The 72,089-nt window shown below is 44.1% G+C and overlaps 1 protein-coding gene across 1 annotated transcript; it reads left to right on the forward strand.

The window, feature by feature from the left end:
- The first annotated feature begins 33,868 nt into the window (after positions 1-33,868).
- Galr1 (galanin receptor 1) lies at positions 33,869-47,387 on the forward strand. Its single transcript, XM_041640898.1, has 3 exons — positions 33,869-34,531; positions 38,820-38,885; positions 46,672-47,387. Exons 1-3 carry the CDS (start codon positions 33,869-33,871, stop codon positions 46,987-46,989), a joined length of 1,047 nt encoding a protein of 348 aa, XP_041496832.1. The 3' UTR covers positions 46,990-47,387.
- The last annotated feature ends 24,702 nt before the right edge of the window (positions 47,388-72,089 follow it).

The following is a 72,089-nucleotide window of genomic DNA, read 5'->3' on the forward strand; positions in this document are numbered from 1 at the left end:
CTGCATGAACATGGTACACAGACATACATGTAGTCAAAACGTCCATACACATGAAAAATAAAAGGTCCCCTTCTCACCTTTTAACCTATAAATAAGAGAACACGAAAATGTTCAGATCACAGGGTTTCACAGTAACTTCACGAGACAATGGGAATAATAACAGTGTGTATTAGCTGCAGTGTAATTAAAAATCACACGTACAATGGAAAATGCATATAATTAATTGAAATAATGACCATATTAATAATAATAGTGACAGCAATGATCTCTTTGTAATTAGACAGACATGCATTGGTCTTTGTTTACAATGGGAAAGCCAAGATTCAGGGAGCCAACTATTATGGTCAAGTTCATGTGACCAGTTATAGTCTGGACTCGACTGTTTTAAATTTAAGCTTAGGCTCCCCCTGCGTAAGAGACCCATGAGCATTTATGTGAGCAAATGAGGCCAGCATCCCTTCGTGAGAGCTGCGGGTGCTCGCAAAGAATGGAATGCTCTTGGCTCCACAGACTCATTGCTCAGGGATGATCCCAGACCTTGGAGCTCCACTGTAGCTTGGTTTGAGGTAGGTGGGGAAAACACCTTGAGTATGCCAGTCACCAGAGCCCCTGCTGCTAACTCCTCTCTCTGTGGATCCTCATGGCGATTCTGCACCAGTGCCTTGTCTTTCCCAGAGACCCATCTGGAGTACAACCCGAAAGTTCTATTCCCTTTAAATCTCTCCTGAGTTCTGGCTGTGCGGCTGCCACCATAAAGCACTAGGTCTTAGCAGGGCGGTGGCGGCACACACCTTTAATCCTAGCACTCGGGAGTCAGAGACAGGTGAATCTCTGTGAGTTTGAGGCCAGCCTGGTCTACAAGAGCTAGTTCCAGGACAGACTCCAAAGCTACAGAGAAACCATGTCTCAAAAAACCAAACAAACGAAATAAAACAAATAAACAAACAAAAACTCCCACATCTTTTATGGGTTTGCAAAGCAAAGCGTTTCAGTCCTGAGGCAAATGAAATCCTGCCTGTTCTGGAACCCCAGTGATGTAGAATAGCTCCTACAGGAACAGTACACTGGCTATAGACCCTGTCTCCTGCTCTTGCAGGGGTGGTGCTGGGTCATGCAGTCTAGCAACTGGCTCTCCCCAGACACTGGCATGAGGCTGTAGAGACAGTATGCCACCAAGTAGGTGTGACTGTGGCACTAAAACTTTGTGTGCAGATATGGAAACCTAAATTTTAGGTGCCTTAAAATGTCATTCAGCTTTTAATTTTTTCCCAACATAATATTTTTATTAATTATTTTGGAATTTCATACAACATACTCCAATCACACTTGCTTCCCATTTCTCCCAGGTCCACTTTCCCACCTTTTTCCCCTCCCCCAGAAAAAAACCCCAAATCCAGTTTATGTTGCTCATAGACTCACTGGAGTATGGTCAAACTCCCAGTGGCTTAAAGATAACGGAGACCTTCCATACCACCCTGCCAGAAGCCACCAACCATAAAGAGCTACACTTAGCATCTTTAGCCTAATTTTAAGGACTCTCTTCAATATATTCCTGCCTGGACTGTTTTATTTTGGGGGGGGGGGGTTGTCACAGAAGCCTTCAATGTCTCTCATTTTCAGTTATGAGAATACCATTGCAAAAGAAGCTTCCTTGCCCATAGCAGTTGGTAGCTGCCTGGATCATGGACTTCCACATGGCTTCCAGTGGTAACAGGTTCTATGGACATTAACATGGTCTCTGTTGGCAGCATGAACGATGGACATCAACCTGGCCTCTAGCAGCAACAAGGAGCAGTCATTAACACAGCCTCTAATGGGAGCAAGGACCCCAGAAGTCTTTTGAGAACATTTAATCCAGAAAATGAACTGTTCTTCATCTTAGATGTCTTGTTGTTGCTCTGACCCTGAGGGCAGGACCTGTGAGAGTTCCAGGCTTCTGTGAAGCATCCTGCCCTGGCCTCCAGCAGCCCTGGTACCCTGGGCACAGCCATTATGTTTGCAGCCAGTGGGCAGTCCCAAGACTCCATGCTTCCTTCCTCCCAGTAGGACAAGCAGCGTGAGCAGCAGCTGGAGCTCAATGCCACTGGCCGGGCCTGTTGGCCAAGCCACAGCACCCTGGTGGTCTGAGAACTGGCCCTACTCAGCAGCAACAAGATCCTTTTCTGTTTTACCCAGTCATTTAAAGTGAAATTAGGTAGTGAGCTGCCTAAGTCAAGCTGTAGCTAGGGTCAACATGGGTCACAGTTTGCCAATACCTGTATCATTGATAGTTGAACAGTGCGCATAAGTACATGTGTGCTTGTATGTGTCTGGGCCTAGGTCTTTATCATAGGACATCAGGGCCTCTAATTGTGTGTGTGTGTGTGTGTGTGTGTGTGTGTGTTTCTTGGCAGATTTTTAATAGGCTCTTTCTATAGAGAGTGCAGCATTATGGATTTTGTGGTTGCTCAAGCCTCTTACTGATTTTTATTATTTTATTTGTGTGTGTCCATGTGTGTGTAGGGACATGAATGTATGCAGTTTCACGTGGGTGTATGTGTGTATATGCATGTGTGTATGTGTCTTTCTGTGCGTGTAGACCAGATGGACACTTGCATGTCTTTCCTCAGGCACCAGTCATCCAGCATTCTTTTTTGAGACAGAGCTCTCACTAGCCTGGAATTCACTGAATAGGCGGGGTTTTCTGACCAGTCATCTCCAGAGATCCTCCTCTCTCTATCTCTCCAGTGCTGGGATTAAACATGTGTAATAGTTAGGGTTTCTATTGCTTTGAACAGATGCCATGACCATGACAGCTCTTATAAAGGAATGCATTTATGGGGACTGGCTTACAGTTTATTGTCAAGACAGGAAGCATGGTGGCATGCAGGCAGACGTGGTGCTGGAGCGGGAGCTGAGAGTTCGGCATCATGATCGGCAGGCATTAGGTAGAAAGAGAGCCAATGGGCCTGGTGTGGGCTTGTGAACCCTCGTTGTGTTTGGCACATAGATGTTAGGAATTGCAATGTTGTCTTGGTGGATTTTCCTTTGATAAATATGTGATGTCCTTCTCTATCTCTTCCGATTAATTTTGATTTGAATTCTATTTTGTCAGATATTAAAATAGTTATACCAGCTTTTTTTGTTATGTTCATTTTCTTGGAATGTCCTTTTCCATCCTTCTCCTCTTAGGTGATATCTATCTTTGATGTTAAAGTGTGGTTTTTGGATGCAGCAGAAGAATGGACCCCTGTTTTTGCAGCTATTCTGTTGGTCTGTGTCTTTTTATTGGAGAATTGAGACCATTGATAGTGGGATGCTAAGGGGGAGAGGAAGCAGACAGGTTAGTGTTAATATACTGCGGAAATGACAGCCCCAGGGGAAGGTGAGAATGTCTTTGAGTCAACCTGTGGCAATCTGGATGAGGGTTGTTCTGAGCCTTTGGATGTTAGATGGACTTCTCTGGTGGGACCAGACAAAATATGAAACAGAGGGTGGGCAGAAGCTTGGGGGGAGGTGAGGAAAAGGGCAGAGAATATTGTGTAGTCCTGGGCTGTTGACAGAGATTTCTGTCTTACCCTGCCCCGTAGCCGTTCAGTCCCAAAGAAATACACAGAGGTCTACATTAATTATAAACTGGTTGGTCTAGTAGTTCAGGCTTCTTATTAACTCTTTTTTACATCTACCATCAACTCATAATTTTTTTTCTGTGCTAGCCACGTGGCTTGGTACCTTTTATCAGTAAGGCATTCTCACCTTGCTTCCTCTGTGTCTGGGTGACGACTGCAAACTGACCATTTCCTCTTCCCAGAATTCTCCTGTTCTTGTCACCCTGCCTCTACTTCCTGCCTGGTCGCCCCGCCTAGACTTCCTGCCTAGCTACTGGCCAGTCAGCATTTTATTAAAATATAAGTAACAAAAATCTTTACAGGGTACAAGACCATTGTCCCACAGCACTGGGCTACATGTACTGAGATATGAAAGATGTCTTTTAGGTGCAATGAATGAGTGTTTGAAGGAGGGAGTTAGTAGGCAGTCATCGGGAGTGGTCTGGATGGCACTTGGAGAATACATTGTATAAAGAATGTTGCAGAAGAGTGACAGGAAGCTGTGCCAGCTGTGAGAAGGCTGGCAGACCAGAGGGTCCCAGGTATAGTGTTAGGTACTCTTTACTCCCTAGAAAGATGCTGAGTTAACCAGGAAGGTTGCTTACCTGGTAGAGTGTTTGCTTTGTATGGTTCCTTTAAGAAGGAATGGTCAATGCATCCATGGTGGGCCATTCCTCAAACATTGTGTTACTTCTTGTTGCTTAGCAGTGGGAGCCTGCAGCTATGACTTGTTCACATGGCATGGACCAGGGATTGGAGCCAGAGGCAAGTGTCCTCATCTAATGGCCTGCTTCCTCCAGCCATGCATCAGTTCCCTGAAGTTTCATACCCTTTAAAATAGTGCCACAAGCTGAGACCAAGGATTCAAAGCATAAGCCTGGGGTGACATTCTGGATTCAAACCACAGTAGCTACCATCCTGCTTCCTTCCAAGCACAGTGCTTCGGGGGATCTTTGTATGACACACAGACTTGAGACAGAATGTGCCCTGAAAAGTTATGGCTTGTTAAGTCAACTTGGGCTGTCTCGTTTAACTGACAGTTTATGGAGGTGAGAAACAGCAAGAGCTATTGTGAATTATGCTGACATACGGACAGCAGTATGACTGTACCCGTCGGCTCTTTGATACTGTTGAAGCTAATTTCTATCTCCTAATCTTTTAAAAACTATTTAAATTCTTAGTCGTTAGAGAATTTTGTACAATACATTTTGATCCTATTCAAGATTTGGAAAGCATTTTCTCATTATCTTCCATTTAAGCTGTCTGTGAAGCTCATTGTTTCTGGATACCATAATCAGATGCTTGAGCACCATCTCTCCATCTTTTCCCCTGACCGTTGCTTTCTGTGAAACCATGACAACAGCCTGGGTCATGGTACTTTTTACAAGGCCACAGCCAAGTGCTTATGCTCTTGATTGCTGAAGTGCTTCCTCTCACTGAGGTCTCTGCAGCTCTTATTTATAGTGTAGATTGGCAAGGAAATTGATGCTAGCTCTATGGAGCCTGTCATTTATTAGCCTATTCATTTTAACTATCGTGTTATAATTTTTAAAAGTCCTTACTCACTATAGACGGTGGAAAGAAACCACAACACTTACGTGCCTGGACTGGCACCACCCAGCCTTCAATGCCAATTGCTTCTGTCATTCTCCGCCTTGGCCTGCTTCTTGTTTGTTGCTTGTTTATTCATTTGCTTGTTTTGGGACATGGTATCTTCCTTGCTGGGAAGTTACCAAGTAGGTTAGGTTGACTGGAGAGAGAACCACAGGAATCTGCCTGTCCCTGCTTCCTTGGCACGGGATTATAGCACACACCATCATGCCTGATTTTTTAAATCTTTTCTGGGAGCTGAACCCAGGTACTCATGCCAGTTTTTCCAACTGAGCTCTCTCCTGAGCTTTCAAATAACAATTTTAAAAATCAGACATTCCAACCCAATGCAATTCAAAAATAATGATTTGATGTTGTCCAAGATATGCTGCTAGAAAAATATTAAAAGTTTTTCTCTGTAATTAAAAACCATGATTTTGTAAGAGCAGAAAGCTCTATGTGATGCTAAGAGCCACTGTGATTCATAATAAAAAGGTCTCGAATCTGAGGGGAAGGATTTTAGACAGGGTTCTTTGGTGTTGCTTTTTGTGAGCGTGTGCACAGTGCGAAGGGATCATGCTGTGCTCAGAGGCCACGGTAAAGTCACTGGATGTAGCATGGATGAGCCCTCATAGGAACAATGTGGACTCGTTTCTCCTCTGATTTTTAGCTAGCTTTGGTTATTGTGAAAACAGGAACCTTTTACTACTGTCCTGTTTTTCTTGACCTCCTACATTCAGTTATGACTCCTTATGGGCATGTGACCCACAGTGTGAGAATCTGAACCGTAGGACATTCTCTCAAAGACCAGAGGACATGGCCACCGACGTGACCTGAAGGTGCTCTACCTCTGAGCTATGCCACCAACCTGCAGTTTAAGTTTAATAATTGCATTTATTACTCCTTCATTTTCAATCTGAAAATGTATACATGTGGGTGATCTTGAACAGTGTGTGACATTTCCTTAGTCATACTTCATATCACAACCTAAGCAGAAAAATGCTAAGGATAAGAACAAGCAGAACGTTGTATGATATTTTGTTTGTGTTCTGACAAATAAAGCATGCCTGGAGATCAGAGAGCAGAGCTAGTCCAGGCAGTGGTGGTACACACCTTTAATTCCAGCATTTTGGGAGGAAGCAGAAAGATCAGGAGTTCAAGGTCACCCTGGGCTACAGGAGATTGAACCAGTCTAAAAGAGACACAGAGTCAGTGATGGTGGCTCACATCTTATATCCCTGCACTTGGGATCTCATGCCCTTAATCCCAGCACTAGGGAGGTAGAGACAGGAATATAAAGTGGGTGGAGACAGGATCTAGGCCCATTCAGCCCAAGGATTTGTAGAGACAGGAGCTCCCCCACCCCAATTCGGGCTGAGATTTCATAGAGGTAAGAAGGCTGGTGGTTGCTGCTTGGCTTCTCTGGTCTTTCAGCTTTCACCTGAATGTCTGACTCCTGGTTTTCATTGATGAAGACTAATTAGATTCACACTTCACCTCACCTCGGGCAGGTGGGCCAGGCATCGGACTTACTCTGTCATCGTTCATCTTTCCAGCTTCCCTGGAGCTTTTTCATGAAGCCAAGGTGCAGAGCCATGTGTCATGGACCACAGCTCCAAAAGAGCACTGAAGGGGAGGAGAAGCGGTAATAACTGCCTGACCCCAAATCTCATTACTGTCAACCCAGGGGAATACTACAAATTACAAATGAAATTCACAAATGACATTTCAAAGATATCTTCTTAACCCAATTTAAGTGCATGCCATTGTGATTAGCTACATACGCCTATGAATATTGATCTAATTATTGTAGCTAGACAAATTAAAATGTTTCTGGAGGCAGCAATCTTTTCTTTCTTCCTTCCTGGGACAGACAAGAAGGTTGGTTCTGTAGGAAGCAAGGGCTGACACTGAGCCATTAAGCGGAAGGGCCTGACAAACCTTCCTGTTCTTGTCATTTCTGATGAACTTTGTTTTGATTCATTGAATGTTCATCTCTGAAGCAGCAATTCAAAAGCTGAGATTCCCTTTCGGGAAGTGTTGTGACCACATTGTCTTTCCTATGCTCCAAGATGTTATCCCATGGCAAGAAAAGACTTAAGAGATCTGAACGGTTCTGCCGAGGTTCTAGAAACCATCATACATTTCCAAGACCTTTGGTGGGTAATTTACATGTTTATTTAGAAATTTAAACAGTCAGTGGGTTGGCTGTATCTTTGAAGTATCAGAACTCAAATAGAAACCAGTTGCAAAAATTCAAATCTGCAATTCTAGCCATCAGGGGGCTGAGGCAGGAGGATCATGAGTGTGAGGCCAGTCTGAGTACCATGGTGAAATTCTCCTTCAGGAAAGCCCTCCTCTTCAAGCTTTTGAAAGGCAGGCTGGGGCTGTGAGGTGACTCAGTGGTAGCTGTGTTTGCCGCTCAAGCCTGACGACCTGGGTTTAATCCCTGGGTGCACATGGTGGAAGGAAAGGGCCAGTTCTCTCAGGTTGTCCTCTGACCACACTGGGTGCACATGGTGGAAGGAAAGGGCCAGTTCTCTCAGGTTGTCCTCTACCACACCTGTGCCCTGGCATAGGAACCCCTCCTCCCCCAACCCCCCAATACGTGCACACAAAAGACAAAGAGATATATAGGAACAGGCGGATCTCTGTGAGTTCTGGCCCAGCAGTGTCACATAATGAGATGCCTTTGAAATAAATAAGTTAACGAATACAGCAAATGTGATAAAAATTTAAGAACCATATAGAAACATGTCAGGAGTCCCCCCAATTCACTTAGAACTCAGTCCTGTGGCCTGTGTTTCTTTCCCTTGGGGTGTCTTTTCACCTGTTCTTTAAAGTGTGGTACCTTTTGTACTGGCTGGTGGTGTGTGTGAACTTGACACAAGCTGGAGCCATCAGAGAAAAGGAGCCTCAGTTGAGGAGATGCCTCCATGAGCTCCATCTGTAAGGCATTTTCTTAATTAGTGATCACTGTGGGAGGGCCCAGACCATGGTGGGTGGTGCCACCCCTAGGATGTTGGTCCCGGGTTCTATAAGAAAGTAGGCTGAGCAAGTCAGAGGAAGCAAGCCAGTAAGCAGCTCCCCTCCATGGCCTCTGCATCAACTTCTACCTCCAGGATCCTGCCCTGTTTTAGTTCCTGGCCTGACTTCCTTCAGTGATGGACAGCAATGTGTGTAAGCCAAATAAACCCTTTCCTCCCCAACTTGCTTTTTGGTCATAGTGTTTCATGGAAGCAGTAGAACCCTAACTAAGACCCCTTCCTCAGCATTTGTTTTATTTGAATAAAAGAAATAAAACAATAAATAAATAAAATAAAATAATCTTGCGACAACCATGAGGAGCAACCATGAGACAGGTGCACAAGCCAAAGTGATAGTTTAAAGACTTTATCTTAAAAGTATGTGTATGTTCACAAGTCAGTGTGGGTATGTGCACGGGAGTGCAGTGTGCAAGTCAGTGTGGTCACATGCACATGGGTGCAGTGTGCAAGTCAGTGTGGGTACAGGCATAGGAGTGCAGTGTGCAAGTCAGTGTGAGTATGTGCACGGGAGTGCAGTGTGCAAGTCAGTGTGGGTATGTGCACAGGAGTGCAGTGTGCAAGTCAGTGTGAGTATGTGCACGGGAGTGCAGTGTGCAAGTCAGTGTGAGTATGTGCACGGGAGTGCAGTGTGCAAGTCAGTGTGGGTACAGGCATAGGAGTGCAGTGTGCAAGTCAGTATGGGTATGTGCACAGGAGTGCAGTGTGCAAGTCAGTATGGGTATGTGCACAGGAGTGCAGTGTGCAAGTCAGTATGGGTATGTGCACAGGAGTGCAGTGTGCAAGTCAGTGTGGGTATGTGCACAGGAGTGCAGTGTGCAAGTCAGTATGGGTATGTGCACGGGAGTGCAGTGTGCAAGTCAGTATGGGTATGTGCATGGGAGTGCAGTATGCAAGTCAGTGTGGGTATGTGCACAGGAGTGCAGTGTGCAAGTCAGTATGGGTATGTGCACAGGAGTGCAGTGTGCAAGTCAGTATGGGTATGTGCACAGGAGTGCAGTGTGCAAGTCAGTGTGGTCACGTGCACGTGAGTGTTTGATACTCCTAGAGCTGGAGTTAACAAGTGGTGATAAGTCACCTGACATGGGTTCAAGGAGCAAAACTCTGGTCTTCATGTGAACACCCAGGGCTCCTAGCTACTGAGCCAGCTCTCCAGCCACGATGATGGCTTTTTTTTTTTTTTTTTTTTTTTTTTGGTTTTTCGAGACAGGGTTTCTCTGTGTCTGTGGTTTTGGAGCCTGTCCTGGAACTAGCTCTTGTAGACCAGGCTGGTCTCGAACTCACAGAGATCCGCTTGCCTCTGCCTCCCGAGTGCTGGGATTAAAGGCGTGCGCCACCACCGCCCGGCACGATGATGGCTTTTAATTGCCAATTTGACACATGTAGAATCGCAGGGGAAGGCTTCTCAGTGAGGTATTGTTTGGATGAGGTTGGCCTGTGGACGCTTCTGTAGGTGGATGGTTTGATTATGTTGGTAGATGTAGGCAGAGTCCGTTCATTGTGGGCAGTGCCATCCCCTAGGTTTGGGTCCTGGTTGTATAGGAGTGAAGAAAGTGAGCTGATTGGTAAGCACACACACTCTCATTTGCTATATCCTCTTGATTGTGGCTATCAGGACTTAACTGCTTCAAGCTCCTGTGGCCTCAACCTCCCGACTATGATAGGCTGTAATTCGGGGCTGTGAGATAAAATGGCCTCCTCATCCCCTACATTGTCTTCACGCAGGGTGTTTAACACAGTGACACAGGTGACGTTAGGACACCGAGGCTTGACTTTGCTCAGGGATTGGAGTTTGTTGTATCCTTTCTGTCTCTGTAGAATCCTCGCGTCATTCTCTCTGGTCTTACAAGGAGCCAGTCATTTGCCATTGCTTTCATGCTTGCCCCTCAGATGCATGGGAAGGTTAAAGTGAAGAAGCAAGGGAACATCAGAGCCAGAAGCATACAGCAAACCATGGCGTCATGTTTCCCGCTAGGCAAGACACGTCCCTGTGAATGCCAATGGTCTGGTTAATAATAACTGTTTTCTAGATATGTCACAAATATTTACACAATAATTTCTTCTTTTCTACTTTTATTAGTTATTTTGAGAATGGGGCTCACTCTGTAGCTTTGGCTGCCCTCAAGTTTGTGAAACTTGTGATCCTTTGGCCTGTAGCTCTCAAGTGCTGGGATTACAGCTGTTTGCCTCCAGCTCTCAATGCTGGGATTACAACTATTTGCCTCCCAGCTTCTTCCTCCTCCTTATTTAAACCAATTTTCTCATGCAGGATAGCTTTTCCTTTTCAGAAATCATTATCTCTTAGAATTCAACAGTCTTGTTATAATAATTGTATTTCTTTGTGTTGTAATTAAAATATTTGCTTAAAAATATCCTTGTGATACCCCAAATGGTAATATAAAAATCCTTTGGACAAGACTGATGTGGCTGCTCAAACCGGGAATCTCAGCACTTGGGATACTACAGCCCATGTGTTGATGGGAGTTTAAAGCCACTCTGTGAGGTAGGGAAAATAAGGCCAACCTTGGCTACAAAATGGGATCCTACCTCAAACAAAACAAAAGCAAACAGTCAAAAGACCAAAACTAACAAATTTAAAACAAAAAACCAACCAACCAAAAACAAACAAATAAACAAACAAAAACCCCACCCAAACCAAAAAACAAAACCAAACTCTAAAGGGCTTTGGGCAAAAGCCCTGCTTCCTCCCCTCAGCTGTTACTCCTGGAAGCACAGCTGAGACCTCCTACTTTTCATTCTTGTGGAAGGTTCTTGAGCTTCAGATCACATATCTGCACCGACACAGAAGAATTGCAGCTTCAGGGAATATCTGCTCACTCTCTGATTGACAGGTGACTATTTGACTTTTGTAGACCTCCTGGCGTATGTTTGATCATATTTCTTTACCAACTTGAAATATCATTCCTGTCTTATGCTCCTTCACTCCTGCAATGCTTAACTGAGATATCGGTAATGGGGGTAAAGTCAGCCCTATAAAGACCGAAGTTCAATGGTTCTTGTTATTTAGTCTGTAAACATGAGTACTCTCTCGTTCACGCTGGGAAGAGATTCTCCATGTACCGTTCTCTCCTTTCCCTCTTGTCGGCCCTGACAGTCACCAAGTCCCTTTCTGTCTCTGCGGAACATACGGTATGTGGTCTTCTGTGCCTGGTTCACCCAGGGCATAGCCTTGTAGCGGGAGTCAGCTTTTCTGCTTTGAACTGCCAAACAGTACTCCATTTTGTGGGTGCATCATATTTTGTTTATCTTTTCACCAGTTAATAAACACTGTTTTCTATTATGGGAATTTTGAATAATGTTGCTGTGAATATTAATGTGTAAGAGTTGTGTGAACATAAGCTTTCAGTTCTCAGTTTTATGGGCATAGAGTTGCTGGGTCATATGGAAATTATACCTTTAACTTGTAAATTAACCTTCCAAAATGGTGGCATCAAATTTCCAGGACCATGTGGCTGTTGCGATTCCTCCATGTCCTAATCCCCACTGAGGGGGTTAATAGCAGCCATCCACGTGTGAGATGCTGGATCCACCCTAATGATCCAAGATGGTGAGCTTAGCTTTCTGCCATTATCAGCTATTTGCAAATTTTTCTTTAGAGAATTCTCTTCTTGCAGCCTTTGCCTACTTAAGAAACCGGTTGTCTTTTTACTAGGCTATTGGGAGAGCTCCTTATAAACTGTTGGTTCTTGGGTTGCTGGGATTGAGTTGCAAGTAGTTTCTCCCATCCTCTAAGTTGTCTCTTCTTTTTCTGGTGAATGTAAAGGGAACTTTCAGGGAGGTGGAGTTTGCCTTGTTGGTTGTGTTGGTCTCAGAACTGCATTCTCTTATAAAGCTCACAGAGTTCCAGGCTTTAAAAGGTGGCTGTTTTGTATGTAAATTATTGTGCAATAAACCCAACATTGAAACAATAAAATGAAAAAGAGAAGAATATATATTTCTTGATTTCTGTTTTCTTTTCTATACAAACTCAATCACCCTTCACCCAGAAGTAAGTTGTGCTTTGTCAGTCATAATGGAAGACCCAGCACCAACTGTTATTTCTTTCCCATAATCCATTAGTTGACTCAATCAATTCAACAAGTCATAGGGACCACTGCATACTTTCCCAGAGCTGGGGTCCCATGCAGTGCCTTGGATCCACAGGTCACTCTGTACTACTATGGTCTTTCACACATGATCATAGTCTCATGGGTGTGAAGGGAGGGAAGCTGTAAGGAGGCGGAGGGTCTTTGTGGATATAGTTAACATTTGGTGATTGTTTGCATGCCTGAATTCCATCCATCCACCCACTCATCCTCCCATCCACCCACCCACCCACTCTCTATCTACCCACTCAACTACACATTCATCCAACCATTCACTCACTCACCTATCCAACTCCCCACTCACCAACTCATCCATCCCTCTACCCAACCTCTCATTCACCCACCCACCCACTCACCAACTCATCCATCCCTCTACCCAATCACTAATTCACCCATCCACCCACTCACCAACTCATCCATCCCTCTGTCCACCCCACTCAATTACACACATTCATCCAACCATTCATTCACTCACCTATGCATCCACCCACTCACCAACTCATCCATCCCTCTACCCAACCTCTCATTCACCCACCCACCCACTCACCAACTCATCCATCCCTCTGTCCACCCCACTCAATTACACACATTCATCCAACCATTCACTCACTCACCTATCCAACTCCCCACTCACCAACTCATCCATCCCTCTACCCAACCTCTCATTCACCCACCCCACCCACCCTCCACTTGTCCATCAAGCCATCTACCCGCACGTGGGGGAAAGTGTGATTTCCAACAGCTTTGCTGCTTTAAGCATGATGGCTAGAAATTAGTTCATCGTATCCTCTCACCCTTTGTTTACTTTTTGCTTTCACTTTCTTATGGCTTTTTATTTGCTAATTAGCCATCCGCAACACTCTATGGTGGTTAATTTATTGGGTTGAGAAACACCTGGAGTCCTAAGGAAGTGCAGCTGTGCATATGTCTGTGAAGGTGTTTCCAGAGAGAGGGTAACTGAGAAGGGACCTACCACTCTGAAAGTGATTGGCTTCATGCCTGGTCACACAGACTGAATAAAAAGGGAAAAAGAAAAATATCCAACTGATTTCTAGTTCACTTTTGTTTGTTTTCTGGTCAGTGCCATGGCCCAACTCGCTCCCATTGTGCTGCCTCCCCCCACGAAGGACTTGTGTTATTGATGGACTCTGAGCTATGAGCCAAACAAGCCTCTCTTCCTGTACATTTATTTGCTTGCTTGTTCACTTATTCATTATTTGCTTATTTTTAACCTTCAGTCATATTCACAGCAGTAAGAAAAGTAACCAACAAGCAGTTGTTTCCCATTTTAAAAAATCAAAATATTAAGAATTTCAGATTCTAAAAGAGCAATGCTACCTTCTACCTTACAAAGCTGTGGTTGAAAAATTCTCAGCCAAAGTACACTAATTTGCGAATTTCCCCATAGCACACAGACATTTGACAGATAGCCTTAATGGTACATCTTTATGCACGCCATTGACTTGCCCTTAAAAAAGAACAACACTTATGATTAGCTGCTGCAATTGTGGTGACATCAGATAGGACTGATCATGGGGCTTTGTGGATGTTTTAAATTTTGATTTGCAGAAATATTAATTCATTTTTCTCCCTCACTGGTTTATGAACTTCTACAGGCTTTTTTTTTTTTTTTGACAAATGTAACTCTTTTCTTCTTGGCTGGTCTGTTAAGGGACAGCATGTTATGCTATTTGTCTTCATAAACAATGTTCTGGGATAATAGCTGTGGGAAGTGCCTTTGTCTCCTCCCCAATTTCTATGGGAACATCTTCCGTGAGGTCTGCTCTTATAGTATGGTGTTGTTTCTTGGTCTTAGATATGAGTTAAAACACACACACACACACACACACACACACACACACACACTAAGGAAAATAATTGAGGATTATATCAGAAATCAGAAATGCGAACTTCTGGTCAGATTATTTTGCTACAATCATAAGTAGGAATTTATTCTTAATATATATTTTAATATTACCCATTATATCATCTTTATTGACATAACAAATTAGATTCAGCAATTTCTTTTTCTTAAACTGTTATTGGATTATTATGATCAGCCTAAGTTATTATAGTTGCCAGTATGTGTTTATCAAAATTGTTGAGTGAATCATTATTTTATGCAATGCTGGGTTTATTTCCTTGCTATGCAGCTTCTGCTGCAGTCTCCCTGTGCAGCTGGGAGAGCTGCTGGCTTCAATGCTGTTTCTGTTGGGTGGTGGCAGCAGGATCAATACTGTAATTTAGGTGCTGCTGTGTTTAGCCCTCTCAACAGTGAAGATGCAGTGGATAAAACAAGCGTAGGGGATTTTATCCAGGTTCTGCAGGGATGGAGACAGCCAAGAGGCACAGGCCCACCTGTTCACTGCCAGCAGGGATGTAGGAAGCAAATAGGCTTCTGACTGCTGGGTCAGGGTGGTGGACAGACACCAGTGAGTTCCTTCTCCTCAGAATATTTCCTACCACAGGTTTGAAATTCTGTCAGACTAATGCATTCCCGTGAGTTCCTTCTTGTCTTTTTCTTGCAAGAAAACCATGCATCTCCAGTGTTTCATGGAATATACCAGTCTCCTGTGTGCACTGTGTGCAGCACAGTGTCTTTTATAGGAGGAGTGCCCTTCTGTAACTCCCTCAGCTAGCACTGGGAGAAAGGAAGCAAATCACACACTCTCAGGTTTGAAGTCTTGATTGCAGCCTTCCCTGTGATTGATGACCACCCAAGGGAGCAGAGCAACCACTCACTAATCCTGGAAATGCTGACCTTGGGACAGTCTCCATGTTTTCTTAATGGAAGGCCTTAGAAACCTTATTCTAGGCATAGAGACGCTTCCTTTGATCTGAGCATGTACATTGTGCGTCATGCATCCTTCCTGTTTCTTTGGAAGCTTCAACCAGTCTTCTCTTTTGAGGGCTGCTTTTCATCAGACATCGAATGATGTAGTTCTGTCCGACCATGTGCCGGCCTCTACCTCTGTTGCTCTTGCTTGTCACCAGTGCACTTCAGGCCTTTGGATGACCTCTTCCCACTGGGCTGATTGTTCTGGGCTGATACTGCTTAGGGGTGTTGGCTTCTTATGCTGGATGTGTAGCTGTTCTCTCTTTACTCATTGGAAGATCCTCGGTGTCTATGGATGCGATAAAGCCTGACCTCTGACCCCATACACGTGGAGGTCTGCCTTTGAGCAGATCTCATGATCATTCACAGTGGGCCCCCTCTTTCTGGTCTACTTTGCCTCATTTATTTTCCGAATATTTGACATTACCTGTGAGTGGTGATGAGCAATGGAATTTAAAGGGTGCAAGTGATGTGCAAGACAGGTGTCTTTCACAAGGTGCTGTCCAGCTCTTAGGCAACGGGAAGCATCATCTAGATTTCTACTTTGTTCTGCCTGCCTTCCATGAGGAAGTACTGGGATTTGTGGAGACAGCCAACTTGATTTCCTTGTTTCCTCCCCTACTTGCTTCGATGCTTTGAGGCAATTTCATGAAGTATTTGTGACCACCTTTGTGATCTTCCGTCTCCACCTTTGTCTCTTTTCCTTCCTTCAAGGTTTGGATATTATTTGGGATGCCAATCTTTCTCCTTTTTTGATATTTGCAGCAATTCAGAAGAGAAACATGCCTTCTTTACCACTGAGAGTACCAGCCTTTTGCTAAAAGCAGCATGGAATGTTAGTCACATTTCTTCGACTCAGCTATTCCAGCAGACTCTCTTCTGCAGCAATGGTGCTTCTGTGGCCCATGCTATCCACAGCTTGTTAAAACCCGGGGAAAAGAGACAAAGAGAGATGAAGACAAATAGAGGAGAGAGAAGATGAGGCAATGTGGCTCAAAACCACATAGGGTCGCCGGGGCAAGGCTTTGATGAGAGAACTGTTTCAGAATTACTAACAAGCCATGAAGAAGGGCACTAAAAAACAAATCCCACGCTAGCTCAGAATTGAGTATAATAAAAGATTATTTATTTAGGGGTAGACTCACAGATCACAATCCTCTGCTCAAACAGGGAACAGCAACCAAATCCAGCAGCTGGGAAAGAGGCCTGATTCGCACTATACATAGGCATACAGAGTATAAGAGGCCACACCCAAGTGGGCGGGTAACTTAAAGGCTACTGGTAGTAGGAATTCCTATAGTACCTCTCCCTTTTGTTTAAATAAGAAAGTTCTAAGGCTAATACAAAGTTATATACAATAATAAAAAATATCAGGCATAAAAATTAGAATTACAACCAGCATAAGCAATATCAAGCAAGAAGCATGTAATAAATGTTTCAATAATTATCCTATCCTAATGAGTTTAAGTCTTATATAATAAATAACTTGGAGTTTTAAGGCAAATCTTTATGTTCCTTCTTGAAGTAAAATTCCTGATGTATACAATGATATATTTACTAAACAAGGTCCTGTAAAGAAATTACATAGTATCCCATCTAGACAGATTTTGGTTACATTTGCCTATTGATCAAATAGTTCCATTTATCAAGTTCTGTACATCAAAAAAACTTTTGAATTTGTCCAGACTGTCATCTCTGAAAAAGTGGCATTTAATTTCCCTGTATTTTACAGCATTGAAAAGTTCATGCATCTGGTAGCTTCCCAAAATAGTATTCTTTGTGCAGGGCAATGAGCACACCAAGCTCTTTATCCACCCGGATTCACACAGCCACGTCTGAGAGTTTTCGCTACATAGCTTAGACTTAGAGGACAGAATACTCCTGACCATCAACACCAACTTCTGGCTCCATGAGGTCAATTTCTCGGCCAGTTCACTGCCAATGAAAACATGCCACCAGCTTTCCCGTGAGCAGCTGGCATTAGAGCAATAGATCTGTGCCATGGTGGGTGCTGTCATAATGTCCAGGTAACTAAAATCTTGCTAAAAATGCCAAACTGAGATTAAAATCAGGGTACAAGTCCATGGCAGTGATCTTGAGGCTATTGTGAAAGGCATAGTTTCCCCGATATCTTTCTCAGCCCATTTGTCATTTGTGTATAGAGGGCTACTGATTTTTGTGAGTTAATTTTGTATCTAGCTACTTTGCTGAAAGTGTTTATCAGCTGTTGAAGTTTCCTGGTGGAATTTTTCAGGTGACATATGTATACTGTCATACCATCTCCAAATAAAGATACTTTGGCGGTTTTCTTTCCAATTTGTATCCCCTTGATTTCCTTCAGTTGTCTTCTTTTTCTAACAACGACTTCAACTCCTATACTGAATAGGTATGGAGAGAGGGGACAGTCTGGTCCTGTCTCTTGTTTTAGTGGAGTTGCTTTGAGTTTTGCTCCATTTAAGCTGATATTGCCTACAGGATTGTAGGGATAAGTCCCACCCCTTAGGGGGCGTGTTCGCCTCGGGCTAATGTCTGCCTATAAATTTGGCGAGCTTGCTCCGAGCTGTCTCTTCTGCTTTCCTGGTCTCCATGGGAACGGTGGTTCTGTAAGTCTATTTCTACATTAAAACTATATATATTTTTACAATCTGTCTGCATTCGTTTACGCCGCTACATTTTGGTGTCCAATGTCGGGCTATTTTGCCCCCGACTCAAATGGGTAGCCCGCTAGCTAACACAGCACCCTCCCGGGTGCTGTTTTTCAGTTCGTGACTCCGGCCCCAGTGCCTAGTCTGAGACATACTCGGCGACACAGGCCCATTCTGCCTGCCTTGGCTAAGTTTTGCAGCGGAACCCCACTGCCTGAATTAGCAGAAGCTCAAGTACCTGCGGTTTTGCAACAAAAGCTGCCACAGCGTCAGATTTGGTCTGATACAAAGTGACTTGGCCGGGCAGTGGTGGCGCACGCTTTTGATACCAGCACTTGGGAGGCAAGGGCAGGCGGATCTCTGTGAGTTTGAGGCCTGCCAGGCTGTGGTAGTGCACGCCTTTAATCCCAGCACTTGGGAGGCAGAGACAGGTGGATCTCTGTGAGTTCGAGGCCAGCCTGGTCTACAAGAGCTAGTTCTAGGACAGGCTCCAAAAACACAGAGACCACCACTGACAGGAACCGATCATTGCAGGTAAAAAATTTTTCTTTTATAAATAAAATGTCTGAACACATTACTGTTCAAGAATTTAACAGTTTTTTTAATTGTACCACGTGGGAGATTTTACAAGAGGTGTCTATCACCCCACATCTATGGATCCTTCTGGGATTCGTAGTTTTCATTGGCACCAAATGGTTTGATAATAGAAATATGATAAAGTCTTTACGAGACGAATCCAGGATTCTTAAGGTAGAGATTGAACGCTTAAAAACAATTGAGAATGACAACAATCTTCTCAAGAATCAGTTTGAAGTTCTCCAGGCTGATAACAATCTTCTCAAGAATCAGTTTGAAGTTCTCCAGGCTGATAACAATCTTCTCAAGAATCAGTTTGAAGTTCTCCAGGCTGATAACAATCTTTTCGAGAATCAGTTTGAAGTTCTCCAGGCTGATAACAATCTCAAGAATCAGTTTGAAGTTTTCCAGGCTGATGTTAAGGAGAAATTCATTACTATGGAAGAGGGAACAGCTGATCTGGACCATAAGATTCAGTCCCTTTCTGTAGGAAATGAAACATTAACTGAGAGAATCAAAACTGCTGAATGTGACAATCGGATTTTGTCTAAAGCTTATGACAGATTGACGGAAAGATTGTCAATACAAGAAGGCATGGTTTATGCCATAAAAATTATGTCCAAAGATGAGATGTTTTCTCTAACGGACAAACTTCATACTTTAGAATCCTCAATGAAGGCTTTGGAACATAATTCTGGACAGGAGATTCAGACATTGCAGAAGGCAATGGTGAATAGAATTGAAAAGATTGAGGAATTTCTAAATTCTGATGAAGAAGAGCAAAGGGTAGAAAGGCAAATTTTAACTACATCTGTGGGTAAATCTCTCCGGGACAATTCCCACAAAGCTCTACCTACAGCTCTACCTGCCTTTCCAGTAATAACAACAGAGAAGGTGATTGGTTCCAGAAACCCTAGGGTCATCAAGGAGGATACATGGGAGCCTGTCCGTATGAATGATCTCAAGGAAATAAAACAGGCTGTCATGACTTTTGGGATGCAAGCCTCTTTTGTTAAAGAGATGTTAAGATCTTGGGCCACGACAAGCAGAGCAACCCCCTCGGACTGGCTCCAGCTGAGCTCTGCGGTACTCGAGAGTGGACCGCAATTGAAATGGAAATGCTTATTCAGGCAAGAGGCTAGACTCTTAGAACAGCAGGAAAAAGCAAAGGGAATTGACATTTCCCTAGATAAAATTCTAGGTGAAGGGCTCTTTTCCGACCCTCAGGAACAAGCTAATTTGGATGAAAACACACTCTCCATGTGTACTACAGCAGCCTTAAGGGCTTGGGACAGGGTACAAGACCCAGGACAGAGAATGGAATCATTTGTCAGAGTTAAACAGGGTCAGAGAGAACCCTTTAGTGACTTTTTACAAAGATTAACTAAGGCTGTACAAATAGGGATATCTGACCCAGAAGCAAGACGTATAATGATTGAGTCTTTGGCTTATGAAAATGCAAATGTGGAATGCAAAAGGATTTTGGGGCCTTAAAACTCAGATCAGCGCCTTTGGAAGAATGGGTCTTGCATACACTCAATGTTGATACATTTGATTATGGCACAGAAGCATGGGTAGAAGAAGCAATTTCCAATGGTAAAAGGAGACACCAGAATACCAAATGTTTTAATTGTGGCAAAATGGGTCATATGAAAAGGAATTGTAGACAACAGATTTTCAGAAATAATAATAATAATAATGCATCTTTCAGAAATAATAATAATAATAATAATAATAATAATAATAATGCATCTTCTAGAAATAACAGAAATAGGAGGACTCAGCCTTCAGGTTTATGTAGAAGATGTGGAAAAGGCAGACATTGGACGAATGAATGCAGGTCTACAAGAGATAGACAAGGCAACCTGATACAGTCGGGAAACGTGAGAGGGGGGGGGCCTCACAGGCCCCCATGGCAAACATGGTTCAGTCATATCCAGTTTCTGCAGAGAACGTGCCTCATCAGAACAATTAGGAAGCCCCATGCCTACTGTTACAAGCAATAATGATCAGAAAGATAAGTTACGTGTGTTTTGGCAAACTTCTATAAATGATCAAAGACCTAAACTGAGAGTGTGTGTAAATGGCATTTTTATTACTGGCCTGCTGGATACAGGTGCTGATGTAAGTATCATTACCCCAGAATCTTGGCATCCGTATTGGCCTCTTCAGAATGTAAATGTTCAGCTCCTGGGAATTGGAACCCTATCTCGAGTAAGGCAGAGCACGAGATGGGTTGAATGTATAGGGCCAGAGGGACAAATAGGAAAATTAAAGCCATATGTAGCCAATATCGCAATGAATTTATGGGGTCGTGACCTATTACAACAATGGAATACCGAAATTAACATTCCTGCTAAATCTAGAGCCTATATTTCTGAGAATAATATTAAAAGATATTACAAACGGAGAAAACCGGCCATTCAGGCTGTACAAGAACAAGCAATTGATGTCCCTTCAGAGATACCAACAGCCTTGCCTCTAAAATGGTTGACTGAGAAACCAATATGGACAAAGCAGTGGCCTTTAGCTGAGGAAAAGTTACAGGCTTTAGAACAGCTGGTACAAGAACAATTAGATGCTGGACATATAGAAGAATCTACCAGCCCTTGGAATTCTCCTGTATTTGTGGTTAAGAAAAAATCAGGTAAATGGAGAATGGTGACAGATCTCAGGGCCATCAACAAGGTTATTCAACCTATGGGCCCTCTGCAATCTGGAATTCCTTTGCCCTCTTTATTACCAAAAGGATGTCCTCTCATAGTTATTGATTTAAAGGATTGTTTTTTCACTATACCTTTGCAAAAAGAAGATAGAGAAAAATTTGCCTTCACAGTGCCTACTTATAACAATTCTCAACCTTCGAGGAGGTACCACTGGACCGTTCTCTCCCAAGGTATGTTAAATAGCCCCTCCCTGTGCCAATATTTTGTGAACCAACCATTGCAAATAATACGCAAGAAATTTCCCAAATCTATAGTGTACCATTACATGGACGACATCTTGTTATCCGATTCAAACATGGATACCTTGAACAGACTGTTTGAAGAAATAAAGATACTTTTACCTAAATGGGGATTGCAAATCGCTCCTGAAAAGATTCAGAAGGGAGATTCTGTTAATTATTTAGGTTATAAAATAGGTTTGCAAAAAATTAAGACACAAAAAGCACAAATTAGGAGAGATCGCCTACGGACTCTTAATGACTTTCAAAGACTGTTAGGAGACATTTCCAGTCTACGACCAGCTATTGGAATAACACCTGATCTAATAATTCATTTGAACAAAACCTTGGATGGTGATAAGGATTTAAACTGTCCCAGAGAATTAACAGCTGAAGCAGAAAAGGAACTGACAATGATTGAGGAAAAATTACAATAGGCACATGTGGACAGGGTGAATCCAGAGCTCGATTGTATTCTCGTCATACTACCATCAAAAATTTCTCCTACAGGAATTTTAATGCAGAGAGATGATATTATTCTGGAATGGATCTTTTTACCACATAAACCAAGCAAGAAACTGAAAACTTATGTGGAAAAAGTCTCTGAGTTAATTATAAAAGGCAAGCTGAGACTTCGTCAACTAGCAGGCCTAGACCCAGCAGAAATTATAGTGCCTTTCACTGCTGATGAACTAAAGAAATTATGGGAAGATAATGAACCATGGCAAAGAGCTTGTGCTAATTTTTTGGGAGACATTAATAACAACTATCCAAAAAGCAAGCGGCTTAACTTCATAAAGAGAACTTCTTGGATTCTTCCTCGAATTGTCCATGATGCTCCAATAACTGGAGCCCGTACATTCTATACTGATGCCAATAAATCAGGGAAGGCAGGTTACAAATCAGAAGACTTGGGTAAGGTGGAACAAAATCCGTATAATTCTGTCCAGAAGGCGGAATTATATGCCATTCTTATGGTGCTAAGGGATTTTAAAGAACCTATTAATATAGTTACAGATTCACAATACGCAGAAAGAGTTATTTTACATATTGAAACTGCTGAATTTATACCTGATGATACAGAACTAACCTCATTGTTTCTCCAGGTTCAAGATTTGATCAGGAACAAGCTTTGCCCTATGTATATAACACACATCCAATCCCATACGGGTCTGCCAGGTCCTCTAGCACAAGGTAATGCAGAAATTGATCAATTATTGATTGGCAGTGTGCTACAAGCCTCTGAATTTCATAAAAAACATCATGTTAATAGCAAAGGTTTGAAGAAAGAATTTTCAATTACATGGCAACAAGCTAAGGAGATTATAAAGAAATGCCCTACTTGCTCTTTCTATAACCAAACGCCACTGCCTGCAGGGGCTAATCCAAAGGGCACCCAGAGGAATGAAATCTGGCAGATGGATGTGTTCCACTTTGCAGAATTTGGCAAATTAAAATATGTTCATCACACCATTGACACTTATTCAGGCTTTCAGTGGGCAACTGCTTTAAGTTCAGAAAAAGCTGATTCAGTAATCACTCATTTATTAGAAGTCATGGCTATCATGGGCATACCTACACAAATAAAGACGGATAATGGTCCTGCTTATGTTTCTAGGAAAATGAAACGGTTTTTTGATTATTACAATATCATGCATGTTACAGGTATACCATACAATCCTACAGGTCAAGCAGTCATAGAAAGATCAAATCGAACTATAAAGGATATGTTGAACAAACAGAAAGGGGTGGAAAACACCCCCAGAAATAGGTTACATAATGCTTTGATAACCTTGAATTTTTTCAACGCTAATGAGAAGGGAACAATGGCTGCAGAAAGACATTGGATAATGGAAAAGTCTACTGAACTAAATCAACCAGTTTATTTCAAGGATGTGCTGACTTCACAATGGAAGCCAGGAGATGTGCTACATTGGGGAAGGGGTTTTGCTCTTATCTCCACAGGTGAGGAAAAATTGTGGATACCATCAAAATTAATAAAGGTTCGGTTTGAAGAAGAGAAGCTACTTGGAAAAGATAAATAACAATTCTTGCATAAGGATGGCGAACATACTGATGGTAAGAAATACAGATAGGTTGGAGGCAGGGCTCTTTTCTTATCTCCACAGGAAAATACTCATCTTCAAAGAAATTGAGGGACCCTGAATATTTAATTACTGATGGATGGACACATTTTGTAAGTATTAATTTATATATATATATATGTCTTATTAAACATTTCTTTATAAATATATAGAGCTGGTTTTGAAGTTGGACTCTGGCTCAGTCACTCTCCAATTCCAAGCCTGTTAGTAAGAGAAAAACCCAGAGTTTCTGGAGTTTCTGTCTCATGTCAAGAGCCATGATATGGGACAGAAAGAAATATGAGTTTAGAAAACATCTTTGCTTTTCTTCATATCTATCATACTTTTCATTGAATATATCTATCATGCCTTTCATTGAATATATATATGTATGTCTATATATGTCTATATGATTAATGTTTAAGTTTTTCACAATGAACAATGAGTTTTTCCTGAAGTGACATTTGAAGTTTCCAGGAAGAAGATGGGGCCCCACAACAACAACTCTACTTGGTTGATATGACGTCATGATACTGGTAGCGCTACTACAAGACCTGTTTTGGATACCAGCTGCACAAGACGATCCCAACTTGGTTAGCTGAAATGGTGCACATCTTGTACAACATTCTGGCCAGACCTCCACAAAATACTCAGAGACTATTTTCAATTTTAAAAGACATTGATCTTGAAATTTAACCATCATTTTACTTTCACAGGATCCCCCAGAAAGAACGTTGCCCCCATGACAGCTGGAAGTAATTCTAGAGGACGACGTCCCCTCTCCCAGTAAAATTTACCCCTGGGTTTAGGGACATCATTTAGGGGTTAGGAGGTTGGGGGAGGAATTTTATAAGCTCAGGGATCATTTTGAAAAAAGAAAAAAAAAGAGGGAATGATGGGATAATAGATTTATAATTGTGAGTTACTGCTTTTAGACAAATATATTGGTATAGATTCTTGTATATTGATACAAAGTTAAATTATATTGACTATTGTATGCATGCATGTTTCTATCTCTGTTTAAAACATTTTTTATGTATTGACATATATTGTATTGATAAATATATTGTATATATTTACCATATTGCAGTGTACATTTCTACCTCTGATTAAGATACTTATATAATGTTTGTGTATTGATATATATTTGCCATATTGCAATGTATATTTGTACAGTGTTTATATTTGGAGGTCATTATCCTCATTTGTTACACAGTTGTTTATTGTCTTAATCTTTAAGTTAGATAGATATTGAGAATTATATAGATAAATAGTCATCTAAGTTTGTCATTTATAATCAGACTAATCAGGTTCTTTAGATATATAGAGATTATACTCAATATAGATAGATAATCTTCAACCTCTTCAAAGAGCTGTAGAAAATGGCCTTTAATCTAACTCAGAGTTTCGTGATAGTGAGACACAATTGCTCCTGGCAACACCGCTCTATTCCCGAGAGAATGTTGAGCACCAAAGACACTCCACCTGGAGCCTTTCTATTTGGCAGAACTGGCCTTTGGGCAAAGAAATGCCCATACCTCAACCACTGACAGAGATACAGAGCGTGCATCAATGGATAAAACAGGACTGTCATATCCTGCCAAGACAGGGTAAGATAGTTTTGAAAAGTTCCTTGCCTTTAATAATGGTATGTCAGTTATGTTAGGCCTTAGCCAAAATTGGTTGACTCAATATTGCAAACGAGACTTTGGGTGATTGCCCAGGTAGTCAGTTGTCTCTGTCAATTGTTGCACATTTTGGATATATCTCGTTTGTTGAGTAGTGTTTATTCCCTTCTCAGATCTTTGACTGAGTTGAAGATTATATAATTGTAGTTACTCTTTACATTATTTGGACTCCTTGAGACAGAATGTTTAGCAAAGCTTTTGTTCTCAATATTTTTTGTTATATTTATTATTTGTTGTTATTGTATGTAGTTGTATTTGGTTTAGTTCTGTCTTATTTAGACAAAAAGGGGAGATGTAGGGATAAGTCCCACCTCTTAGGGGGCGTGTTCGCCTCAGGCTAATGTCTGCCTATAAATTTGGCGAGCATGCTCCGAGCTGTCTCTTCTGCTTTCCTGGTCTCCGCGGGAACGGTGGTTCTGTAAGTCTATTTCTATATTAAAACTATATATATTTTTACAATCTGTCTGCATTCGTTTACGCCGCTACACAGGATTGCTGTAAATTGCCTTTATTATGTAGAGGTATTTCCCTTGTATTCCTAATCTCTCCAGGACTTTTATCATTAATGGATGCTAGATTTTGTGAAAGGCCTTTTCTGCATCTAATGAGACAATAATGTGTGTTTTCTTCTAGTTTGTTTAATAGTAGATTATATGTATTGATTTTTCTATATTGAGCCATCCCTGAATTTCTGGGATAAAGCTTAGTTGATCATGGTGGATGATCTTTATTGATGTGTTCTTGGATTAGATTTGAAAGTATTTTATTGAGAAGTTTTTGCATCTGTGTTCATAAAACTGAAAAAAAAAGCCAATTCCCCTCAGTAGAAAACATCATCGATAGAATGGGCCATTTTAAAAACAGAGTCAGGGTTGGAAGACAAAGTAGAGGAATTGGATCACTTAGTAAAGGTCAATGGGAAATTGAAAAAACAAATGAACAGAACTCGGGAGCGCTTTGGGACCCCACAAAAGACCAAATTGCCAAATTACAGGCAGAGACAGAGAATACCATGCAGATAGCACAGAGAATGTCAGCAGTAACACTGTAGAAGGAAATTCCCCAAGCCTAGAGCAAGAGATGCCCACACAGGTACAAAAAGCCTACAGAACACCACAGAAACAAGAAAAGAGGTTTTGTAATGTTTTAAAAATTCAGAAATAACAGAGGTATTAATTTTAGGGTCTCATATTCTGTGTTACTTTGTAAAAACAACTTCTTTACTTTTTATTGAATTTAAAATTGCATTCCATATATGTGTGTGTTCACACATGTGTGTGCCTGCCTGCCACAGTGTGGGTATGAAGGTCAAAGGACAACTTTAAAAGTTGGTTCTCTCCTTTCACTATATGGGTCCTGGGGATTGAACTCACATTGTCAGGCTTGGCAGTGTAAGCCATTTCTGACTGACCCATGTAGCCAGGTCCTATTCGTAATTTTACTCATTAAATACAAACTTGATGCTCTGAAATGGTTAACATATTCTATATGCATTATGAAGAAATATATATTTTATGATATATAAATATTATATATATATAAAGTAATTCTCAATGATTCAAATCATGTGCAACCAATATTAAGGCATGAAAATGATATTATGTAAGATTTTTTTTATCTTGTTTCAGAATTCATTTTTATTAAACTGTGTGAAATATTGAAAACAAAACAAAACAAAAAACCCAAACTCAATAATGTAGAGATTGTTGCCATAGAATATGGATGTTTTCTTATTTCTGTTTTCACAAACATACCTTGATGTAGTGACAGGCAAATGACAAAGGACACTCAACCCAAGACGGTCCCTCCTGGCTTCCCTTGAGGAGACCAAGTCTCCCCATAGTGGCACAGCGGAGATAAATGTGAGCGTAGACTAAAGGCATGGCTTCTCCCTGCATTCTTCCCCCATTCACTCTGTGTCAGCCGAAGCCTGGCTCCTAAGGGATGCCACCACAGCCGCCAAAGCTCCAAGCAGACAGGGCACATGTCCTCCATCCCTTGTACCTCCTGGTGACTCAGTGCCCTTACTGTGTGTGGAGGAGGGGCTGGGCCAGGCCAGGCCAGACTGGAAGCTCAGGGCTCCCCAAATAGATGTGTGCCAGGCTGTCAACATAACAAGAGGAGGGATTTGTTCCTCTCTGGTGTTTTTTCTGTGGTCAGAGATGACATCCCACCCACCAATTACTGTAATGCAAAGCTGGAAATGTAACAGAGGAGACAGGGAGTAAATTCATGAAGATAATTGGACAGATGAGCGCCGCCGTTCCCTTTAAACCCTGGAACTCACACTGGCTTTAAAAGAAGAGAAGACAAAATCAAAGGGAAAAAAAACTTATTTCCAAAGAATGTTGAAGATAAAAATACCACTTACGTAAGTGGAAAACAGTCGTTTCTTCATCTTAATTAGCTGGAGGTCAGTGCTGTGCTGCAGGGGGCATCACACCATGTGGGTGAATTCACACTGCTGGAAAGAGCTGTAGCAACACCTGCCAGTCCCCTGCATTCGTCTCCGTGCAGAGTGAGGGCCTGGCTTGCTGCTGTTGCTGGCCATGCTTGTTACGATAATGTCGGGTGGGTGCTTGCCCACTTGTTACGATAATGTCGGGTGGGTGCTTGCCCACTTGCCAGGAGGACTATGGCACTCGCGTGCCTACTTTTCCAAACTCAGAAAACCTTGTCCTTTTCGTCTGGTCAAAGTCAGGACATAGCCGGGCGATGGTGGTGCACGCCTTTAATCCCAGCACTCGGGAGGCAGAGGCAGGCGGATCTCTGTGAGGTCGAGACCAGCCTGGTCTACAGAGCTAGTTCCAGAACAGGCTCCAAAGCCACAGAGAAACTCTGTCTCGAAAACAAACAAACAAACAAACAAAACCAAAGTCAGGACATGCTTTCCTTGATGCTCTGGGCCTTTTCACTTGTTCTCTCTGAAACTTTACCCTCTGCCCTTTCCTGCCATGCAGCTGCTTGCTGAACTCCATTGCTGAGTCCAGTGGACTTTCTTGGATCTCAATTTAAAAGGCACGATTTTCTCCCTTTCTGTCTTTCAGGCAGCTTCCATGTTTTACAGCCTGACCATCCTGCTTTTTTTTTTCTCTCAAATTTTAATAAAATTTCTCTCAACCTTAAAACAGATGTTTTCTTTTGCTTAATGAGAGAGTGTGAAGGGTGCTGCCAAGGAGCCCACGCTGTCCAGAGGGGTCTTGATGAGAGTGTGAACAGTGCTGCCGAGGGGGCCACGTTGTCCAGAGGGGTCTTTCTTTCTGCCCTTTAGATGCTTGTGTCACTCTGTATGGCTTGAATTCCACATCCCCTTGTGAAGCTTGGCAATTTTTTAGTTGAGGTGTAAGTATAGCTTTCAGCGACCTTTACAGGACCCTTGAACAATTGTTGACTTGTAGAATTATGATTCGTGTACTTTTTTGTGTGGGTTTATCACCATTTGAGGTAAGACATGCTACTTCAGAAAAGCTGTGCTGTGAATTCCTCCATCCCTCTGAATTTCCTGCACTTCAATCCGAAAGAAGAAGCCTTATAATGACTAGCTGATTAATTAAGCACTAGAGGCATATGACAAGGTTGCCCTGAGGTCACTCAAGCTAATGAATGGTGTGAGAAGCTATGGCATTCTATGGTCGGATGACAGCACATTCATGTAGTACAGGTACCACGGAATGAAGAACAGAATTTTAGCTAGCCCAAGGCTAAATGTTGCATGAACAAGAAATAAGCCTTTGTGGTTGTAATTGACTTGACTTGTTGCTGAGGAAAAATGTCACTATGTGGAGGAGAGTTGTTTACGGTGGCAGATCCTTTATGGGACTAAAAAAATGAACCTTTCACGATAAGTTTGGGAGTTGCTCTTTGAACGCAATAAAGTCTGCTGGGCATGTGTGTGAATCATTTCTGTACATGATGGAACTCATAGACCCTTGGAGGATGAGTGTAGAGAACCTCAGAGAGTGATGGCAGGGTTATAGGAATATACAGCAAGACAGCAAGGTAAGAAAATTATCAAAGGAAATCTAGAGAGCTGTGTTGGCGGTCTGAGATCAGGAGGCAGAAACAGGTTCTTCTCTGGGGTCTTGGGCCCTTGTGCTTCTCTGGAGTGTAATTCTTCTTTGTATGTCCCAAGGTACTTATAGGAAATCAACTTTGTTATGTCCTGGGTTGATCACAGTTTCCTGGGACTGTACTCAGAGCTCAGAGTTCATAAAGTTCCTTGTAAATGGGGACTGCTCATTCATTTCCTGACTGCCCAGATCCAAATAATCACATAAAAATATATTAATTTCAACATTGTTTGGCCAATGGTTCATGCATATTTCTAGCTAGCTCTTCTGTCTTAAATTAACCAATTTCTATTAATCTATGTATCACCATGAGGCTGTGGCCTACTGGTAAGGTTTTCCAGCATCTTTCTTCTTTGGCAGCTACCTGGCATCTCCCTGACTCCACCTACTCTCTCTCTATTTCCTGCCTGGCTTTACTCTGCTAACCCATTGGCTGAAACAGTTTCTTTTTAACCAATGGTGATAAAATATATTCACAGCATACAGAGGGAAATCCCACATAAGTTCCCAAAGATACAATCTAGCAGGATAAGGTACAATCTACCAGGATAGAAACCCAATAAAAAATTAAAAAACAAAGAGAAACTGCAAACAGGATACACAAATATAACCGTGGAGAAATGATAGGAACATACTAAATGCCAATGTGTTCAGACATTGTAATACTCAGACTATAAAATTATCACATTAAAAGTACTTGAATGAATAAAAAGGGTGATTAGAAACATAGATAATGAGAAAACTTAAATAAAAATAGTCCTGGTATATTTGACAAAATCATCTATTGGAATTCAAGAGCAGTAGTAAAATGGATTGATCAGGCCTGAGAGCCACCAGTAAAGTGGCCCAGGGGAGAGATGAGAGGTAAGGTCAGGTGACGAAGAGACAGTGGAGATGGTCACAGGTCTTTCAGAAATCCAGGACAGAAGAGCAAGAATTGCAAAACTCAACATCCAGAGAGACAATGGCCAAGAGTTTTCTAGAACTGATAAAAAACTATTACTCCTTACTGGAGAAACTTGAGGTGTGGGGCTGGGAGATAAATACCATCGCAAACATTGAGGCAAACCCTAAAACACCAGTGATGAAAAAAAGACAATAAAATGAGGAGAAAAGTGAAATCATTTACAAAAAAATGACAAAGGACAGGGAGCCAACTTCTTGGGGACAAAAACAAGGGCCAAGGAAAGAACCATTTGGTCAAGTGCTGCTGGGTAATAAAGACCAAGCACTTCCCACCATTGCCCTCCTCTAAAGGAAGAACTGAAATGTGCTCTGACCAAGGGAGAAGGGCTTCCAATGGGTTGATGGAGGAGGCAAAGGCAGCCATCTACAAGTTGGGGGAGAAGAAAATGGGCTTCGGCTGTCTAGTGATGATCTCCATCAGAGGGGAGTTCAGAAAGCAACTGGGCTACAGAGCCAGGGAGCTAGAGGAGTGATGGGCGTTACACCAGTCTGAGGCTGAACTGTTTGGGAGTGAATCATAACAGCAATTAATTTTTAATTTCTATTAACTAATGGACAGATAGTGGTTCTAATAGAATGCATGTATCTGTCCCTGAGTGTTGCATTATTTCCAGACTATCCCATACAGTTTCATGCTTGCGAATCCCATCTCTATTATGGAGAAGGCATCTAAAAAGACATACCATGTGATAAAGACTGCTTAAGGGGAAGAAAGAAAGGCAAGGAAACACAGTAACTTGGGAGCAGAATGACAGGATGGTCAGGAGAAGCCCCTGTGAGAAGCTGACCTTGGAGCAGAGTCTTGCAGAAGTCAGGAGAAAGCTCTCATGACGGGACTCTAGAACATTCTAGTGAAAGAACACCAGAGGGAGCAGCTTGTGGGAGACAGAACAGAGATGCCAAGTGTCCAGGGAATGTCAACAAACCAATGGACTTGGATCCATGACAGCATCACACAGAAATGGACCAAACTCACCAGTTAGGAAACAGATGGACACATTGGATTTGAGTCTCTCATTTATGTGCTGCTCTGAAGCTATCACAGGATGAGGGAAGAGTACAAAAAAAACAAAAGACAGATGAGCGATGGCTCAACCTAAAACAAGGACCGATGAAACCTACCAAAGGCAAATCGAGACAAAACATAAATCGCAAGGCAAACCACATCTCACACTACTAAAGGAAAAATGAAGCCCCGCCCCAATCTTCACCAGAGAATATCTTTGAGGGACATATGCATCAATCACATGTACCTTTGGAAATGAGCAATGGTCCACACAGTTAGCTGGCTGTGGTGAGGTTGTCATTAGACAGTATATGAAATGACTTCAAGGATATTGGTAAGTTTTTAAATATTTTAAGCGGGGTGGTGCACTTGTAGGAATGATATAATATCATGATATGCCTTTCATGTCAAAAATATCCACAGAGGGCTGAGGAGTTGGCTCCGTGGGTGAAAGCACGTCCCAAGGAGACCTGATAGAGCCTGTGGTGGGAAGAAGGAAACAACTCTTGAAAGATTTCCTCTAACCACCATGAGTGCCAGTACACCCCCCCCACACACCACACACACACACACACACACACACACACACACACACATAATTAATTAATGAAAAGTATACACCACATGAAAACAAAAACAAGAGCAAAATCCCTTTAAGTTCTTGCTGGGGATATTGATCACTGGTAGAGTGTTTGCCCAACATGCTTGAAGCCCTGGGTTCAACCAGCTCTCAGATACACACCACACCACACCATTCCACACCCCCCCCCAAACAAAGCAAAATAGAAACCCCAAGGTTAAGCCACTCCCTCAAGACTTATTACATATAGCCTTTAAAGTGGAGCTGGGGACAGAACAGAACTCCAGGGAGCTGCAGGTTGCAGAGCGTTGCTGGGGAGAAAGAAAGACATGGCAACTGATAAGAGAACACAGCTCCATCCTTCTAGGGCAGGCAAGGGTGTTCCCAGAGTGCTCTTAGATGAATCCTGGTAAAAACTGACAATTCCACCCTCCATAAAATGAATACAAAATCTTTCCGTGAGGTAGCTCCTTGCATTAGGCAAGGGGGCAGAGAACTAGCCGGGAAGCAATACACGACTGAAGAGTATCCCAAGCAGTGTGGAATTAGAGAGCTGGTGAGGGGGAGAACTGAGGTCCTACTTGGCCCCAGATTCCCCAAGGTAAAGCCGCTCCTCTCTCCCTCACCATTGTGCACTTTCCCTGAAGCACTGGACTGCTCTACATGCCAATCTCCGGGGCACAGAGCTCCAGGAACCCTGTCCTACCCTTCTGTGCCTGCTCCTCCTCGGGCCCTGTGCCCAGCAGTTGTGGTCACTTACACACTGGAGGACGGTGGTGTTATTTGAAAGTGATGTGACTACCCCCTACCGACTCGAAGCACCAGCAAGGGAAGGCTTTTCTTTAGATGTGTACTGCCAGATACGCAGCTGTTTCTAGTTGGTGTGCCCTGGTTTCAGCGGTGGTGGACGTCCAACACATTCAAATGATTCTTTGCAAACACATCCATTGTCAAGGCTTCCGTTTGTGTCACTCAGATGAGTAATGTCTGCTGGAAATGATTGATTCCCCAAGGTGAACGGCTGAGCCGGACACGCTCCTAATGAAAACTCACGCAGGCGGTGCTCCTTTGATCCCTGCCTCTTCCCTCCCTCGCTTGTGACTGGATGAGGGAGGGAATGAGGCAGCGAATGTCACAGAACCTCCGGTAGCTGGACCAACCTTTGATTTCCGTGGGGTTTATTTCTGCTCTTGCTGGGAGAGGGAAAGACCAAAGGTACCAATTGGCAGAAAGGCTGCGCAACCAGTCCCCTCATCCAGTTGCGCACAGGCACAGGAGCGCATTCAGGTGGCTCCCAGTGCCAACAGTCTCGCCTTCGTGGGACCAGGAGGACTGCATTGAGAGCAATACCCCGGTTCCAGCAAGGAGGTGGGGTGCCACCCATCCGGGTGAGGGCGCCCAGGCTTATAGAGCAAGCTGTGATTTTTCAGATCGGACCCAGGAGGCAAAGAGGGGACACAGCTGAGTCCTCACTGTCCCTCCCGCGCAGCAGAAACTCTGCCCAGGACTGGGAACCCCCAGCGAGGTTTGCCCTGCAGAGGACCTGGGAGAAGGCAGAGGGGAGCCACGGCGAGTCAGCGCCAGCGCGTCAGGGAGGTGGCTGTTAGTGTGGAAAGCTCGGCACTTTCTCCACTACTGAAGGTGTGCAGCACAGAGCTCTGGGAGCTCGGCTGGAAGAAGAGGCTCAGAGCAACAGGTGCGACCCCAAGGCACTGCGGGAGCCAGAGGATACGGCCAGCAAGGGATTAGAACCTATTGGTAAGGCTCAGAAGATTCTCCACCTGCAAATCGTGAGTCCCACCCGCCCAGCTTGTAGACTGCCAGCGATCGGAGTCGCCCAGACCGGTACCTCTTGTGTTCTGGAGCCCATCGCCCGCCCCTGCATGGGAAGGCTCGACTCCGGACTTGCAGCACCGCCCACTCTTTAGCCAGGCCCGGCGTAGAGGACAGTTTGACCAGGCACTACCGGACGCTGCCCCGTGCTCTCCTGCCGGCTGAGGGAGGTTCTGGCTGGAGACACCCGCTCTCCTTGCCCTGTGCTGGGCCAGCTGGCGATCATTGGCTGCCACCAGAGCCCGCTTTCCCCTCCTGGCACACCTTCCCAGCGCGCTCCGTTGCACAGACACGGAGGGGTGTCCCGTAAGTGATGGAATTGGCTACCTTGAACCTCAGCGCGGGGAACGGGAGCGATCCAGAGCCTCCGGCTGAGGAGTCCAGGCCGCTGTTTGGCATCGGTGTGGAGAACTTCATCACGTTGGTGGTGTTTGGCCTGATTTTCGCGATGGGCGTGCTGGGCAACAGCTTGGTGATCACTGTGCTGGCGCGCAGCAAACCTGGCAAGCCGCGCAGCACCACCAACCTGTTCATTCTCAACCTGAGCATCGCAGACCTGGCCTACCTGCTCTTTTGCATCCCCTTCCAGGCCACCGTGTACGCACTGCCCACCTGGGTGCTGGGCGCCTTCATCTGCAAGTTTATACACTACTTCTTCACCGTCTCCATGCTCGTGAGCATCTTCACCTTGGCCGCAATGTCTGTGGACCGCTACGTGGCCATTGTGCACTCGCGGCGCTCCTCCTCTCTCAGGGTGTCCCGCAATGCGCTGCTGGGCGTGGGCTTCATCTGGGCGCTGTCCATTGCCATGGCCTCGCCAGTGGCCTACCACCAGCGCCTCTACCATCGGGACAGCAACCAAACCTTCTGCTGGGAGCTTTGGCCCAACCAGCTCCACAAGAAGGCTTATGTGGTGTGCACTTTCGTCTTTGGCTACCTTCTGCCTTTACTGCTGATCTGCTTTTGCTATGCCAAGGTGAGTGGGAAGCACCGTCTGGGCGGCTCTCACGCAGCTCTTCTGGTCCCTTGACTGAGCTAGCTTCTCTACTCTCTTTCCCTTTCCACTCTACTTTGTTTCAGCTTGCTCCCACATGATTTGTGGCTCAAGAAAGTTAACTTCGAGTTTGAGAGGTAATGGGGAGAGTTTGTGGTTCCTGTCTAGAAGTTGGGTAGAGACATTTCCCTCCCTCTTTTTCTTCAAGGGCGCTGCAGCTCTGACTCCGAACGCCTGACAGAGCATAGAGAGGCTGTAGTTATGTGTCCAGGATCTGCTCAAAAGGCTAACCCCACCTCAGTTTCAGCGGGTTTTAAACAAGATTGGAGGACTCCCAGAAACTAATCCAACGGGACAAAGGGGGCTGCAGAGAGCCTGTGCTTCCTCCATGAGCCAGCAGGGGCTCTAGTTGCCCCTCTTAGTTCTTTGCTGAGACCTGCTGATAAGGCCCTTGGAACAGTAATCGTCCCACTTAGTTCCTTGGCTCTTACACCTCAGTAAATTTTCAGAGTCCAGGCTCTGTAAGACTCTGCTCAGCATGCCAGGGTTTTGGATTTTAGCTTAGCGTTCTAAATTCCAAGCAGGAGGCCCTACTTCTCCAAAGAGACTTGACTGAAGTCCTCAGGGGACCGTGGGTGGAAGGACAGGTGCTGTCTCCAGGCAAGGGTGTATGGGCAGTGTTAGGGATTCAGGTGGTGAGCTCACTCTGGAGAGGGACGGCTAGAACACACAGCTGGGGGAGCTGCGTGCTTATCTTGTCTTGATGTACTTGGAAGGACCTGTGGCTCACAACTCCTAAGGAATTATAGAGCAATGGGCATTTATGTTAATCAAAAGTCTTAGACTGTTTAGGTACTGCTTGATGTTCCATTAATCCAGAGTGTATTTTTAGGAGTCACCTGATGTGGCTCTCGGGGTTGTCTCAGTGTCACGTTTCCTTTTAGGGTACTGTCAGAACCAGGAAGGGAAAAAATCCCTCAGGGTAAGTTCTAAAGTTTCCATGCAACTTTATCCTTCCCTGACTCCCAGTCTTTCGGGCTGTGACAGTAGGACCATACATAACATAACCTGTCTAGAAAAGCATTAGTTTCTTGCATTCCACTCATAAGATGAATCTCCCCTAGAAAGAAAAACACATTTAAAAGAAGCCATATTCCCCACATCTATATGAGTGGCGAGTCTTTTGAAGGGCTGTATTACCCAAATGAGTGCACTGTCTCCAAAGCTGTTACTCCAGCCTAGCTATTGGAAAGTAGTGGATTATTCATTTGGTCTTTTCAAATGAAAAGCAAAGGCTGCTCTGCACAGTGAGCTGTGTGGGGTGTGAATACACACCCACTAGCTTGTCCTGTGAGCCTCTGTGTGGGACTGTCACCTCTATTTTATTAACAAGAAAGGGGACTTTCAGAGGGAGGCAGCAACTGACCAGACAGTAGACTGGTAAATGATTGAGGAAGGTTTCAGGAGGTGACAAGTAATTGGTCTCTGGAGGACAAGGGGCTGGGAACTAGAGCCCTACCGAAAATATTGGTCTCTGAAATTCCTAGTTGCTTCTTGAAAATGAAACATGTGCTTCCTTCATTTTTCCCTAAAGTCCCTAAGGGGGCAGAAATCATTTCAACCTTTGTGGAAATGAAAAAATGAGCTTTTAGAACTAAACAGGCTATCAGTAAAGAGTTTACCAAAGTCCTACAGAAGACAAAGTTTAAGAATTAATTAATAGATGATCATTTGAATCTTTTTCATCCAGAAAAAGTTGGCTTCTCAGCAAGTATTCTAGCTAGAAACATCTTTTGAGGGAATGTTAATACTTGCAAATTTATCCCAGGCCCCAGACAACAGGAGATAACTCACCGGGCATTGCTGTTCTGTGTCTAGCACTAAGTATGAGCCTTCTGGCTGATGACCCTGGGACTTCAGTGCTAGATTCAGAACTGGCTGTGTATGGTCAAGGACTGGGGCTGATGGCCAACGAAAGGAACCACAGATGGCCAAAATCGCACTTGAAATTACCAAGTGTTTTGGTTTTTTCTTTTTTAAAATCAATGAATGAGTTGCATCCCAGAGATAATCTTTCCATCCATGTTTAGCAAGACAGTTCTTTGCATCTGAAAGACTCTGGAGCAGCCCCGTGTTCCTGAAGATGGTTTCTCTCTGCACTGCAGGGCTCCTGCCTGCCACTCTCTTCCCTCAGCGTGCACTCTGCTTACAACCCTCCTAGGCCCGACGTGAGGACACACCCCTGGTATGCTCACTGTCTCAAGGAAGATGAAACCATAATGGATCCCAGCGTCTATATTCTCTTCCTCAATGGCAGGACCTTAAGATCTGTCACAGTGCGCCCTTTTGTGCTCATAACTTGAGGTGTAGAAGAGAAGCGGAGCTAAGAAAAATATATCTAGAATCATCTCTGTAGACTCTTTAGCAAATTCAGTATTCTTCAGTGCTGCAAAATTGACGAGCTGGGACCCAATTTAGTTAGCCTGACTGTGTAAACCCGAGTAACATCAAGAAGCAGGCTACTAATGCTCCTGTCATGATTTTTTTTGTGTGGGGGGGCATCTCCTGTATCCCTTTCCCACCCTCTGTGATCCCTAGTGATGTGCGGTCTTAAACAACTTCCATTAGGAATTCACCATCCTGGTGATGTATGACTACCTTGCGGTTTTTGCACTTAGCATGTCTGTCGGAGAGATAAGCTAGCTTTAATAAGTTTGCAAATATTAACATCTTTGCAAAAGATGTTTCCAGCTAGAGTAGTTGCTTAGAAGCCATTCTGTTCTCTTCTCATGTCTGGGAGGACGAATGTGAATATTGTCGCTGTTGTTATATATGGGAATTTACAAACTTGCCAGCTGCTGCCAGCTAGCGCCCTAGTCCTGACTCCAACAGCGGCCTCCTGCCTCCAGCCCTCACCTTCCTCATACAAGTTTTTCTCACTGCGGCCATTGCAAACTTCTCACTCACTGCCTTCTACATATTTTCTGTGGGCAGAATAGAGCTACTTCACCGTCAGTGTCTCGGCGAGCTGTTCACTTGCTCCCGTCGCCAGCAAAGACTTGTGTGGCTGAGAGACACTGAGGTTTTTTTCAGCAGTGAGAAGTGTCTCTGTAGGGCAGGAAGACAGAGATTCGCACCCGGAGACAGCTGCTAGGTTGCCTGCTCTGGCTGCTACGGTAGGGGAGGCTGGTAAATGAATCCTGAGGTTTCTCAATTAGGACGTGACGGATGGTGCTACTTCCAGCGGATTGGAGCAGGCTTCAGCTGGAAGGCCAATTCAATTAAATTATTTCCATGCTGCGGTGTTGGAGGGGAATATTCAAGTGGCTGGAACATGCCTCTGTGTCCTGAGAGCCTCTTCAGAAATCCGCAGTCCATTTTAAGCACTTTGCCATTTATTTCAGGGTCTCCATTGGAACAGAGAAAACAAACCTGGGAGCAGCTCTGCAGGGTAGGCACCATGGAGCAAGTGGAGCAAGTTCAGATTGTGAATTTCTACAAATAATAGCAATAACAATATTCAAATCATATCTCCCAAATACGACAGTAGCAAGAGAACAGGATGGCTTCTCAATGTATTAAAGCTATTTTATCTCCTGGACACGTATGGTTAGAGCAAAACCTGCAGCCACCGATGATGCCGAATTCTTAAAAGGGAATGTCTGAAGCCCACACAGTGTTTGAATTAAACGAGAAGGGAGCGCTGCTGGCTTGCTCTTAGCTCTGAGAGATTTGTAATGGGTGGGGTCTATAGCAATCACAGTAACTAGTGCGGGTCTGGGGCGCCACACCAAGCAAATGTCAGGTTGTGTTCTCCTCCTTGTTCACTTGGCTTTCTCCACTGGATCATGAACTCCCACAGCCTGGGTCTCTAGTTTCCAGTGTGTCTCTGCACTGACGTCGCATCCCATGTATAGTAGGACCTGGTGCTTTTAGGCAGGAAGAATCAAAGCAAGTAGAGCAGCGGATTGCTTGAGTAAGCTCCACCCCCACCCAGGTGAGGGTCTTTCTCCAAGAAACTCTGAACATGTTAGCATTCTCTGCGATTCTGTTCTATCCATGTCTGGGTGTGGTCTCTCTTCCAGGGACACCTCTGAACATACTCAGGGGCTTTGATTCAGGGCTGTTTTGATCTAAGATGCATTTCTATTCTTAATGCTTCATAAACAATAGTATTATCAAAGCAGAATGGTCAGTGGTTGCCACTGAAAAGGAGACAATGTGTAAGAAAGCATGAAGTAAACTGTTTTAATCTGTCTGCATTTTGCAGGTCCTTAATCATCTGCATAAAAAGTTGAAGAACATGTCGAAAAAGTCAGAAGCATCCAAGAAAAAGGTAATATTCACAAACAGATGCTGTGTCTGTCGATTTCAGAGAGCTCAGCTTGTTTTTGTTTTAAATTAAGCTCACCTCAGTTCACAGGTGGAAAGCCAGCTATCTGAGATGAACACTTTTGTGAGCCGTAATGGTTCAGGGTTTGGGCGGAGCAGAAGTTAGGCAAGGGAGATGTGCGGCCACTGAACACCGTTCAGCTGCATTGGGCAGGGTGGGGAGGCCAGGAAAGACAGACTTCCAGAGGTGAGCACAGAAAGGGCTTAGAGGGGCTCATGATGTAATTCGCATGTTTAGCATCCGACATCTTAGGAGTGATTCAAAACTATCAATTGGGTTCTCATCTGTGAGAGCATTGGTATGTTGCTCTCTTCAGGCCCAAGAAAGAGTCACCTTATCGCTTCCCTAGACTTGGGCTGATTTTGGTACAGAAGGGACAGGAAGAAAAATTGCTGGGCTCCTACCCCTCCTTAACTATATTTCTCATCTAGGGAATCCCACTTAATGCTGTCTTCTGAGTCATGAGAGAGCTTCTAACTTCCTGGGATTCAGTGTATTTCTGTTCATTGAGGAAACGCTGTTTTACACGCTAGGATTAATTTATCTTTTACTCAATGAAACCCATGTGATTTCTAGGTTTAGGCAGCGGAATGAAATTATTAGACAATATAATTAGAGGGAACATAACCAGACATTTTAGCCCACACATGTTACCAATAATATCCTAAAATACCTTGTTTTTCGTTCTAAATACTCACTCTAATCAATTATATATATTATGTAAATAATCATTCAGATAATCCTATTTGCTCTGAAAGTTTTGACTTAAGAACAACCTGCTCTGACTTCCCTGTTTATCCTCATCAGTGTGGAGAGGTTGCACTCCCCTAAGGCAACCCTACGAGTTTATAGACGGAGACTACTTGCCAAGCAGCTCTAGTTTTCCTGTAGAACAGCTGTTTTTGACCTTGCAGTGATCCTCCTGCTTCTGCCTCCCAAAGAGACTCTTTTTCTCTTGCATTTGGGATACCATCACACGCACACACGCACACACACACACACATGCATACGCACACGCACATGCATACGCGCGCGCGCACACACACACATTTACCAGCTGCCTAAATGACTGCCTCAGCCTTCTGCCCCAGCCCTCCCTTCCCTCCCAGCAGTTATTAGGTGGGTTTAGTTTTAAGCTTGCAGATCTTTCTTTATAACAGTAGATGAAGTATGATTTCTATGACAGGAGTCAGCCCTGAATAACGCGGTCTCCTCCTCTGCTCCCAGTTCTGTGTTTTAACAGTTCCCACATGCTCTTAATCTATTGGTTTCTCCTTTAAGCACCACTTCTCACCTCCAGGAAAATGAGTTCTTAAGAACAATTAAGGACTTGGTGTAATTTCTCCGGGGAAGGCTCTTCATAGAGTGTAGGCACTGTGTGGGAACAAGACAACCTCTGGTTTCTAAAAGGAATTAGCTCCCTTTGGGGGGTCAGCATCAAGAGAAAAACAAGGTTGTCCAAAGATGTTCAGTAGGATGAGTGTTTGGAGAGTAAGAAACTTCAGGAGAGATAGCTCAGTTGATAAGATGCGTGACATACATGTAAGCAGGAGAAACCGAGTTTGATCTCCAGAATCCACATTTAAAAAGGAAAGGAAGAGGGCTGGAGAGATGGCTCAGTGGTTAAGAGCACTCTAGCTGTTCTTTCAGAGGTCCTGAGTTCAACTCTCAGCAACCACATGGTGACTCACAACCATTTATAGTGGGATCTGATGCCCTCTTCTGGCATATAGTCATATATGCAGATAGAGCAGTCATACACATAAATAAATAATCTTTTAAAAGAAGGAAAAAGAGGAGAAGAGAATAGAAAAAGAAAAGTTGGTGTGCCCTTGTAATCCCAGAACTGGCAAGGGAGAGACAGGCAGATCCTTGGAGGTCACTGTCTAGCAGTCCAGCCTAGTCAGAAAACTACAGGCCAGTGAGAGACCCTGCCTAAGAAAAAGCCAAGGTGGATTGTTCCTGAGGAAAGATACCCACTGTTGTCCTCTGGCTTCCACAAACACATGCTCACAGCTATGACCTACGTTTGCGCGTGCATGTTTGTGTGCAAACACACACACACACACACACACACACACACAGACAAACTAGAGAAGAGGGGGCTTATTGGGATTCAACAGGGAAGAAGATACCTACCAAATATGCAAAATAATTAGTATTCATTCGAAGGATTTAAGCCAGGTGGTGAAATCCTCTAATCTCAGCTACTTGGAGAGCTGACACAGGAGGATACTAAATCTGGAGTTCAAGGCAAATCTGAGTCAATTAACATGACGCAGTTTGTTTAAAAATACAAAGTAACTGGAAAAGGGCTGGGCTGCCATTTTCATTGTAGAGCTTATTCCTCAGCATGCGTGAGTCTGAGGGTTAATTCCTACTGCCACAAAACCAAAGCAAGTTTATTCTAACTAAGAGGTTGCAACGACTCTTTTTAAAAAGCATTTGCTAAATCTCATCTTTGTCTTTGAAGAGATGCTGGTAAGAAGCTGAAAAGGTCCCAGAAAGAACAATATGTTTAAAGGATGATGCAATGCCTGTAAGAGAAGATGAGGAAAACCTCACTTTTATTTTATAAGGAAGAACATAATGATTGTTTTGTGAGCATGTGCCACGTACCATGAGATTGTACATGTAAAATGAATACCTATTTATGTAAAATTTACTTCTGCTCATTCCCACTATATGAGGAAGAAAGTTCGAGCACTGGAAAGGGAGACGTTTCTCCTTTCTCAGACTCTAACCCTCACCGCCACTGAACAGGTGTCAGGGCTCCTCTGACAGATTTAATTGCCTTTTTGTTTGCACAGAACAAACACACATGACTGTGGTGTGTGTGTGTAAGAAAGAGGAGGAAAGAAGAGATGCCTGGGAGGGGGAGGAAAAGAGAGGGCAGGAGGGAAGCAAGGTGACTAGGAGAAGGGACAGAGGGGCAATAGGAGAAACCGAGATAGAAAAGAGCCTTTCCGGCCGAGAGCAGCACAGATCAGCACTCCATTACAGAAGTTCTGCTGTGGACCCTTTCCAGATCTCGGCACAGGTCTCGAGAACTCAGATGCTCAGTGCTTGCTGTATGAGGGATGGCGTGGGACTCTGATGCAGACTGATGTGATGCACGTCTCGATGGCCAAAGGCTGTGTCTCTCACCTTGTTACTATCATCAAATACCCCTAAAGAAGCCATTTATGGGAGGAAGGATTGTTTGGCTTGAGAGTTCAAGAGGGAACAGCCCGACATGGTAGAGAAGGCCTGGTGGCAGAAGCACGAGGCAACTGGTCACATGGTGTTATCGTTCAGAAATCAGAGAGAAGTATAGAAAATGGGCTGAGCTGAGAGACCTCAAGGTTGGCCCCCAGTGACCGGCTTCTTGCAGGTAGGCCCTACCTCATGGGCCAAGTCTTCAAACCTGTGAGCCTTGGTTAGAGGACACTGCACATTCCAACCACGGTAGTGGATTGATGGGAGAGCAGGCCAGTGGAGCAGAGAGTTTGGTAGTTTGCTCATTCTGACATCATTTAGTTCCGGGCCTTCTCAGTGGCTGAGCAGTTTTGTGTCCGTGTGCTGTACTCATCAGTTAATGTGACAAGAACAAAACATCCCAGTGTGCAGCTCCTAGACGGTAGACATCTGTTTCCTATAGTTCTGGAGGCTGGAGGACCAAGGTCAAGTGCTGGTAGATTGTTGACCCCAGCCTTCTCTCTGCATTCACACATGCTGGATAGAGTGGGCATCTCTCTGGGCTCTTTCATGAGGACAGTGACGCCACTCTGGAGGGCTCTTTCTTCATAGCCTCATCCTCCCTCAATGGCTTACCCCTAGATACTGTCATCTTGCTGATCAGATTACAACCCATGAGTATGGGGGATGTACACATTTACATCACCAGACAGAACTTTCTGCATGAAGTCTATACAGTTATGAAGGTCTAGTCCAGCCCTTTGTGATGGACACATTGTGTAGTTAGCCACATGTGGCAGGAAATGCTGGAAGAAGGTAGGATTTCTTTTCAGAAACAATTGCCATTTTAAATTATGCCTGCATGTGTATCTGTGTGGCATATGTGTGCAGTGCATTTGGAGGCCAGAAGAGGGTTTAGGCTCTCCTGGGACTGGACAGAGAGTTGTGAGCTGTCATGTAGGTACTGGAATTGATCATAGGTCCTCTGGAAGAATTGTCTGTGCTCTTAATCACTGAGCCATCTCTCCAGCCCTGCAGAAATAATTAAAAGCTTAATAACCTATTAAGGTTTTTGCTGAAGCACTGCTGGGCAGAAGATGCTTCTGGCTCGAGGCTAGCTCATCTGAGACAGGAACCTTGGGGCTGCAGGAAGGATGGTAGAATGGATGAGACAGCTCATTGGGCAGCTGCTTCTGAGGGAAAACTGGTCAAAGGCCACTGGTGCCCTATGAACTCCTGAGCTCTTCCAACAGATGCATTTTTGTGAGTATTTTCTATTTTCTGATTTGTCCAGCGAGCTTTCTGGCTGTTGCTCACACAGCTGGTACAGCTGGCATGGAGCTTTCAAGTCCTCTCTTTGTGCTCCCTTTTCCTTCCCAGCCAAATTCCGTTAGCCACACCGCAAGTGAGACTCTCTGAAGACAAGGCCGATGTCTCCAGCTGCTCGAAGAGAGCCGCTTGCTACCCAAGGGAGACTAATTTTTTTTTTTTTAGATGAGTCCAGTGTAAGGAAGAAAGAGAAGGCACACCAAAACCGGACACACTCAAGTGTCTGTACTGCTTCTCTGTCAGAGGCAGCCAGGGTTTCTGTGCTCGGAACAAATGAAAGGTGGCAGTAATGTATATGCTGAGAATCATACCAGCTTTGTAAGCGCAAATGGTTTTGCAAGAAACAGGGACACAAGGTTAGAAAGGAACTTTAAAATCTCTGTTACAGCCTAGCGCGTCCCACGCAGGGGAGTCCAGGTTACACGCTGATATTTAGAGGGATACAGCAGAGGCAGCTTCTCTCACCTTGCCAATGAGTAGAAATGCTTCTGCTATGGCAGCTGTCAGTATCAAGAGAAACCTTTTTAATTGCTTTCACTTAAGGTCCACGAGATAACCCCAGTTTTATTGCGGCTTTTATGCAGTTCATCAGGGAATCATTAAAGCTCCCGAGTTTTGCAAAGAGGCAGATTCCAAGGTAACTAATAACTATTATCCACTGAGTCAGTCAAAGTGACAGGACCCAGAATGCTCTTGGGCACACTGATCTACCACAGTCCTGAGACTTGGATTAGAACACATGGATTATTCTGAACAGATCTTTAATTTTGAGATTATGAATTGTAGGCATATTGCTTTATGAGTTACATACTTGAGGAACCATCATCCATCAAGAAGGACAGTTTCTAATCATGGCAGAATTTCAGCTGCTAAATTCCCCTCTTTTCAGATACACTAGAATTTGTTGAAAAGTGAAAAATAATGAAAGAAAAATAAAGAAGAAGCAGAAAGTAGTAGGAGAAGGAGGAGGGGAAAGAAGAGGAGGAAGAAGAGGAGGAAGAGGAAGGCAAGCAAGAAGAAGAAGAGGAAGAGGAAGAGGGGGAGGAAGAAGAAGAAGAAGAAGAAGAAGAAGAAGAAGAAGAAGAAGAAGAAGAAGAAGGAAACTGGGAAAGCCCAGGGCTTGTGTGGAAAACACAGACACAGACATGTAAGACAGTTAAGAACATCCACCCATGTGGACCTTGGTACTTAAAGAGACAGGAGAGAGTATCTTCTCTGAGACGCCCAGCTGAACCACTGTGGGACTCAGAAGCATTCTAGTAAGCTCTCATAGGAGCAGTCATAGGTAGATGATAGTTCATATGAATTTACATCTAGTATTTGTTTATAATATTTGTATCATCAATTATCAAGCACTTGCATTCAAAACCACACACACACACACACACACACACACACACACACACAGACACACACAAATGGGCTCATATGCATGTTTTCGAGAAGAGCAGAGGGCTTGCAAACATTTAGAGGTTATGATTGGACGAATCACAAATACCCAGAGAAACGGCTGCCATAAAAAATATTGCATACTCAGGGTACACAACCATTTGCATTTCAGATAAGATATGAATCTTCCCCATAAGCTGCCAATGGGTAGATCTGATCTTAGTTCTTCGTTTAGCCCATGTTCCCTAAAAGAAGGCATGGAATATCGACAGGGTGGTACTTTCATAGAGAGACGGCCGAATCATCTTAGACGGAGGAGGCTGTGTTCTCCTGTACTGTGGACATTTTTTCTAGATTGTTTGATGAACACACCAGAGAATGGCAGTTCTCACACACTAATGGGCAAGCGGATTGATAGCAAACACTTCCTTAATACGTGTGAGCTAATTACGTTTGCTCTGTGGCCCAGGCAGTAAGTGGACTTAATAGGTAAGCTTTTACTTTGTAACACCTGCCTGTGGGTTTTTAATAGCTGAGCTGGTTTAGTGCTCACATGGTCCAGGCACAATCCGGGAATCATTTTGTTGGTTAATTTTCTTTGTTCATGAGGAAATCAAGTCTTGGGGAGGTTTTGTCATCTTTCAAAGATGATGGACAGACCTGCTGTCTGGCCAGTGAGTCTTACAAAATCCATGGTGCCTCTTTAGTGAATTTAGCTTTCCTCTCCTGTACCTCACGCCTCGTAGTGTTTGCTATTCTTGACCCGAAATCCAGCAAGTCCCTGTCTCTGCCTTCTAGGTCAGATGTCTGGTCTCTCATTACCTGTTGGGTTCCAACCATCCTCCGTGATAAACGTCTACTGTTGTTATAGCTTGCTGCCAGGAAACAGTCCTGGAGGAGTTGGCACCGTGCACTCTATTTCAGACTTGACATTCTGGAGCAATAGGACATCCTGTCATGAGAAGCAGAAGAGGAAGTCCTGCCATGTATGACATCCCTGTCAGCAGTGTCCTTTACAAAAGGTCTTCTGAGGTTTGCTCTGCTTCCTAGGTTGGTGGGCAGTAGGGAGCCCTTGACCATACACACAGGGCAAGGCTCAGTCCCTATGTGTTCCCTCATGTTGAGATCACAAGCCTATGACAGCTTCCTCCATTGGGGATCATTAGAGAACATGGAGACCCTAGCCCCAAATTTCTCAGTATTTTTGAAATAGGAGCAACAAGAGAAAGGTCAAAGTTATGCTAACAAGCAAGGTTGGCTTACAGACTGCACTAAGAATAACTCTGTGGGAATGTTAGCTCTCCAGTCTCCACCCTGTCCTCAGCAAATGAGGAGACACCAACATCTCCCACATGCTTGTGTGCAGCGTTTGTCTGAGCTCCGGGCTCTCGATGGAACTTGGTGTGCACACACTGGAAGAGGCATGCTGTTCTGTTGTTTTGTTTTCATTGAATCAGGGTCTTGTGTCTGGGTCACACTGGTTCAGAGCTCTGGTTCCTCCTGCTCTGGATCTCTTGGCTGCTGGTAGAATTCTGCTAGTTGAAGTGACAGTCCTTAATCTAGATCCATTTCTAATCTCACGTTTATCACATCCTCACACACTGAATACAGGCCTAGGAGTCAGGACCCTGTAAGGTCACAGCTGGGTCCTGAGATGATGAACAGAGAGATATTATGTGAGGTCAAATTTAACACTTTTGTTTGATCCCATCGAGGTACACACGTATGCTATTGGGGTATGTTTTACAGTGCTGTGTTCTTCTGATGTAACTGGCGTGTTCAAGCAACTCCTGTTCCCTCTCCAACACTCTGCCATTGCTCCCCTCTCTTCCAGACTGCGCAGACTGTCCTGGTGGTGGTTGTGGTTTTTGGCATATCCTGGCTGCCCCATCACATCGTCCACCTCTGGGCTGAGTTCGGGGCGTTCCCGCTGACCCAAGCTTCATTCTTCTTAAGGATCACTGCCCACTGCCTGGCATACAGCAACTCTTCGGTGAACCCCATCATATATGCCTTCCTCTCAGAAAACTTCCGGAAGGCGTACAAGCAAGTGTTCAAGTGCCACATTTGCAATGAATCGGTCCCCAGCGACACTAAAGAAAACAAGAGCCGAATAGACACCCCGCCATCCACCAACTGCACCCACGTGTGAAGGCGCACTGGGACCGCCTGCCCCCCAGCTCCCATGTGGGTAGAGAGAAGAGGATGCAGTGGACAATCACAAAACATGGCAGCTCATTCTCCTGACCACAATCCATATCATTCTAAATACATTCCACAGCTGTTAAGGTACTTTGATTGTTGAGGAACTCGTGGGTCCACTGAAGTCCAATTAGCTTCATTATGAAATTGTATTTCTGAAACAAAAGAAAATTCTGTACAGCTGCTGTCTCTCAAGGAGTGAGAATTCAGTAGCATTCTACAAATAAGTTCAGATTCCACGGGACAAGGCCAGTCTGTAAAGCAGTAAAGAATATTTGAAATCTACATTTTTTTTTTTTTTGAGACAGAGTTTTGCTGTGGGATTGTCCTGGCTGTCCTGGAACTCACTTTGTAGACCAGGCTGGCCTTGGACTCACTGAGGTTCACTTGTCTCTGTCTCCCGAGTGCTGGGATTAAAGGCATGCCATAGAACTCTACATTTTAAAGTCAGTTAACTTAGGGAAAAAGTTCTTTTTTTCCCTTCAGCTTTGAGAGGAAAGGTAATAGCCTAGCCTGCGTGTTTTAAAATACAACCATGGCACAGAATTGTGGATTTTATTCCATTAAACCTTCATGGACAGGCACCTCTTCTGAGTAGGGTGGAGGAGGTGGCTTTTCATTCTGTCTTTATGGGTGGTCAGAGGTCTGTCTTGGAACGTGAGGCCCATCATGTTCATCTCAGGAGATCAGCAGTGATTCTACTTTGAAACAAGCCTGTGAACTGGAATATTTAGAGCAAACTAAGCAACGCCCAGGGATCTGCCTAGGATCAACAATCTGCAGAGGCACCAGGGGGGAGGGTCCTGGGGAAGAAGACTGTATGTTTGAGCTTTAAGCATGTTCTTGGCGATATCTATTAGCTATGCTTCCCAAGAACCTATGAAGCCAGTCATCCAGTAACTTCAGCGGGATTGAAAACTGGATAAAATTTCATTAGACCCTGGGTAATATCCATGCCATGTGGAGAAAGCAAGAGAGACATTTGACTCAGACAGGCTGAAGACAATGAAACACATGGAAGAATATGTATGCCTAGAGAAATGCTGCCTTGTATGTACATACATTTTTTATTAAACTTGTCCTAACAAAAATTTAATGCTCATTTTCCCCAAATATTATTCCCCGGGGTAATGCTACGTCAGAGTTAGAATCCTTACCACCTGACTTACTAATGTAATTTTCATGACAAGTCCATATTTCTTTATACTTGCCATAGAAAATGCGGTGAAAAGACTAAATTGTCCTATCTCAGAAGAATAATGATTTGACTTAAGACTTTGATATATTTTAGGAGGTAGGAAACAAAAGCAAGACACTTTTTTTTTTTTTAATCAAAAGGGATGTTGTGTCAGTGCCAAATCGGGACCTGCTATGAAACATGTAACTTATGTAAAAAACAAATGTAATGTGAGCTTTTGGCCTGTGAACATTTCTAGCTCACCCGTGACCATCTCCCTGCGTGCAGTGTTTACATTTGCAAAGGTCCATGGAAAAAGGAGAACCATTCAAGTCACGGGGCTATGAGTTTCCAGCGGTCACCCGGGAAGGGCGAGCATGCTGGGAGAGGCGGGTATTTTAAAGAGAACTGTAAGGTCTTTGCATGGAGTTTTGTTCATTTGGACTTCACTCAACGTTGGAGCAAACGTATTTTGTCTTGAACAAGACACCTCATGTGATTGGTGGGACCCAAAGCTGCCGGTGTAGATGTCGGCGGCACACCTTCTTCACTATTGCTGTCCGCAGAGGGGCTTCGTCAATCCTGTGTGTGTGAGAGAGATTCTCCATGCTGTAATAACTCCCTTGTTCTGCCATGGCCAGAGGTATCTTAGATGCAAATGTTTAACAACACGTGGTGAGGGCAGAGCTTGTCCAGAAGGCACGCTGGTATGAGTGTTGGCAGCTTGTGTTCACGCTCCTATATCTGTGTCCTCCCCAGAGAGCAGCATCTAAAATAAGAGCTACAGCAAGGAAGGGATAATTTGCACCCACAACCCCCCAAATTTGCTAAATATTGATTCAGACTGCCTCTGCGGTGGGAAGATGCTTCCTGTGAACTGCCGTTCTGCTAATTTTCTCTTAGCCTTGATCCGAGTGCACTTCTAAAACAGCTTAGGATCCTGACTGTAGCCTACTTCCTGCAAAGACAGGGGACTAAATGCAGTGTTCTGGAAAGTGTCTATAAGACCTGGGCCAGATCAGTCACCCAGGTGAGTATCGGGAGAGCCCATTAATGTGCCAAACTTCTAGCAGTATGGCTCTTCCTGGTAAGTGATCACCAAGATCAGTTTGGAGACATCTTCCATCCCACACTGGATGCTCATGACCTCCCTTCCATCCCTCACTGGATCACTGGATGCTCGTGACCTCCCTTCCATCCCTCACTGGATGGTTGTGACCTCCCTTCCATCCCTCACTGGATGGTTGTGACCTTCCTTCCATCCCTCACTGGATGGTCGTGACCTCCCTTCCATCCCACACTGGATGCTCGTGACCTCCCTTCCATCCCTCACTGGATGCTCGTGACCTCCCTTCCATCCCACACTGGATGCTCGTGACCTCCCTTCCATCCCTCACTGGATGCTCGTGACCTCCCTTCCATCCCACACTGGATGCTCGTGACCTCCCTTCCATTTCACATTGGATGATGATGACCTCCCTGATACAACAAACACATTTCCTGCAGCCAGGGAGAAGAGGAAATCTGCGGGTCTTTGAAGTCAGGTGACTGAAGAGCTCTGCCCACAGGAAATTGATGTTTTCTTTACAAGCTTTTAGGCTTCAGTGCTTCGACGCAGCTGTTATTTTGCAGGACCTTTCCTGAAGAGAGGGACTAGGGAATATTTAAGTAGTGGGAATGCTTGCTGCCACACACCCACACCCCCCCACACACATGCACCCCCACAATTCCAGCTTCCCACTGAGGAGTCCAGTCAGCAGCATTCCCAGGAGGTATTATAATGGACTCGTTCTATGCTATTCTGACCACATATTTATTCAGCAGTGTAAGGGACTGAGCCTCCTTTTTGAATATTTTAGACAAATTATTGTTGCTTTTGATTAAATTGTTCTATTTCCACAGTGGGAATAGAACAATTTCCTGTGCCCCTTTGTCCATCTTTTGTACTTTTATCCTTTTGTCTCAACTTCCTACCTCTCCAGAAATCCCTACTTGATGGTTTTCACAGTTAACCCACCTTCCCCGGATATGAGCGTCAGAAGAGAGAGAGAGAGAGAGCTGGCTGCTGGGTTCATGAGTCATGCAGGGCCTGGAGCTGCTTATGTTTCTGCGTCAAATCAGAATGGGGTGGGTCACTGTTCTCCCCCACCTCTCGGGTGGACAGAGGTCCAGCTGTGGTAGTCCCATCCTGCTAACTGAAGCCCCAGGTCAGGGTGCTTCCAGTAGTAGAGGGTCACCTGCCTGAGTACCTGCTTCCTTTAGTACTGGGCTACAGTTCTTGAGCTTGCCATAAAACCTCATTGCATAGTTAGAATGACGGGTGTGTGGCTGCATCATGCTCTTGGCTTTAAGGGTTTTTTTTTTCATGCATGTGTACATGTCACAAAGCACAGGAACTGGAAAAATGCACGGATGGGATTATTTCCTGGGGAAACTCAGTTGTCTATCATGTGCAGTTCTTATCAGTGTTGGTTGCAAATGTTTCCCCTGTTTTCAATTTGCAAGCAACTGTCTAGGGAAGTGAGTCAGATCCTTGGCCATTAAAGAGTTGCATGCTGGGTTTTTTGGACGATGTGTTAATAGTCTGTCTAATTAACACCTTGCTTATTATATGACCAAACACAGTAGGTGGCCCATGAGCCTCATCATTGCTGATTGGCTTGCAAGTGGTAATTGTATGTGGCTTAAATTGACACCACATTTGAATATCTTCCCTCTAAAGTGGGAAAGCTGAGCATAAAGAACTGTTTAAAAGGCTCCCCATGCGGATGTAGGCTGCTGCTGCGTGAGGCTAGCGTGTTTCAAGTCTCACAGTAGTCAAGGTGTTCTGACGTTTTCTTGTGCACATGTTGTGCCTCTGATCCTACCTGGTGGCTTCTCTTCTCAGGGTGAAAGGCTCAGACACTGCTCTGTGGGTCTGAGGCATGTCTGCATGTCTATGCCTGACGGCACGCAGAAACATTAACAGGCCTACACATTTACTCCTCGAGGGTCTTGGCGGCTGGCTGTGTCCTGTCAGTCATCTTGTTGGCCCATGAGATCCTGGACTCTTAAGAGATGTTCTGGGTACGGTGACAGCAGTATGGTTGCATGAGCGAGGGAGGAGAGGGGAAGGGAGCCATCTTTCCATCTCTCCACGCCCTGTAGAAATGACGCCATCTAGATTTTCTGAAGCTGCACAGCGCTGGCTGGGGCCAGCAGGTTGGACAGTTCACAAGAGTCCATCCTATTGATCAGGCTTATGACGTCACCTTGGCTGGCAAGCCTTATCTTTGTGCTGGAGAACAACAGACTTCAGGACACCATAAACTGTTATACGTAGCTTCAGATTCTCAGCAGTTAGAGACATCAAAGTAATGAAAAGACTTGGATGGAGTCTGGGCTCCACCATGCATGTTCTCTAGCATCTTGGAGAATGGGAGTCAGTGTGATAACCCCTAATTGACTGAGGTTTGAGTGCTGTAGGTTTCTTTGAGGTGCGGTCTATCACAGTACTGTATTTCAAAAGATTAGACACCGATTACTAAAGCTGATTTATTTATGTGGCATTAAATACCTGTGGATCTGCGAAGCTTTTCCTCCCTTAGCTTGTTTGGGTATTGAGGCTGCTCAGCCGCATGGTGACAGGGAGAGGAATGCCTGCCTGTTTCAGACTGTGGGTAGCCCTTCCACATAGATTAGTCTTGGGATGGGGGCAACCTTTCCAGGTACAGTTCCTCATGTGGTCACCTCTCACTGTGTCCTAAGAAGGAAGAGATTTGTTAGTGACTGGAATCAGTGTCAGTCCTGAGCCTTCTAGGGGCACTCAAGGAACCAGGGTCCTGGGACTGCTCAGGATCTGTGGACTACAAGTACTCAAACCTTTGCTGAACTGGTCAGGAAACTCCAGGTGGGTCTCAGGGCTTGCTTCTGAGATTTCTGCACTTCTGGAGGGGTTCTCCATGGGAGGACAGTGGGAAGGAGATTGTTGGCCAAGCAGCTTCCTCTTCCCTGTGTTGGTAGGTGACTTCTGGGAACCACTTCTCTGAAAAGAGAGCAGCAGACACAAAGTTCCGCCCCTGGGTGGATTCTGTCAGAGATATCCAGAGCTTGGTCATGCTCTCCACACTCTCATTGTTTGCTTTGGACGTAGGATGCTTCTTGACAGTCCCAATAGGAACTTTTTAAACAGCGAAGTGTGAGAAGTGCAGGCTTCAACAGCAAACTGTTTCCACAACAGATCAAAGGTGGCTAATCAAATCTTTCCCACAGCCAGATCGCACAAGAACGAATGGCACCCCTCTGGAGGGGTCTAGACCTCAAGAGTGCCACACCTCTGAGAACTTATTTCTGGTGTGTTACTTCTGAAATGCCCTGACTCAGTGATGGAGGTGTGCCAGCAGAAGGAGAGCAATCTCAGCTCCAGAGCTGGGCTCCCATATCGTTAGCATCTTCTGGGCAAGCTCCACTATGCTGTACCCTGAAGACCCCGAATTCCCTGCCCCTCACTGGATTCACCTCTGTAAGACGTCCTAGCTGGTGACCGAGTTTTTATAGCCCCTGTCATATTCTTTCTGGCATGCCACAGGACAAGATGAGCTGTAGGTGCCTAGGACCCGAGGGATACCTGACGACCTTGGGTAATCAGGGTGATCTTGCTATTGAACTTGCCACCATAGGTGTTGCTGGTGAAACAAAGACTTCAGTAACAAGCAGCTGAGGTTCAGGAAGGTAGAGCTAGGAGGGGCTCCATCTCATTAGAAAGAATCCCCGGGAACAAGTGTTTATCGGACAGCATTGTAAAAGCCACCCAGCAGTGACTATGTGAGTGTTTGTGTGACTGAAAACAAGCGCTTTTTTTCTTTTCCTTTTTTGTTTCCAGAGAGTGCTGCTTATATGGCTGCAGCAAAGAAACCAGTTTCCATGAACAAGCAAGCTCAGGGGCAGGCAGCAACACATAAGCTTCTCAGGGGTCTGGGCTTGGGGTCTCGCAGCTTCCCAGCCAGCGAGGAACAGGTTCTTTATGTGTGAAGAGTATGTGGAGTCCAGGATGGAGATATGCTTTAAACAGAGCTAGCACGGATAAAAGATAAAAACACAACTCCAGAAAGAAATCTTGTAACAGGCATATTCCAAAGCTATAAAGGGGGGTGTAGAGCTCTATTTTCCATGTTTTAATTTTCTAGTGTCTCGTTGTGTGTCTTCATATCATGAGGAGACTGGAAAGCCGACAGATAGAGCAGACACCCAGTTCTGTGTCTGGTGCTTAACAGCTCCATGCATCTCGCAAGTTCTCTCTGCCTGAGCCACAAGAGCCATGTGTACTCCCTAGGAGCATGGTTGGGAGGAGTCCTTTTGCGTCTAAATTCTTTGGACAGGTTATTCTCAGGGGTTCTTAGTTAGATATCCTCATCTGTAGAGGAAGGTTCTGGAAAAGAGTCTCAAAGTTGGGATGATTTGGAAAGTCTACGTTGCCCTTGTTTCCCTTCCCTGGGAGCAGAGGGCCTGAGGTATAGGAGAAGAGCTGAGCAACTCAGGGTATGGGTGTCCCTCCAGCCTTAGCCTAGGGCTAGATGGGAGCAAGTAATATATCTATATTTAGCATTTTCTGTGGTGTCCACGCTGCTGATCTGACTCACAGGTCAAGAGCCACCACCTGACTTCTCTATCAGAGGGTAAAGAGGGACCCTGGGCATTTGGGGTGTGTGACAGAAGGCTTGCCTCTCCAGGGTTTAGAACTGCTCACAATGATTGATGGCCCTCTAAGACCCAACTTCATGACTCTAGGGGTAACAGAGTTGACGCAGGATTTAAATCTCTGCAAATTTCTACTGTTGCACCGATCTGATTCTTTGTATCCATTCAACTACTGCCACTGAGGTGGCCCCAGAAACACAAGGTTTCCCTGAACCTTGGAGACTATAGAGTTTATGACAGATCTTCTTCAAAAGAAGGCTTTCATGGCAAGGGCACTTCTACCCCCACTCCCATCCCAACACAGAGGTTTAAAACAATATTCACATTGTTACATAAGAAGTTTTGAAGTCAGTGTTTTAACTCACTGTTAATTAAGTCTGTGCATGTCTTTGCCTATATTATTATCTCCAAGAGATACATATAATGTTGCCCGTGGTTCTCTATAGTTAAATCTTTTGGTTCAACAAGTAGGAGAAGTAAAAAAAAAGCTATATATGCTTTAATTTGATGCTTACTAATGATGTCGCTTAACTGATGCTATTAAACACTGGTGTGAGTCGCCTGGTACCTGATGCTGTTGTTCCTTAAGGAGCTGTCAATCAAATGTATCTCATAATGACAGCTCCAGCATGAATGTGACTAAACTTACAAAGCAAAGCCACCAAAACTTCAGAGTCCATGTTCCTGCACTTAAGCCAAATAAGCCCTCTGAGGTCTCCACACCCTCATGTCCTGCATGGAATTTACACTTTGTTATTTGTACCGATTTTAAGTGAAAATAAAATTTGTTCTTTGAAGTGTCCTGGCTGGAGTGTACTTCCTCATTGCAACTAGAATGAAATTGTGTCTTTTTTTTTTTTTTTTTTTTTTTTTTTTTTTTTTTTTTTTACGTTTGAGAACACAATAAAAAGCTGTTGAAGCATTAGTTCCGAATGCTCTATGTGAAGCAGAAGGGGTCATGATGGTGGATAGTTGACGCCTGTGTTTGCAAATATTTTCTTACTTTCTTCTCTTTCTTTATTATTTCATCTTGTTTATTTTTACTTTTTGTTTTGTTCTGTTGAAGGCTATTTTATTATTTTTCATTTTTAATTACTTTGTATTTGTGCTCATGTATGTAGGCATCCATGGAGTTCCCTAATTAGCTATGCAGAAACAACCAGCGGACATCCCTGAAAACACATACATGCAAGTAGCACTAAATGGGTTGAGAAGGTTACACACACGTAGCAATACAAATTAAAGGAGAAGAGGCTATGATTTCCAGAGGGCACAAGAGGGGCTACATGGAAGGAGCTGTAGGAAGGAGAGAGATGAGGGAAATGTTATTATACTTTAATTTAAAAGTTACTACAGAAAACAGTGATCTTTCCATCCCTTCTCTTCCCTTCATTTTTTTATTTAGATCATATTTTTTTCTATTTTATAAAAAATTAATTTTTATTATAACCTTAGTTATCTACGGATTCTGTATTATACAGATTGACAGATTGCTTACCAATGGATTTCCTTTTCTTTTACATTGGACATTTTTTTCTTTTACATTAGCCCTTTTTGTGTGTTAAATTCTGCTTTTTGACTGACTTATGTATCGGGGTGCTGGCCCTATGTGGGTGTTTTTATTGATAACGGTTGAACACGTTTATGAGGTTCACTGTGATTTTCTGTTGAGTGAGCACATTGTGTAATGATCCAATCAGGACACAAAGCACATTTATCTTTTTATATTTTGCAATAAATTAGTTTTTTTCCTGTGATAAAATATCCTGACAAAACAATTTGTCGTAGTTTCCAATTTCTGTGACAAAACACCATTACTGAAGCAACTTATAGGAGAAAGACTTTGTCAGGGGCTTGAGAGGGTGAGTCCATGGCCGTCATGGTGGGAGCATGACAGAGGATGAGAAGCATCTGCACCCACATGTACATATTAACATGTACATGCAACATACACATGAATAAAAATCAATACAAAAAGGTGCTATCTAAAGTTATCTTCCTTTAGTATTGGAGAAAGATCTATTCCCAATGTGACTGGGGCTGGCAGCCCCAGGAAGCCATTTCAGTCACTCGTCCTCAATGGGTGAACGAAACAGACAAGTGACAGTGATGTCATGTGACAGGAGAGTCATTCACACTGAGAAGAGCCCAAGTCCATCTTTGGGATCCTTGCCTTAGCTTCAGTCTCAAACAGAAAGCGAGAGGCAGGATGACGAAGCAGTCCTGGTAAGAGTGAGTTCCTTCCCATCATGGGCCCCTGGTTGTCCCTATCCTAGTGGTCCAACAAGATGTCAGATCTTTGTGAAATCTCTTCATGGGAGGCAAGTCCCTCCTTTGGCTGGCCCCAGCCTTTTCCTTCTCCCAGGATGAGATTTCTGCAGAAATTCCAGTTCCTTGGAGATCTTTCCTTTCAGTAATTTGATAGCCAAAGGGGGAGGCACAAGTGTTGCTGAATATTTTCATTCCCTTCTGGAAGGTTACACCAGTGGTATTTTGAAGCCTTTAACCATTGGAACAGAAGGGTTGAAATTCCATTTGTAGGGCACCCATCAAGCTGTAGGCAGCAAGGCATGGCTTATCTGTCCAGACCCTGGGACGGCACACTCTCTCTGCAATGGTTCCTGCTGCTCTCTCTACCTTTAGACATTGTCTCTGTGTCAACTGCGTCCTTGAGGAGGTCACCAGGTTTTTGATGAGGTTGTGTTCTGGATACCAGGGCTACAGCCACCTGCTGCGGTTTCAGGCCAGAGAGGCTGTCTCTAGTAAAAAATGCCTGCGGCTATTTTTATATGAATACAGCTATTCTGAGGAGTACTTACTCCTGGGGACATTCTCATACTGCAAGCTTAAATGGTCCTGCTTAAAGGTACTCGTGTTTTTTATGCTATTATGTGGAATGTGATTTGAGCATGCTTGACCTATGGGACTAGCTCTGAGAGGAGAAATTCCCAGTAAGGCGTGAAATAAAAGTCTTAATCTATACATGGAAGTGGTTTGCCATGCTTTGTTTCTTACCCAGAGGAAACTGTGATGTATTTCTCCTAAGAAGTGAGGAAAAAATGAATGAAATTCTTGGGGTTTCATGTTCCTTCAGTTGTCACACTGTGTGTACAGAGTATAATACACTGATAGCCGTGTCAACCCCAAGATTTGTTTTCCGAGTGATAACAGAGCTAGCATATAGGATTTGGGACAAAATATCTTCCTATAGTTTCTTTTCTTTTATTAGATAAGTTTTTGATAAATACCACTTGGCAAAGGTGACATTGTCTAGTGACTTGTGGCACAGAGATAGTAGCTAATGGAAGTGAACCCTTGATCCATTTAGTCAGCCAATAAACAAACACAAGCAGGGTGGATTTGAAACCTGGTTCCTGTCCCCCGTGAATGCAACTATGTAGTTTCAAGGAAGCTGACTGGGATGCATTTGGCCACTGGCGTCCTCAGCAGATTCAACTTTTAGAAAGTTGGTGGGATCTTCTTTCTACCTCAGCTGAAAGGATAGTGGCTATCCAGTTAGTCAGAGTCATGGGTAAAGAGCAGGGGCAAAGGTCTTTCTCTTCTAAGTCTATGAATCCAATACACAAACGTGCAGCAAAGCCCTGCGAACTGCAAGGTCGCAGACACCCCTTCTCCAAGGCCTGTCATGGCTTCTATTCACACAGCTTGAGAAAACAGAAGCCAGGGCTGCACACTCAGACTTGTTAATGTGGACAGCAGAAGCTAGGCGGCCCAGTGCTGGGAGGCTTCTCAGGGTTCTGGAAGGTTTTAAATATGTACCCGTCAAGATTAAGGGCATCAGTTAAGAAAAGCAGAAGAGAAAATGAGTCATTTAGACCCAAATTCTAAAAGCCTCTGCCTCCTTGTCAAGAAAGATTGGAACCAGCTTTTTACTTTGATTTCTACTTGTGAAAATTAGCCGAAGATTTGCAGCAATCTAGAGAGAGTTTAATAAGACAAAACAATCCTGCATTTTCAGGTGCAAATTAGAAGAGACTTGTGGAATTTAGTTACTTGGGTTCCCCTGCTTCCTTACTAAGTCATCTTTTTGAAAAATGACAGCTCGAGTTCTGGGGAACAGAAGGAGCAGGGCAGGGACAGGGCTGCCTTACAACCTGCCATTTCTTTCTTTGTTCTGACAAAGGTCAGGTAAGGATGGAAGGACCTATTCTGTTCCACAGTTCAAGATACATCCCACCATGGTAGCTGCAGTGGTTTGAAGGAGAACTGGCCTCATAGGCTCCTGTGTTTGAATGTTTGGTCCCCACGTGGTGGACTGTTTTGGAAGGTTAGGAGGTGTGGTCTTGGTGGATGACCTGTGTCACTGGGAGTGGGCTTTGAGGTTCCAAAAGCCCATGCTATTCCCAGTTAGCCTTTTCTGCCTGCCACTTATGGATCAGATGTGAACTCTCCACTACTACTCCAGCACCCCGCCTGACTTGTCATGCTCCATATCATGAAGGTCATGGGCCAATCCTCTGCAACTGTAAGCAAGCCCCCAATCAAATAATTTCTTTAAGCTGCCATGGTCATGGTGTCTTCTCACCGCAATAGAACAGTGACCAAGATAGTGGGCAAAGAACTTCAAGCTGCTGCTCATATAGAATCAGCAGTAAAGATGCAAGACCTCAGAAGGATTTCACATGCAGCTTCAGCAAAATCCAGTCCCAAATGCTGTTCCTTGGGAGAGTCTCCGTGAAACACTTTCCTGTTGCACCTGCACGAGGCAATTCAGGAGAAGCTGAGGGATAAGATGCAGCTATGGTTTGCTCGGTTTGTTTTTAAGAGGCGGGGCCTGGTGCAGGTGATTGGTTTGTGACATTGCCTTCAGAAAGGATGCAGCAGTTCTTGTGGGAGACCGGTTAGTTCTAGGAGTGGTCTGTTATGAAATTGTTATGAATTGTTATGAAACAGTGAGCTTGGCATCCCAGGTTCTCTGGTTTCCTGTCTCACTATGTTATAGTTCTTGCTGGGTGTGCTATTGTGACGTCATGATATAGAGCTGGTTCTACCTTGATTGGACAGACTAAAGGAATATATTGGCTTTATAAATTATCCAGCCTTGGGTGTTTTGTACTAACAATGGAAGGAAAATGAACTAGTCCAAATGCTTATACGTGTTTTTGAAATGCTCAGAGACACCTGGGGTTTAGGAGGCCATGCCCATGTGTAGTGCTGTGTGCAGAGATAGGGCGCTGTAAGAGCCCAGAGCTCAAGACAACCAAAGAAAACCAGGGAAGCTCTCCCTTCCAGCTGACCTCAGGATCTGAATGAGCAGGAAGTGATGACTGAGACAGAATTGCAAACTACGAGACTGGATACCAGAAGTGTTGTCTGACGTTCACCAAATCCCTGGCAAAGAAAATGGGAGATTCATTAGTCCTTGGTGTCTGAGACATCTATAATAAAATTTATTTATAAAATTATCTTGGAAAACTCAGTGACAAAACAGCTGTAAAAATTAATAGTGTCCATGACCAGTTTTTGGAGGGAAGATTTGCTCTTCAGAGTTGCCACATTTTATTATTAAAAATGTCTACTTTTCAATAAAAATGAGATAAGAGAAGTACTAAGAATGAAGAGCTGTACATGGGAAAATATTCAGCCAAAACCATCCATGATGAAGGCCAGGCATATGGCTCCCTGAAGAAAGGTGTTTAATATAATATATCTATTAATTTGTTGAAGGTTTCATAGCACATACAGGGTACTGTAATTGTGCTCACTCTCACTGCTCCCTGTAGCTCCTCCCAGGTCTCCCCTTGGCTTTCTTACCTTCCTCTGAATGTTGTGTCCTTTTATATAAACCCCACTGTGCTCAGATACTCATGGCTATGATACTATCCTCTGCAGCACAGTCAGCCTTCCGGGATCCACACTGTCCCTTCTCCATAAACCATCACTTGTCAGTAGCTCCTCAGGTAAGGTTGGGGTCTTTCGAGTCTGCCCCTCCAGATTGGAATGTTGTTTTGTGTGTGGGTCTGTGCAAGCAGCTACAGCTGCTGGGAGTTCACCACTAAAGCTATTTTTATCTATTTTTTGGATGCTACTTTTTTTCACTATCTTGCCTATGTTGGTCTCAAGCTCCTCAGCTCAAGTGAAACTCCTAACTCAGTGTCCTGGGCAGCCAGGACAACAAGCTCACACCACCATAGCCTAGACTGAGCCTTGAAGTTTGCCATTTTAAATATATTCAAAGATTTGAAAAGGGTGAGTTTTCAAAGAACAAAATGCACACATAATATCTCAAGAAATAGAGAATGTTGGGGAAATGGCAGAAATTACAAAGGAAACAAGCAGAAATTAAGAAGTAAAAAGCACACCACACAAAATGGAAACCTTGCTAGACGGATGAAGCCGCAGACCAGGGCCTCCAAGGGAAGAGTCAGTCCACTTAATATGAGGTCAATCCTGATGATGAAGTCAAAGAAACAGGAAGAGCAGAATGAATGAAATAAATAATGACATCTTGGAGACTTGTAAGCCACAACATACCATGATGTAAGGACCATGGCTGGGCTCTGGGATTGGTTGGTTTGTGGGGAAGTGTTTGAAGATGTGGAGACATTGGCTGAAAAATCATTGTGCTATCTCCTTAGTCCTGGCTAACATCTTAGAGGACGAGAAAACACATTTGATTGAAAGCTATAGATAAAGACTCAAGATAAACCAGGCTGCCGTTAGAACTGGCTGCTGACTCTGCACCCTATCTTGGTTTATCACACAGCTGCCCAGCCACCCAGAAAGTTCTCTGTTCTCTACCTAACTCCCTTTGTCAGGGAAGACTGGCTTGGGAAGGCAGCCCTTTGATTTCAAAAGAAGCATGCGTTGGAGGTTGATTACTTTTGTCTTGTGTTAGACATGAGCAAACAACCCCAATTCAAACTCCATTGTGGGAGACCTTTGTCCTTGAATGAAAACTTACAAATTGTTTTCTACCACACAAAGCCTGTGTTTGGCAAAGGAAGCTTCTCTGGAAGATCTTTAAATCCTCAAGTGCAATTTCCTTTAGCAAGGAAGAGCCAGGGACATTTGTTGCTTTGTTTAGTTTACATTTGTTTATTTTCTTCAGTGCTGCCTCGTTTGAGTTTTTAAAAAGCTGTTTTTGCCAAGAATGATTTCAGAAATCTTGTGTGTGTTTGGGCCATAACAAAACTAAAACCTCAATATTTAAGTACTCATTGGGTAGGTACAGTTTTATTATAGCTAACACGGAGTCAGCTCTCCTGTTTGCACAGTTCCTCAGCGACAAGGGTAGCCTTCAGAACCTGTTAACTCAGAAACTGTGCTGTGAAGGCAATGGCTATGTAGTTTGCCCTTGTGTAAGGGAGCAAACATGTCACTCTATGAAGTGCACCAGTAAGTCTGTTCCTTCAGGGTTACTGGGTAGCTAGGAAAGGATATGACAGTGAAGGGTGTTCAAGCGTGTGGAATACCACTTAGTGATCATCACCATCCCTGCTCTTCCCACTGACACATGAGGGTTGTTGGCACGCCTCGCATACTAGTTTCTTTCCCATTGCTGTGAGGCAGTACCCTAACCAAAGCAGTTTCGGGCAGAAAGTGCTTATTCGGGCTCCCAGACCAAGGGCATAGTCCATCCTGGTAGAGAAGTCAAGAGAGCAGGAGCGTGAAGCAACTGGTCACATGACATCTGCAAACAGGAAGCAAAGAGAGAGGAAAGCAAGCTGGTGCTCGCTCACGTTTCCTCTGTTTTCTACAGTTCGGGATCCTGGCCAGGAAATGGTGCCACTCACAGTGGGTCGGTTTTCTCACCCCAACTAAATAGACCACCCACCCCCATGCATGCCCAGAGGCATATATTCCCAGGGGATTTTAGACCTTGCCAAGTTGACCCTCGACATTAATTGTCACACTGTGGAAGTAACAATTCTCTTTACTGCTTCACTTCTAAGTTATTTCTGGGGAAAGAGAAATGGGATGGGGGCAGGGGGCAGGGGGCTGGGCGGGAGGCTATTTTTCATGCTCAGTGTTCAGGGATAGTTGTTGAGGTAAGTGGAAGTCCTTCTTTACTGTGGTCTTCTATCTTCCTCCCTCCCACTATGGGTCCAAAGTGTCCTTGGTGCTGTCTCTGACTGCACAGTCTCTGCTCTGGTCTGCAGTGGGCATTAGCCCCGCCCATGACACTGGGCTATTTGGCCAGATAGAGGCAGAGCTTCTTTGAGGCTCTCTACCTCGTCATTACTTGTGAGTGTTCCCTAATAAATCTTTGATATCCTTTTTTTTTCAGGCTCTTGTGGATTCACACTTCTGCCTACTCTGCTCACTAGGTGTGTCTCCTATGCTATGATGACGCAGATGTCCCGGCCTTCTGCACAAGTTCACGTCTTCCCTTAGCACACCATGCGTTCTTTGCTTCCTCTTCTGCAGGCATCTTCCTTTCCCCTTCTATTGGTAGACTAAAACTCCACAGTGGTTTCCAGGTCTCAGTTTGCAAGGCACTCTGCCAGGAAGCCCATTCTGACTCACGGGTGGACAGTGTCACACCAGGCGTATTTGGGGGTGACTCTGAGCCCACACTCACGGATGTCTTCTTGGCCATTTTTGTTGCTTACCAAATGGCAAGCTCAGGAGATCAGGGTCTGTGGCATCACCTTCACACCGGTATCCCTAGAATATACCACAAGGCGTTAAGCCTTGAGGGTGCTGAGTGCTCATTGAGTACCTGATTGATGTCAGGTGCAGATAGCTGCAGGCATGGGTGGGTGAAATCCAGTGCTCAATAAGAAGTCCTAAGAGAAGTGTCTAGCACCATGGATCTCCACACAATACCTGGTATGCACCTGTGTGATCTTGGACATGAGATAGGACTTTTTGGTGTCCTCAGCCAGCATTTGGTGACCATACATCTGCTGTTCACATAGGCATAGCCTGTAGGATACCCTGATGGCAGTGTGGTCAGTGGTGACCAAATAGGTACCTACTTTGAGCATGTAGGTTAAATTGTATCTTTGTTGGCATGGTATGTATATGATATAAATATAATATAATATAATATAATATAATATATACACATGTACATATCATAGATATTTGTTACTCTGCTGGAGTAATTTTATTGATTATTGGTGATTAATCCAAATGAACTTACTTATTTTTAAGTAAGATGTGGAGATTAGGCATAGCTTTTTTCTTTCTTTCTTTTTTTTCAAATGGCTAAAAAGTTAAGGCCCTATTGATTAAGAAATAGTTCTTTTATATGTTGTTTTGTGTCAGGTTTTAGTTTTAAGCACATAGTCATCCTGTGAGCATTAAACATTTACTGTCTGCTCTTCCCAGGTTTTGTGGTCTATAGTCTGACAACATTTTCAATGCCAGGTGTCTGGTTTTTTTAAAATAGAAAAATCCATATGTTTTGCTAATGTGTAGCAACCACAACTGGGGTGCTGTCTGTCTGCTCTCTAGGAGTGTAAAAATCAATCCTCTATCCTGATGGCCACTCCACACGGTTCATTAGGGATGCAGGCTAGCGTGTCAGCCTTAGCTACATTTGAACTTGTCGGGTTTTACAGGCCATTGATCCATCTCACCTTTCCCTAGCTTTTATTTGTAGCCCTTTCTCTGTGGATGTGAAGGCTCAGGGACAGGGGAGGTTTCTTTTGCAAATTCCTGGGAGGGAGCTCACCCCAGTTAAGCTGCTTTATTTGCCATTGTGGGGTGTGTGTGTGTGTGTGTGTGTGTGTGTGTGTGTACAGGTCATTAATTCCTGGGCTTTATGTTTTCTTGATTCATGGTGTTGTTCACCTCAACCCTGAGGACTTTGGACTCTGGTGGCCCAGATTACCAGTTTAGGAAGTGTGAGCTCTGGTAAAAAAAGAACTTGGATCCTGGATCAAAACTTTCAAGATCTGTGACCTTCTCCTCCTGGTGCCTTTTATGAGCTTGGGTTTCCTTGCAGGTGGTAAGAGTTATTAACACCTGTATCACAGGGTTGGGTAGGGAGTAAATGAAAAACACACCAGGCACAGCAAGCTGTACAGTCAAGGTTAGGTGTGAATGAGTGTGTTGAAAATTGTTCCCCAGTCCTGCCGTTAGCAATGTGCGTAACAGAATGTGTGCTGCGAGCACTCTCCCTTCCTGCCTACCACCAAACCTGCCCAGGATTACAGCTAGTATGCTCCCGAGGAAGTGTGGCTAGGCTGTGTTTTTCCTGGTGTCCCTAGGAGATGAGGGAGGCATTATAGATGTTGTCACACCTTTCCACCATTCTGGCATGCCTTGGTTGCAGTACTCCGCAGGTCAGAGTCTGATGTAAGCAGACTTTACTTTCCTATTCATCAGCTCCCAAATAATCAACACACAGACTTCATATAAATTCTAAATGCTCAGCCAATAGCTCACTAACCAGCTCTTACAACTTAAATGAACTCATTCCTATTAATCTGCATCCTGCCATGTGGCATTACATCTCTTTCATCTTGCACCTCCTGGTTCCTCTCCTTGTCTGGCTGGTGCCCTTCTTCTTTCCAGTGTCCTTAGTCTTGTTTTCCCACATAACCTTATCCTGCCCAGCTATTGGCCAGTTAGCTTCTTTATTAAATCAATCATAATGCTCCAAGAACTGCACAGAACAAAAGTAGACTTTGAAAATATTTAAAAGAAAGATATATGGATGTTAATCCTTATGTATATTTTGCAGATGTAAAGATATGGTATGTCTCCTGGGTGAGAGTATGTTTATTGATTAAGACTTGCATCGATCTACAGTAGGCTTACTGCTATCTGTGCTCTACAGCGAGTCCCTGAACACTTGGAGAATGCAACACCTCAGGGTTCTACTGATAAGGATCCAGGAGGGTCCAATGAGACAACGTGCACAGATTAGTGTGGTCATGATGGCTGGCGTGTATCACACACTTGTGAGATCATTCTGTCAGTGTTCATTCAGAAGCTCTGGGAGTTCTTAATGCATTAGAAAAAGTCTCACATTGTGGGCAGAGTGTCAACCAAACAAAACCCAGAGTGTATGCCTCTCTCACAGAGCCGGCAGCCCCCTGCAGTAGACAGGCTTGGAGCAGAGGGTCATAAATGTAAACAAGGGACCTTACAATGGAGACATTTAGAAGGGAAGAACAGATTTTCTTTCATTACATGTCGAAGGACAGCATTTCACAGGCGATAGGTCACCTTGAGGATGAAGTGCAAAGATGAAGAAGTTCACTATGGGCAGAGTAGGAGGTGGTTTGTTAGAACTAAGAGGAAGAAAGGATCACGTTATTGTTAGGGGATTTTGGACCCATGGAGGGATGTCCAGTGAGATAGTGTGTCAAAGAAGATGCAAACCGGGGAGGCACGGAGCAGACAGGGATGACTGGATTAGATTGAAAAATTTACCCCGGTCTAAGGAAGGCAAGGAAACACCGAGATCATCATGGCTGAAGTGACCAGAGCTGTCAAGTGACAGACGAGATTGCTGTGACCCAGTGGGAAAAGCAGGAGGTAGCAGTGAAGGAGGCTGCGGTGAAGGAGGCAGTGGTGGAGGAGGCAGTGGTGGTGGAGAATCCAGGGTTATGGGTGTGACAATTTTCTCTATTTCCTTATTTTTCCTGACTTTGCTTTTGTATAGTTTGCTGTATTTTCTTAATTTGGATGTAGCTTTGATTAAAATGGCATTTTTAAACAGCTGAATGTATTAATATTTTCCTTTAAGTCCCTTTGTCTGTTGCTTGGAAAGGTCTTTCCTTAATCAAAATTCACCTGCACTCTGCTCTGAGGATTTTGTGTTTTCAGATGATTTGCATGCAGAATTTCAGTATTTGTGGGCACGCTTGGTTTAATAAAAAGATGTAATCAAGTAACTTTACATTAAAAAAATTTTTTGTGCTAACATTATTGTTGAACAATACGGTATGAATGGTTTGTAATGAAACATTCACTTGTTAAAACTCTCTTGATTCTGTGTGAAAAGGGTAACTGTGGGTAACTGTGCTCTGCCCTCACGATAGGTCCTGTGGTCGTGCTGCCGGGAGGAAGTGTAACTGGCGAAAAGCATCCTTCCTCCACTCTAATGAGTCAGGGGGCAAGAGCAGCCCAGTCAATTAGTTGGTTTAGAGTTGATCCTTGCACATTCAGCCCACCCTGTTCTCTCCTGGTTGGAGCATCATTCGTTGTCTGGGTGGCACGCCTGGCATTTATAAATCCATTTTAATTGGTGGTTATCTTTGCATAAGTTTTCATTCCGTGTCACCAACCCTCCCAATATTTAATCAGACCCATCATTTCCTCCTGTTGGCCTCCCTGCAGCTCAAGAGAGGAGGCTCAGCAGCAGCAGGCATTGAAAAACAGGGCTGCTGCATGATTGCCTGCACTCTGTTTGCTCTCACTTTTGCATAATTGAAACATCACAGTCAAACCTGCACCTCTCAAATTGGCTAATGTATTTGTCACTGTCATGGGCAGAAGGCTTTTCTGTACTCAAGAGAATATCCCAGCTGGGGCCTTGTTCCTTTAGAAACATGAAAAAAAAATGGGCATCCTTAAAGCTCCAAGTCATTCTTTGCAAAGCTTTCCCCAACGTGCTGTGGCCACCAATACATTCAACACTTGATTTTGGATACCTGGCGTGTGCCAGAAGCAGTGGTAAACACAGCCCTGATAAGTGTGAACAGGACACTAAGACTGATGCCCTCCGGACCTGATAAATGTGAACAGGACACTAAGACTGATGCCCTCTGGACCTGATAAGTGTGAACGGAGCACTAAGACTGATGCCCTCCAGCCCTGATAAGTATGAACAGGACACTAAGACTGATGCCCTCCGGACCTGATAAGTGTGAATAGAGCACTAAGACTGATGCCCTCCGGACCTGATAAGTGTGAACAGGACACTAAGACTGATGCCCTCCGGACCTGATAAGTGTGAACAGGACACTAAGACTGATGCCCTTCAGCCCTGATAAGTATGAACAGGACACTAAGACTGATGCCCTTCAGCCCTGATAAGTGTGAACAGGACACTAAGACTGATGCCCTCCGGACCTGATAAGTGTGAACAGGACACTAAGACTGATGCCCTCTGGACCTGATAAGTGTGAACAGGACACTAAGACTGATGCCCTCTGGACCTGATAAGTGTGAACAGGACACTAAGACTGATGCCCTCCAGACCTAATAAGTGTGAACAGGACATTAAGACTGATGCCCTCCAGCCCTGATAAGTATGAACAGGACACTAAGACTGATGCCCTCCGGACCTGATAAGTGTGAACAGGACACTAAGACTGATGCCCTCTGGACCTGATAAGTGTGAACAGGATACTAAGACTGATGCCCTCCGGACCTGATAAGTGTGAATAGAGCACTAAGACTGATGCCCTCCGGACATGATAAGTGTGAACAGGACACTAAGGCTGATGCCCTCCGGAGAGTCCAGAGTGAAAATGATCCACAAACCAATGAGTCTGTGTTGGAAGTAGACAGCAGGATGTGGGCATGGCTCTGCATGTCATCAAGAACTGCCTGAAGTCACACCTTTTGCCCCTCAAATACTCTATGTGACTCTCATATGACAGGAGTCAGGACCAGAGCTGAGACCTCTAGCAAGCAGATTTGGCCATGTACCCTCAATAAGCACATCAAACTAACAAATAATAGTAAAAAAAGCAAGATAAGGAAACAGTAAACTAGTAAGAAGCAAGATTCATTGTGGCCAAATTGGGAAGAGGGACAGAGAAGTCCAGTGGCTCCTCCTTTCAAGACCATCTTGCAGGGCCAGGAGGACGATTTAAGTTGAAGTACGGAGCAAGGAATCTGCATACTTGTTAATCCTTGTCATGGTGTGGCCCTATCCATCCTTGGCTTACCATTGCCTGGGCTCCAGTCTTTCCCACAAAGCGGTGTGACAAGGTGTGGGAAATGTGTGAAGTCTCTTACAGAGAGGCAAGCTTCTCCTCCAGCCAGCATCAGGCTTCAGCCTTCTTCTCCTAGCATGAGATTTCGGAGGAAATTTCATGATCTTGGTGATCACTTGACCTAGTTAGCTTCCTCTCTCAACTTGACAAGGCCTGGAACCAATTGAGGGCTTGTCAATTGAGTGATTACCTGGAGCAGAGAGGCTCATGGCCATGTCTGTGAGGGATTGTCTAGGCTAAGAATTGATGCAGGAGGGCTCAGTCCACTGTGGGAGGCACCACTCCTAGATGGGTGGGTCTGGGCTGCTCAAGACAGTTAACTGAAGAGGAATAAGCTATCTCTGTGGCTTCTGCTTCAAGATCCTGCCCTGAGTTCCTACCCTGATGGGTTTTGTCTTAGTTACGGTTTCTATTGCTGGGACAAAATACCATGACCAGAGAGCAAGTTGGGGAGGAAAGGGTTTATTAGCCTTACTCTTCAGGATTGTTGTTTCTTACTGAAGGAAGTCAGGATAGGAACTCAAAACATGGCAGGATCCCGGAAGCAGGAGCTAATGCAGAGGGCTTGGAGGGGTGTGGCTTACTGCCTTGCTTCTCATGGCTTGCTCAACCTGCTTTTACTTTTTATAGAATCCAGGAGCAGCTGCCCAGGGATGGTACCACCCACAGTGGGCTGGGCCTTCCCCCACCGATCACTAAATGAGAAAGTGCACTATAACTGGATCTCATGGAGGGATTTCCTCAGCTGGGGCCTTTTCCTATGACTTTTCCTATGATTCTAGCATGGGCCATGTTAACACACAAATCCACCCAGTACAGTTGTGACTTTAAAGAAGTATTTCTTTCCAAATTGTCATTGGTTGGAGTGTTTTATTGCAGCAACAGAATGGGAGCCAAATCCATTGTTTCAAAAGTCTGTTGGTCAAAAGAAGATGTATACCCTTCTTTAGGATGTATACATCCTTTAGGATATCTTCATTTCTGCCAAGCTGGTTCTAATGTTTACATGAACATTCAATTAAATTTTGTAATTCCAAGTAGAAGGCTTGAAACATTACTTATATTGTTCTTTTATTCCCCCATTCTGAGTATGCAGAGCAGATCTCACATTTTAGAATTACCTGGGGATAAAGAGTTTGAGAACTTTAAAGTGTCTTCTCATTCAGTGCCACACTGACAGAATATCACAGACACAATGCTAGAGATGTGGACTTTTAGTTCCATTTCTAAGAAAATAAGGAGAAATTTCTTGTTACTGTGGAGGTCCAAAAATGTGAGCCTATTTCCACATTGACCTAAGGTCAGAGAGTTGGAACTTACCTCCATCCCTTCAAGGTTATTGTCTTTCAGACAAAGGTCCCACCTAGACATTGAGGAGGCAGTTTTGCTCTCTCAAGGTTATTGTCAGCAGGTATGGCTAATAGCCAGACCTTGTATTCCAGGAATAGAGAAGTAGATGTGTTTCTACCTCAAACAAAAGTCTAAGGATCCAATTAAATTCCAGTTCCCTTAAGAAGATAACTATGGATTCCACCCAGGGAGTGGTTTGCCTACAGAATGTTTTGGTTTAGAGTGCGAGAGTGACTTGTTTTGTTCTAGCAACAGAATGTTTAACTGTGGACGTAGCCCGTGGCCTTCAACTGGTCCGTTTACTTTCTTGTATCATGTTAAAGCAGTTTTCTGTCTTACTCCTACCTCTTGGGGGTGGGATAGTTTAAACAATTAGAAATTAAATGAGGGCGATTTCAGTACTCACTAAGCCTCCAGGTACTATTGTATGGTTTCTGTTTTATTATTTTTGCATCTTCATACACTTTACTTATATTTCTAAATCCCCATGCCCCTACCCTGGCAAGTGGTATTTTTGTTGACGCTGTATCCAGACATATCACTCTGACTTCAGTGTCACGAAGAGGTTCCTATGACTACAGTTGTCCAGAACCACACATTACCGGTAATGTGGGAACCTGCAGACCTCATGCCCCTTCACAATGGTCAGTTCCCACTCTCAGGTTGACTGGATTTAAAATCACACAGGACACACATACCTGGTTGTATCTGTGAGAACATTTCCAGAGAGGATTGACTTAGGAAGGAAGACCCACTATAAATATGAATGGCGTCACTCCTAATGAAAAAGGAGGTAGAAAGGAGAAACCAAAAGAGCCACCAGCATTTCGCTTCTGCTTCCTGTTCTGCCAAGGCATGAAGAAGTGAGGAGTCCCAACCACGCACTTCCAGTACTGTGGAGTCAACTGGCACCATGCCAAGGCTTTCCAGCCATGACAGATTGTACCCCTCAAACTGTGAGCTGATAGAAATTCTTTTCAGTTGTGTCAAATGTCTGTTCAAGGATGGGAAAAATAACCATTACACGTCTGTAGTGCAGAACAGGAACTCCGCAGATGCAAGGAAACATGCAAGAACAGGTCTCTCTAGGAACCAATTTTCTTCATAAACCCTTCAGTCGAGGCCCTATAGTTTCACTGCTAATGAAGTCCAAAGCTGCTGGCAGCTGCTTTCCTGAGCGATGAAAAGGTCTCATGTAAGACTTTGTGGCAGCACGGAACAGAAATGATGTCTCTCCTGCTTGCTGCAGTTGATGCTGCTGTCTATGGACATTCTAGTCATTTATAAAGTAAAATGATCACGTAAGTGGAAGAAATCATGACAAGGGCCAAAGAGACCCAGGGGTCACATCATTAATATGGTCTTTATTTTATTCTTATGTATATATTTATACGTGTTCATATGTGCGTGTGTGTTTCACATATATGATTATACATGTCAGAAGTCAGTCTTGCAAGACCCTTAGCAATCTTCAGGTTTTTGTTCATCATTTTTTTTTCAAGACAGGTCTCTCACTGGCCTTGGTTTTGCAAATATGGTCAGGCTGACCGGCCACTGAGCCCCAGAAAGCTGCCTTCTCTGCCTCCCCAGTGTTCTGATGACAAGGGTGTGCCACCACACCTGGTGTTTTCGCAGTGGTTCTGTGTTGAATCACAACCTCGTATTGCATTCTAAGCACTTTACCAGCTAAAGCCTCACCTCAGCCTCTAATGAACACTTTTCTTAGGGGCAGATAATAGGGTTCACAGTACCTGGGAAGGTTTTGTAGTATCAAACAGGCTCCCAGCTTACTGACAGGATGGAATAATTATATGCACTGTTGCTCCATAGAGCTTTATTTTTTAAATATAAAAAATGAGCTCACCATATTGATTAACCTAATTAACCTAAGGGGACATTCACTGTTCCACTCTCCTTGAACTAATTTTCTCACCGTTGAAATGACATCTTTGTAATGCAACCAAAAATTAATGGAATTCTAATGTCATTCAATTCATCTTAGACTTTCTGTTTTTATTTTTTTTAAATGAATTACTGATACCTGTAATTATCTGCAATGTAATGTCTCTCAAAATAGGCACGCCGAACAGAACAGGACTGCTATTCTGATGGTTCATTTCTAATCACAATTTTCTTATTATTCCTATAAAATAATTATTGCCTTGTGGAACACACTGGAAACCCAGAATGATGCTAAGAGCTACTCTATGCCCTGGTGGTCTAGACTGGAGGGTCAGGAGGATTCTGTGTGTCTAAGACAACTGATGAAAATGTCCTGGCATATTCTTGCACTGTCTTGCCCTTGCTTCCATCTCAGAGAACAGAGTTGGTCAAATGGAGGGGAAGAAGACTTCTAACTCTATACCTGGAGCTCCTTGGGGAAGAAGGGTTTGTACAATGAGAGATAAATGTGTACCATCAGGTAATAAACCCGAGCTACACTGGCAGGGGGGGGGCACAGAAGTGAGCCCACTCCACCTTGACTGAAGATCAGAGACATTAAGCCTACTCTTGCTCTTTCAAAGTTATTAACAAGAAGCCCAACTTAAGGAGTGGCTATAAACAAGATGTCCCCACCTAGGGTGTGGTTACTTGGTGTTTTGGACATTAAGAAGGCCCATAGAAGTGGATCCACTCTGCCAAAGTTCAGAGAATCCAAGCCTATTCCTGCTCCTTCATTTTTAAGACAAAAGGTTTGACCCAGAGAATGGCTTCCTACAGGATACTTGGTCTAAGGTGTATTTGCTGCATATCATGCCCAATACACCAGAATGCTTAACTCAGGAAATAGTGGCTTGATGTCTCAGGTATTGAAGCAAGTAATTGTTCTGTTGGTCCTTTATGTCATGTTAAAGCTGTCTTTTGCCTTCTTCCCCCCTTTTTGGATTGGGGTATGTAAGCATATGGAAAATAAACATGGGTGGATTCAATAGTCAGGATTCACTGGGTTGCACTCCTGATACTATCCTATGTCTC

The sequence above is a fragment of the Microtus oregoni genome, unplaced genomic scaffold, assembly GCF_018167655.1.
Source record: "Microtus oregoni isolate MIOR12 unplaced genomic scaffold, Mior012 000065F_ref0000479, whole genome shotgun sequence".
In the NCBI taxonomy this organism is placed as follows: Eukaryota; Metazoa; Chordata; class Mammalia; order Rodentia; family Cricetidae; genus Microtus; species Microtus oregoni.

Excerpts from the sequence above, each read along its gene's own strand:
- Galr1 (XM_041640898.1), top strand. The coding sequence starts at position 33,869 with ATGGAATTGGCTACCTTGAACCTCAGCGCGGGGAACGGGAGCGATCCA. Across the intron at positions 34,532-38,819 it reads TCTGCTTTTGCTATGCCAAG|GTCCTTAATCATCTGCATAA; the intron begins GTGAGTGGGAAG and ends TGCATTTTGCAG. Across the intron at positions 38,886-46,671 it reads CAGAAGCATCCAAGAAAAAG|ACTGCGCAGACTGTCCTGGT; the intron begins GTAATATTCACA and ends CCTCTCTTCCAG.